At 45.0% G+C, this 70616-nt stretch overlaps 3 protein-coding genes across 7 annotated transcripts; 2 read left to right on the top strand and 1 right to left on the bottom strand.

The window, feature by feature from the left end:
* The first annotated feature begins 18489 nt into the window (after positions 1-18489).
* Positions 18490-31154, top strand: SGK1 (serum/glucocorticoid regulated kinase 1). Of its 3 annotated transcripts, none has more exons than XM_035108930.2 (12): positions 18490-18794; positions 25023-25098; positions 25750-25825; positions 26180-26284; positions 26688-26771; positions 26888-27019; positions 27376-27488; positions 27821-27944; positions 28338-28433; positions 28909-29064; positions 29177-29266; positions 29785-31154. In XM_035108930.2, the coding sequence occupies exons 1-12, from the start codon at positions 18761-18763 to the stop codon at positions 29950-29952; spliced, it is 1254 nt and encodes a 417-aa protein (XP_034964821.1). In that variant the 5' UTR covers positions 18490-18760; the 3' UTR covers positions 29953-31154. The 3 variants fall into 3 exon arrangements, with proteins under 3 accessions (XP_034964821.1, XP_034964822.1, XP_034964820.1); XM_035108931.2 differs by lacking the exon at positions 18490-18794 and adding an exon at positions 22564-22792; XM_035108929.2 differs by lacking the exon at positions 18490-18794 and adding an exon at positions 24518-24810.
* Positions 31155-37227: 6073 nt separating this feature from the next.
* SLC2A12 (solute carrier family 2 member 12) lies at positions 37228-58996 on the top strand. 2 transcript variants are annotated; one of them, XM_035108932.2, is made up of 6 exons: positions 37228-37260; positions 45007-45521; positions 48979-50307; positions 53911-54033; positions 55304-55436; positions 56402-58996. In XM_035108932.2, the coding sequence occupies exons 2-6, from the start codon at positions 45422-45424 to the stop codon at positions 56499-56501; spliced, it is 1785 nt and encodes a 594-aa protein (XP_034964823.1). In that variant the 5' UTR covers positions 37228-37260; positions 45007-45421; the 3' UTR covers positions 56502-58996. The 2 variants fall into 2 exon arrangements, with proteins under 2 accessions (XP_034964823.1, XP_060128683.1); XM_060272700.1 differs by lacking the exons at positions 37228-37260; positions 45007-45521 and adding an exon at positions 46194-47251.
* A 71-nt stretch (positions 58997-59067) lies between these two features.
* TBPL1 (TATA-box binding protein like 1) lies at positions 59068-68128 on the bottom strand. Of its 2 annotated transcripts, none has more exons than XM_035108933.2 (7): positions 67944-68128; positions 64448-64639; positions 62848-62930; positions 62667-62730; positions 61391-61494; positions 61213-61307; positions 59068-60274 (listed from the first exon to the last, which is right to left on the bottom strand). In XM_035108933.2, exons 2-7 carry the CDS (start codon positions 64580-64582, stop codon positions 60195-60197), a joined length of 561 nt encoding a protein of 186 aa, XP_034964824.1. In that variant the 5' UTR covers positions 64583-64639; positions 67944-68128; the 3' UTR covers positions 59068-60194. The 2 variants fall into 2 exon arrangements, with proteins under 2 accessions (XP_034964824.1, XP_034964825.1); XM_035108934.2 differs by lacking the exon at positions 67944-68128 and adding an exon at positions 67100-67937.
* Between the last annotated feature and the right edge of the window lie 2488 nt (positions 68129-70616).

The raw sequence follows: 70616 nt of genomic DNA, 5'->3' as shown, positions 1-70616 counted from the left end.
GGGGGTACAAAAGCGCCCATGAGTCTAAAAAGTTAGTGAAAGTTAGAAATTGCTGAATGCTAGAAATTGCTAAATGCTTGGGGTCTTCCGGGGGGGGGGGGTGAGAGACAGCTTAGCAGTGTAAAAACGCAGGCTAAGCTTGTTTTTCAGGATATAGCCTGGGTTGTCATTAAGCATGACAAAGGTGTTGATAGCCATCAAAGGAAGATGCTTAGGTCTATGGTAATGTGAATGTGATGCCACACATAAAAAAATGCGGTCCTTCTAAAAAGAGAGAGAGAGGTCTGGAGAAGGGGGGGCAAGCAGAAGGGGAGGTGTTGCATTTTGGCAAGGTGTTATGGGAGGAAGGAGGGGAACAAAAGAGAGAACTCCTTGCAGTGCTGGCTGGAGGAGGCTGCAAAGAGAGACCGGGGGACCAAGACTGTCTGCCGTTTTGGACCCAAGCTTGCTGAAGCTATGAAAGGAGTAATGAGGGATACTCTTGGGGTGTAATGTTCTGCACCCCCTCCATTGAAGGTTTCAGGTGTAGATATGTGTAAAATAAACCATATTTCTTAAAGACACTAATGCAACCCTGGGTGAGCACCTGCAACGCCCTGGGATCTTGCTACCACTCCACAGATATTGGGGTGGCCTGCAAAAATATAGAGCATCATTTACAGAAACCGAATATCCTAAGCCCAACAGAAAAATTGTTCAAAAGCTTTTGCTGGTCACTGCATGCTTACATCTCATTAGCCAGAGAAATGTTGAACAATGCCCCTCTGAAAATATATGGCTAGAATAATGGTCCACATTGTCCTTCTTACTCATGAGGTGTAGATTCTCTTAACTCCATTCAAACTTTTTCACACTCCTGGGTTTTTCTAAGACTAAAGTGCTACGTTTGGGGAAGGCAACTGACAATGGAGTACTTGTATGCAATATGGTGGGAAACTGAGTAATATCATGCCGCTGAAGACTTAGTGAAGCTCTTCTGTCACTTGCCAATCACTATGTGAATTGTGGAGCGATGCTAAAGCTAGCCCAAGGCCATCAGAGAGCCTGCTGGAAGCAAGGTGTGTGCTACTCAACTGGCAGAGAGGGAGGCCTACCAGCAGGGCAGCACTTTCATTGCTGGACCCCACCCCCTGTACACCTGCAGAACGCTCTGCAGCAGAACGCTCTCTGGTGGGGTTCCAAAATGGGGTACGTTGGGGCAGCCAAGGCTTTTCAGGATCAAAAGTCCCCTTATTTCCTCGACACCCGTCCAAAGTAGTTCCTAAATTATGCCAGCCTTGGAGTGGTGCAGTCTGCACACAGCTTCTTCTGTATGGACTAAACTGGGCTTAGTGAGACCTGTAGCTCAGAAGGAACTTTGAATGTGACCTTAACTTTTTCAGCCCTAGCAAGTAACTTTTAGAAACTTTTCCACAGGTTTGATTAGCACATGCAACACCTGTGCAAAAGCTCGTATGCTGTTTTATCTGTACACCTGCCTGAGGCCAGCTGCCTATACACTTGCATGGACATTGTCCTTTTCAAATGGCAGTCACTTAACTCAAGGAAGTTATCTCAGTGGAAAATCCCAGTGCATGTGAACTCGCTAAGGAGACTCCCACTTTGCAATAGGCTCATCTTTGGCAGGATTTTTGAAAAGATAACATAGTTTACCCACCAGTGATTGCCCTACTGTACTTAAAATAAAATGCCTGGGCAAATAATAACATCTTAACGTGTTGCCAAAAAGAGTCCCGTGTCGCACCAGTCATTCCAAAACTGGGCAACAATCACTGTAAATGCCCTCAGTGAATCCATAAAACATATTTTCTACAGACGGAACTCAGAGAGTGGCTCATTGGATAACCTTAATGCAAATATTATGTACAAACAATCTGAACAGTTAGCTTTATGATAGTACTCAGGGAGTGATTAAAGACTTATCTATACAAGAACTAGCGCTGACTCAATATGATAGGTCATTTCACCTCATTCAGAGACTCAGTAACCAGTATTACTTGGTCACTAAGAACATCAAGAGAGCCCTGCTGGACCAGCATTCTGTGCTCACAGCAGCCAACCAGATGTAGCTCAGTTCGTTACAGCTCGGTGCTGATAACGATAAGGTTGCAGGTTCGATCCCCATATGGGACAGCTGCATATTCCTGCATTGCAAGGGACTGAATTAGATCAGAGCTTTCCAAATCCTCAGGGTCCAATCCAACTCTACAATTCTATGATTCTAGCCTATGGGAAGGCTGCAGGCAGGATCTGAATACAATAGCATTTTCCCCACCTATGATTCCCAGCAACTGACATTCAGAAACATGCTATTTAACCAAGCAGAAATCCCTATAAAAACATTTCCCCCTCCAGTCAGGGCCCAGGGCTTGTATCTACATGGTTGACCAAAAATTGTCCTTCAGATGTTTATTCCTCAGTCTGTAGTGTAAGGGGGGGGGGGACCTGTGGCCTTCCCATTGTTGCTAGACTCCCAACTCCCATCAGTCCCAGCCAGCATGGGAGCTGGAGCCCAACAACATCCAAAGAGCCACAGGATCCCCATTTCACAACAACATTCTCTTCTATCCCGGTATTAAGGATGCATATTTGGAAGCAGGACTGAAAATGTTCCTGTCAGCATCTGATGCTGATGGCTAAACATGTTGACATGCCTGAAAAGGCTGCAGCAGCCATGTGGAAATGTGGTGCTGGCTTCTAATAATATCAGGGTGGGGTTTTCCCCCCCTGAGAAAGTGCCATATGGTCACACACAATGCAGGTAGAGTAAAATCAGGTTTTGGTAGACCTGCTGTGGAAAAGATTTCAGACATTGGGTGGTGTTGTGGCAAGCACTCTCACAAACCAATGTCCCTTACTCCTTTGGTCAGTGTGCAGCCATTCCATGGTTGGCACTGGCCCTCCTGATGTGGGTTGAAGCATGAGATCGGAAGTGATGGTGTATAGTTTCCAAGTCTTCTTCAAAGAGTGGTTCTGGATGTAGCGTTGAGGCCCAGAGAACTGAGAATGCCTCTGCTTTTCTACCCAGGAGATGTGTAAACTTGTGTGAGATAGGCGAAACAGGAAGTGTGAGACAGCTGCACTTCCTGTTATCTCTGCAGCAACATCCATCCATGAAGCCACTCTCAGCTGCAGCTGTCTGAAAGAAGCTAAACATGTTAAGGTTTTCTACTGGCTTTTCGTTATCTGTCAAAGATTTATTATTCTGTCAGCAGCTGTGGTATTCATTTGTTTGTTAATTTAGAAGATTTATATTCTACCTTTCAAATTATTATCAAGGTGATTTACAAGCAACAGATAATAGTAGCGTTATCCCAAACCCAGAAATATATACGCACAGAGACACAGAAACTCAGCAGCCCTTGGTTTTACAGCCAGAGATTACCCAATTCCTTCTTTCTTTCTTTTTTACCTGAGGCAAATGACAGGACAGTACTCACCATTCTACGTACAGAAACCAACCAAACTGGCAACTGAATCTTACTTCAGATTCAGTGGGGGGTAGAATTCAATGGTGTGCTGTTACAAATATTCTATCAGAGCAAATATTGCAGAACTATTTGCCACCACATACTTTTCTGGGGGGTTCATGAGCCAATTAGGGGGCATGGGTGGGGGAAAGGGCGGAGCCCATTGCACTAGTGGAAGTCCTTATGTGAGCAGGACCAGTTAGTTCAATCCGGCCCAAAGGATGGGACATCTGAAGGCAGCAGGCTAACTTTGAGGCCACAGAGCAGCTCTGTCCTCCAACACCTCACAACTGCTCCCCATCCCTCAGCATCTGTTGCCCGAGGTGCCCTGTTCACACTGCCTAAAGGTAGGGCCAGTCCTGCTACCAGTTGATGGGTTAGGCCAGAGAACATTTTCCTTCTGTTCCTAAAGTCAGCCTGAGAAAGACCAACATCCTGGGTCACGACACTGCCAGCACCCCACACAACTGCATTGACGACCACGTACTTGAGACGTATGTGATTTTGTCTCCCTGAGCTCCACCATAACTCGTAACCTCTCCATCGATGCTGAGTTGTACAATGGTATTGGCAAGGCAGCTATGGCAAGGGCTCACCTCTCTGAAAGGCTGTGGCAGAATGTGATGCTAATGACCAATACCAAGATGAAGGTCTACCAGGCTGGTGTGTTGAGCATGCTGCTTTATGGTAGCGTGATGTGGGCAGCTTACAACCGCCAGGAGCAACACCTCAATGCCTTCCACATGCCCTGTGTCAGAAAGGTCTTGGGCATCACATGGCAGGACAGAGTCACATTCCTGTCTCAAAGACACTGGTTGTAAGCTTCTTTGGGGAAGCTTCTGGCAGCAAAGTGCCCTATAATTTAAAATCCAATATAAAATATAGGTACTGGTATGGAATTGGTAAGAATTTTCCATGAGTCACTGTATTCTGCCAAACATTTCTTATTCCTTAGATGAGAATCATTATGGCTGATCAAGTGGATGCTTAAGCTCCTGTGTTCTATTTATGTGGGTCAAAGTGCAACATACCTGGGAAACTGGAGACTCCGAGTTCAGCCTGTAATGATACGATAGGCTGCACAGGGCTTTTGTCTCCTGATCGCCCATTGTATTTACTGGTGTTTTAAAATATTTGACTACTTTCAGTTGTTATCTGCCAAAGCTTAAGTGTGCCAAACAATCAAAGAGACAAAAAGACCCAGCCATTCCTATTAAGCAATTTGTCTGATTGTCCAAATTGACTTGGTCTAAGCAATATCAAGAGAAATCTAAGCAGGTACATTGGGAAATGCCATTTGAGTGCATGAAGAAGGCATGCAGAAAGCTCATGTTTTCTGGAGCAAAACTTTTCAAGGAACAAAAATTGAAAGAGCAATAAACGCAACAAGTGGCCAAGTTCAAGAGGACAAGACTTCCAGCCAGTTCATATGGTCTTCAATTATTGGGATGGAAGAAAAGCATTCCCTGGTCACCTAGTGGGGTGGGGGAATAAAATCTACTTTAATCTCAGCCAGAACTTCACAACAACTGTACAGTACATCAAATTTGTCGGTTAAGGACAATGGCGCTATAGTCCCGATTTTATATTGTACAGATAGCTTCTTGCAGTTTTCTTGTTTGGGGGCAAAATGTGGAGGGGAAAGAATTAGCATTCATGAATCAATGCTGCCTTACCTTTTTTCAACCTAGTCATAAGTAGACAATTGGACAAAATATTTCCTCGCTATTTATGAAATTCATGTACTGTCCACAGAAAGAGTTAGTCTCAGTGATGTGGAGAGTGCTTGGTTTCATGTCTTAAAGGCACATAAATATGCTTCCCATCTGGAGGTTGATTATATAAACAATATTTATGTCATTTACACCAGTGTATTTAACAGTACTTTTCGTCAATGTGCTTTCCTAGCTTTAGTATTTAGAAGATGCCAGTATATCTACCGAAGGTCTAGATCTATCTCCCACAAATCTGCATATAATCTGACACAGGGAATTCCCAGGAGCAGGGTCTCTCCTATTTAGCCCCCCCCTCCAAAAAAACCCTAAAACCCTTAAGTTTTGTGTGTGTGCACACTTGTCTCTGGGAACCAGAATACACTGTCCCAATTTGCTGCCAAGGAGTGTGGTGGAGTCTCCTTCTTTGGAGGACTTTAAGTGGGGGCTTGACGGCCATATGTCAGGAATGCTTTGATGGTGTTTCCTGCTTGGCAGGGGGTTGAACTGGATGGCCCTTGTGGTCTCTTCTAACTATGATTCTAACTCTTCAGAGCAGAGTGCAGGTATACCTTCTGAAGATGTCGGATAAACTCTACTTCACCACCACACAGCAGCAATACTCTTGGGGAAAGAAGGGGCTTCTCTGCCCTCAGTCATCACTGTGGTGGGGACTCATAGCTGCCAAGTTATCCCTTTTTTTAAGGGATTTTCCCTTATGCTGAATAGGCTTCCTCGCAAGAAAAGGGAAAACTTGGCAGCTATGGGTGGGGTTGGGGATGTGACCTACTTTATAGTCCTCTATTTGAAGACCATCCAAGGCTAGTCCTTTTGTTTGAATAGTTGTTTGGTCCAAGTCTGACATAATGATAAGGAGCCACAAGAAGTGAGAGCAGAGGCCTTGAGGTTGCCCATCAGTTGTTAGCACCTGGGTTGCAGATTAAGCAGGCACACGTTTTCCTAGCCTTCCCTGCTATGGCAGGATTTACCAGATTGCTATTTAAATTGTATAAATCATTTCTACATTTGCATCTATAAGTAGCATATGCACACTTAATGCACATCTGCGTCCCTGTTGTGATCCTATTTTTGGTGATGTGTATAGTGACCACAACTAAGTCTTTTGTTTACACTTTCCCTCCATGAACAACTCATGGGAATTTTCCTTTGCCAGAAGGAAACCAGCTGGGTATGGGCAGGTAGTCTGACTGACAGGGTTGAGATAAGATTCTCCCTCAACACTGTGTAAAGCAATCTCATAAACTTTAGAGCCAGTGTGGTGGAGTGGTTAAGAGCGGCAGACTCGTAATCTGGGGAACCGGGTTCGCGTCTCCGCTCCTCCACATGCAGCTGCTGGGTGACCTTGGGCTAGTCACACTTCTCTGAAGTCTCTCAGCCCCACCCACCTCACAGGGTGTCTGTTGTGGGGGAGGAGGGGAAAGGAGATTGTTAGCCGCTTTGAGACTCCTTCGGGTAGTAATAAAGCGGGATATCAAATCCAAACTCCTCCTCCTCCTCCTCCTCCTCTTCTTCTTCTTCTTCTTCTTCTTCTTCTTCTTCTTCTTCTTCTTCTTCTTCTTCTTCTTCTTCTTCTTCTTCTTCTTCTTCTTCTTTACATAGAAACTATATCACAAAATAATAGAGTCCACACTTCAATGCAGATCTCATTAATTCCACCTGTGTATTTAAAAGGCTTCTTTGGAATAGGGGGGAAAGTTTCAGATGTTTCAAGATATGTTTTGTTCCTTCTGCTTTATAGGTGAAAGAACTCTACAATAAAGAAGATCTGTTGGCTCAACCTGATCAGAGAACTTTCTGGACTAATGATGACTCAGGTAAGAATTTAGCAAGTAAAGGCATATCCTTCAGGATGCTGCAGTCAGTATTATTATTGCACTGTTTGGATTGTGGGTTTTTTTAAAAGAAAAAAACCTGTGCAGTAATATGCATGCACTGCATCCTAAATTAACATATTTTCTTCTTCTTTTAAGTGTAGTGAAAGAATTGAGCTTGCAAAAGAGAGTTTGCCTTGGGGGTTACACTACTTCAGAATAAGGATGGAAGAAAATCCCTACTGGTTCAGACAAAGGGTGTCTCTAGTGCCAGGATCCAGTTTCCCACAGTGGCCAACCAAATGCCTACAGCAAACTCTGCCAGATCTGACACCTCTTTCCATGAGCTGCCCAGTAATTGATATTCAGAGGCAGGCTGCGTTAATATTGGAAGCAGTGCCCAGCCACCATGACTACGAGCCATTGATAGCTTTATTCTCTGTAAATTTGTCTAGTCTCCTTTTAATTTGGTGGCCATGCATTTTGTGGAATAAAATTCCATACCTTACACTGCTAAACTATGACCATTTGTATCACCTATATTCTGTCTAGCCCCATGAACCCATTAGGTTTTGGTCCCAGGATCTGTTTTAAAACTAACCATTCACAGCACCTTGGTAAGGCAGCTCGCTTAGATATTTAGCAGAACAGTTGGCTCAATAAATGGTCTGGTGGTTATGCAACCAATGGCAGGGTGATCAAACCAAGCCAATGATATTTAAGGAAATCTGAAACTGAAATCTGCAAAGGAAAGCGACTGGGAAAACTGCTTGAAGGGAATCTTTCGGACTGATAAGGCACAATAAGGCTACTGCTAACTTAAGCAATCCGAGAAGAGTCGGTGTTTAATTGCCCATTTAGTTTATCATGTTCTAACCCTATTATGGCATTTTTACAAAAGTGCAGTAATCGACTTGAGGGCTCCAGCATTTGTTACTGTTCAGCTGATAGGCGCCAAAGTGGGTCAGTTCTAATGAACTGTATCTAATTGAAATGGTCAAGTTCGCTTTAAGTCCTTAAGGCTTTGTTCACATGAGATAACTTCAGTCCTTTTTCTCCCTCTTTAGTCTATCCCCCAGGTAGATTGCTTTACATAGGGCACCTGATTGGTTGTGGTGGTGGTGGAGTAATTCCTAGGGATGAAATGGATTGGATCACAGCAGAGCAATATATTCATGTGGGAAAGGGTTGACGGTAAAGTCTTCTTCCCTGGCTGTATGATGGCTTTCCCCTAGATCAGGGGAGGGGATTCCCCCCCCCCAAAAAAACTTGAGGGCTACATTTCTTTCTGTGCAACCTTCTGGGGCCACATGCCAGTGGTGGTTGGCAAGGCCAGAAGGAAAAGTCAGTGAAGCAACTAATGTTCATTTTACCTTGGTATGTTTCTACATACTTTCACACACCCCTCTCTAAGCTATATCCAGGCAATGGCATGATCCATCCAGGAAAAAATGCTAAAGGAGGGTGCATGGCAGCACTGGTGAGGGGCTGCGAAGAGAGGAGGTGTGAGGCCTGGTCCTGAGGACCAGACAGAGAGGCCTGGGCAAAAGGCCTGTCCTTAGAGGGATTACAAGCATCTTCATGGCACCATGTCTCTGACGTAACAAAATATGTACAGATTTGGATATATGTGTCTTCACCTTGACTCCTGGGATGCAGCTGTTTGACTGAGGTGAAACACCAGGATCTGGAGGGTCCAGGATTCAGACTGAACCACTGGTCCCACGTGTATGTGTGTGTTTAATATCCTATTCAATCTCAATAAATCAGGTCATATTGCATCTGTGATTGTATAGGTTGCCAGATAGCCTTGGATTATTATCAGCTTCAGCTTCTGTTTTTTCTGGCCGCCCCATGGCTCCAGTTGAGTGTTTGCTCCCTTAGGCTCCTTGATAATGTTTCCATTTTAGTGCTTCCAGCTTGACTTTGAAGTTAACCTGTCCGCTGAATCACCCAGGGGACACACTTGTCCCTGAACCTTTGGCAGACAGTTTCACTCCTCAGGGTGTATTTTCCACTGGAATGGCTGGAATGCGACTTTCAGGTGGAGAGTGTTTGGATTTCTGTGTAAAGCAGCAAATAGCTGGGGAATGGTCCTGGGAGGATTTGCTGTCAGTCTAGTACTTGTAATTTTCCACAGGCATGTTCCGTATTCTGCATGCATCGGTCACATGAACTGGCAGAGTCCCTGGCAGTGTCTGCAAGTTCCCCGTGACTGACTGCTGTTGGAAGCTTTTATTTTATAGCATCGATGCTTTCCCCGCCACATCTGAAAAGTTGCACCAGAAAGGGCCATAGTTTGGTGGCAGGTCATATACTTGGAATGCAGATGATCCCAGAGATTCAATCCCTCGTGTCTCCAGTTAGGGCTGGGGAAGTTGCTGCCAGGCAGTGTAGACAAGATGACGCTGCTCTGGATGGGCCAGTGATCCGGCTTGCTGCAAGGCAATTTCCTCTGTTCCTACGTGATGGTCAGAATTGTCTTTGGCAATCCCAATATCCAGCCCCAACTCCAGACAATATCTAAACTCCAGAGCTATTTTCACTGAAGGCTTGTCCTGCTGCCTCTGCAGGACTCTGCATTTTAGTTGGCAAATCAACTGGAAAGATGCTGCTTAGGCAGGATTATTTCCAGTACACAAAACTCTTGGCTTCATTGAGAGCCATTATATTTTTAGGAGGAGATAAATTATTATAGATGCATAGAATAATATAACCATGAGGCTCAGAGGAACTCCTTTGAATAGGAACTTGTCCAAAGCCCAGGGAGGAACAAAGGGAAAATATACTTGCGCCACGCAAGAGATAGTTTCCTTGACATCTGGTGGATTTGACAGCCACTGTTAGTGATTGAAGGCCAAACTAGGCATGACATTAATAGTGGAAATGCAAAAACGGTCAGGAATCAGGATTTTTGTCGTTGTTATGTAAAGAGTAGCAGAGAGGACACTTAAGGAGCCTCAGGTCCATGGAAAGTGCAGAGGAGAAGTTCAACTCTTTATCTTTCTTTCACAATTTTCTCCAAAGCTGCTTTTTGGATTTTAAGGGAACCCTCCAATGGTGCCTCCTTTTTTTGCTTCTGCATTCAGTTTGTGCCATGTGGTGTAATCTTGATGACATTAGGTTATCCATCTGGGGTGTGTGGGTGTGTTGGGTTACTCTTCCACCTTACGATCCTGAGATTCTAAATACCACTCAGCAATAAATGTTTGTTTTTGCACCAGGTTGCAGGATGATCAGTGTAGTACTTAGGCAAATGAAAATCAAATGGCACGGTAATAATGAGATCCTCAAAGAGTGGAAATCAATTTAGCAAACTGATAGTGGAAATCAATTTGCCATCCTTTTCATTTTGACTATCACATCCTGAGAAATATGATTGCAGGGAGATAATTGCCATAGGAAGCCAGGCCCTTATGTGCATAGAACATAGGAGCATGTAATTACTTGCTGAGAATTAAACAGCAGCATGAATGATGCAGTGAATAATAATCATTCTAAGATGTAACAACAGCATACCAAAAGCATGGCTACTAGGCTATAAACGGTAACAACAAATACAGGATGAGTTTTTGGCATACATCTCTTTGTCCCGAAAGACAAGATTTGTGTTGCCTTGTTTAAAATGGCAATGGCTGTCCTTTAAACGTATCACTGGAAGTTTCCCCTCCTCCTCTTTCTCTCTCTCTCTTAACTCTGCCCCTTCACTGTGACAGCTGTGTCGTTGGGGTTGGGACCATGACACCCATGGGAGGAGGTGCTGATGCCCAACAAAGGGCAGACCCTGTCCCAAAGCTGCTTTCTGTTGGAGAGGAAAAGTGGTGGTGAGGATTCTCTTATACAGTTGGACAAATTATTTTTGTTGGGACTGTGGCATGGGAGGAAAGCTTTGCCCCCTGCCTTATCACTTATCATGGTCCCTGCTTGAGTTAAAGAAAGAGATAAGCAACTTCTACTGACGCATTTAGCATCTTATGCAGTTTGGCCCTGTGTTGATTAACGAGGTGCCGTGTACTCAAGTAATCATTAAATATAATTAAACAAATGTGGGACCTTTTGAGATAAGGAAGGAAAGGATAGGCAACTTTACAATTTAATGAGCAAAAGCTCATCAGCATTGCTTAAAGCAAAATGGCTAACTAGTAGACTTCCAGATGTTGCTGGATTTCAGTTCTCACCATCCCTGTCCATTGACTAAACCAAGCTGGAATCCAACAACATCTGGAGAGTCACAGAAAAGCCACTCCTGTTTGAAACCAGGTGTCCATCTTTAGCAGAGTCTCCATTCCACCAAATTACAGTAAAGTATGTCAAAAGCAAAACACTCTTAGCAGAAATATGTGTTTGGCCTAGAGCACCACAACTTGGTCACATACACTCCAGTAATATCCAATTCCAGTTGCTCTCAACACCTTCCAGCATGGCCAGTGGACAGGAATTATAGTAGTACCGGTAGTGATCCAGCAACATTTGGAGGGTCACAGATTCCCCACTTGGGTACTGGTGGAACATTTGAGACTTTCCTTAATTTGGTTCTCTCTGTTTTCAGTGGAGCTTCTTTCAGTGTAGGCCACACTGTTGCAGCAGCACATGGAATATGCATTGCCTTCTTCAGTTACAAGAATTAAAGATGCATGGTGATAACATTGCCAATGATTTAATAACGGCACTTATCCTATCCTTGTCCTATGGCTGTAGTACTGCTGCGGTTACATTTTTCCACCAACCAGCATGTCTTCAACGGATCTGTGCTAATTGATGTGTGCACAGCTATTATACGTGTGTGTTGATCCTTCTTAATAAACACTGACTAACGTATGAATGGAAGCAATTGATGGGGGAGAAATTGCTCCAGGTGCAGCCAAGGTAACTGGCCCAGAGAACTGTGACCATGTGGTTGCAACATCCAAAGGCAAACATTCCTCAAATAACTGGGTCAACACTTCAGGCATTGCATGACTGCAGAGCTTTCGTCAGGATGACCTCAGGCCGGCTGAAGCACAGTAGGCCTACGCATACTTTTCAAGTGGGAGCATGGTTTGACATACACATACATACGGTAATAAGTGTTTGTTAAGAACAAAGTGGGGATCACCACTGTAGTTACAAAGGCTTATGTGAATGCTTACGGAGGTAATTTCAGATGTGATCTGAGTGCTTTAGAAAGGGACTTAAGCAATCTAGCTTTCAGATAAGGCTCAACACATTTTTTTCTGTGTTTGTTTTACAACCCTCTTGCAAGCAACAGAAGCATGGCTTCAAGTCTGGCTACATAAACAAATTAACTCCTTTGAAGCTATGACGTATTTCTTGCATTTTAAACCTGGGGCCCCATCCCAGAAACAGCTATCCACTTTTCACAGAGACTTACACCGGTAATAACAACTTTCAAGATGAATTCAGTGATGAACTTAGAGATGGGCGACAACCATATTTAAACACACACACACACACACACACACACACACACACACACACACACAACAGCTAAACTGTTGCTAAACTACATGTCCTGTCAACCCTGAGCATTGGCCATGGTGGTTGAGGCTGATGAAGTTCTCCACCTCTGGCTGAAAGGGTCCTACTATAGGTTGTGCATTCGCTCAGGGGACACGTACCTAAGGGCACATGTCTTCTGTCATCTAATCTGTTTTCCCATTTGGGTTCCCACAGATTCCCTTGGCTCCTGATGCTCAGCAGAATCATGAGGGTCTGTGTGCCTGCACAGCTCCCAGGCCTTTGTTTTGGCTGGGCTTTTGGTCCCACTTAAAAGGCTCTGAGACAGAGGTGGTAATGGAACAACTCGCTGTCAAGCAGATGGATAGATGAGATTAGCTTCCAGTTGCACATCATTAGAGTGTCCTGCTTGAGTAATGGAATAGGTTGAATGTTCTAGCGTATGTCATTATGAGTACTGTATTTATGTCATTTATTAAACGTTCATATCCTACCTTTCGAGCCATAGATCCACAAAAATCAGGAAACACAAAGAGAGAGTAAAAAACTCGAATTCAGAAAGTATTAAAACTGCAATACAGCACAGCACAAAATGCTACAGTATACCCTGTATGTTGCACCAGGTATGACATAAGGGCTACTTCGGTGTTTGACTGTGTTTCCTATACAATGTAAATTAAGGTGGGGCAATATTCCTTCTCCATGCTATTCCAATGTAGCCTAGCAATGGGGACTCCCTGTCTTGATCTAATCAACTACAAGGCAGACAGGGAGTCCCTATCTCTAGCCTTTATTTTCTGGGGGAGAGGAGGAACAGGCCCATATACCTAGATTACCATTATGCTCTGTTCTCAGTGACAAGCATATGTTTCAGAGTCTATAGACACTTCTTATATATCGTTCATGAGACTGTTCACAATGCCCTGAGCTATAAATCAGTACTGTACTGTAATCGGCGATGAATCAGAAAGTCCAATGTAACACAGAGAAAACCTCTTTGCTAGAGCCAATTACAAACCACATGGGCATTCCAGACCATTGTTTCCCTGTGTCCATAAATAACTTTTGACAGGGAGAGAAGCTTGCAAGTGTGGGTTTTCAAATGCAGGTCCACTGATCTCCATTTCCCTTCTGAGTCCTATATTGTTCGGCAAAAGATTCCTGCATTGCAGGGGGTTGGGCTAGATTATCCCTTATGGTCCCTTCCAACTCTACAATTCTATGATTTACAAAATTCTCCACTTGGAAGCCCCCTAAGGGCTGGGTCATACAGGCAGCAAACAGACCGTCACCTCTGGGAGTGCACCAGGTCACCACCAGGTCACAATTCTCTGATAGCTGCAGCTAGTTTAACAACCAACAATAAGGGAATATTGGAGCAATACTGAAAGTATCAGATACTTTCTAACTACAGGTCATGCCAGCTAAGAGATGCTGTAATTTTCCGTGTTGGGGAATTACTTTCTCCTAGTTCAGAGGCTCATCACTTTATGATTCTGCACTTCCAATCCCCTGGCATTAAAGCTTCTTATTAACAGTGCCATAAACCCACGATATGGCCAGCAGCAAACTGAAATAATGTAAAATAGGTAACAAATTTATCTTTGGCAAAATATGGCACTCAAATCAGATCCATAGAAGCTTTCCCAGCCGATATCAATCTCCTTGCTGGAGAAGTGTCCAGCAGTTTTTCGGCAGCCTCCTGCTATTGCGATAATTAAATTGATTATTATTAAATCTATTAAATGTGTCCTATTTATTGTCAACAGCTTGCATGTACACTGCCAGATCCATTCTGCAGCTTAGGCAAAGCAGTAAAAACTCGGCCAACAGTCTCAGTATGCTAAACAGGACTAGGAACCACAAACCACCCAGGCTGAGTTAGTTGAGATTAATTCTTCCCATTGAAATCAATGGAACATCACTTAGTTGTGTGACTGATTTGTCATATTTATTTCAATGGGGCCAAAGTGCAGCTAAATTATTCTGCATCCAAGCCTTGTTAGTTTTAGGCCATTACTTGCAAGTAGGCCCACTGATTCCGGGGGGGGGGGATTTATTTACACACACACAAAACATAGCCTAAGCCAAAGGGCACTTAATGTGGAAACAAATTGCTTTCCGATCAGTGGGACTTGTTTGCATGTAACAGAAACAAGAACAAAATCATAACTAAGATCTCTTGTGAGCAAACGTTTGGGACATTAGTAATGACTCCCTTAAGTTGCTGGTTTGGACTGCTGGTGTCCTGGAAGCAATACACTCTTCTGGAATTAATGGGTCTTACTTCTATGTAAGGGATGCGGGTGGCACTGTGGGTTAAACCAGAGAGCCTAGGGCAGGCATCCCCAAACTTCGGCCCTCCAGATGTTTTGGACTACAATTCCCATCTTCCCCAACCACTGGTCTTGTTAGCTAGGGATCATGGGAGTTGTAGGCCAAAACATCTGGAGGGCCGCAGTTTGGGGATGCCTGGCCTAGGGCTTGCCGATCAGAAGGTCGGCGGTTCGAATCCCCGCGACGGGGTGAGCTGAGCTCCCGTTGCTCGGTCCCAGCTCCTGCCAACTTAGCAGTTCGAAAGCACGTCAAAGTGCAAGTAAATAGGTACCGCTTCGGCAGGAAGATAAATGGTGCTGCTCTGGTTCGCCAGAAGCAGCTTTGTCATGCTGGCCACATGACGTGGAAGCTGTACGCTGGCTCCCTCGGCCAAGAACGCGAGATGAGCGCCGCAACCCCAGAGTCGGTCACGACTGGACCTAATGGTCAGGGGCCCCTTTACCTTTACCTATGTATGTATGTATGTATGTATGTATCATCTATCTCAAATCTATCTACCGGTATCTATCTATCTATCTATCTATCTATCTATCTATCTATCTATCTATCGGTCACGACTGGACCTAATGGTCAGGGGTCCCTTTACCTTTACCTTTTACTTCTACCTTTTACCTTTACCTTACTTCAGATTGGGGCTATTCTGGTGTAAACTCAGTGCTTTGGCTTAAATGGATATTTGGCTTGCAGGAGCATCAGGCCTCAGGCCTTTGAAGAGAGCTGTTGCATATGAAGCCAGATTTGTGGCATGACACAGACAGACCAGTTGGATGAAGCTATGTGTAGATACATCTATTCTAGGTGATTTGTAACAACAAAAACAACCACCACCACCACAGACACAGACACACCTCAGAGTGATTTGCTGGGGCTAGCAAGAGCTTGCACCTCTGCCAGTGGTACATTTAGGTACTGTACCTGTCTTTGCATCTACTTGGGGGGTTATGGAGTCAAACCACAATACTGGCAAATCACCATTACCAGTTAAGACGTCCTTGCTTACTACATTGTCTCCTATAAGCACCTGTCATTGTTACCACCCATCGATCTATGCAATCCGAAGCATATTTTACTCAGAAGTACTGTAAGTCTTGCTGTGTTTTACAGAGCTTATCCCCCAATAAGTGTGCGGTTAGAATTGGAACATTACAGAAAATCAAGCTATCAAAAATAACCTGGAAATGTGGTGTTGCATGCAAAAGCTGTTAGTCTAATACTTCTATGGTAACCTTGCAGATGGGGCTACATCTACTATCACTGCACAGCACTGATCCTGCTGGCCTGTTTGGTCAGTCTGAGTCAGCACAGAGGTTCAATGCAACACCATGTTAGGCAGGCAGGCGCCACCAGTTTCAACCCCAGACATTTCTACGAAATAATAGTGGGGCTGGGAGAAACATTAGCGAGCCACTGCTGGTCCGTGATGGGCCAGTGGTCTAACTCAGCATGACTTGGGTTCATGTGATTACCCCGAGGAAGGCACACAGCTAATGCAAACCATCGCTACACTGATCCACGCGCCAGGTTGCAAGGCCAGTGAGGATGCTGAAGTCGGGAATAAATTGTCCTACGCCTCCTTCCTTTGTAGCTTTATTTGGGGACGGAGGGAGGAGCACTTCCTGTGCTTCTGGGTCAGTTAGTCCCAGCAGCAGCCTGGGAAGCTTCCGGACGCAGACATGTCCTAACTGTGCTTCAGGTTGTCGTGCAAAACGAGGACCTGAACCACCCCTCATCTCAGGGACACAGCCTGCCAATTGCAGATGCCAAGAGTTTGATCTGCCGGCCGTAGCCTTCGTTCAGATAACAGCAGGGCTGCCGCGTTCTCGAATCGTAAGGGGGCAGGGGCTTTGAAACGAGTGGCGCGTCCGTTCCTTCCAAATGGGGACACGGCGTGGTTTCCTCGCTGTAGGGAGTCCACGGTGGGAGCTCATTAAACCGCCCTTCCCCCGCCTCCACCACGAGAAAGGAAAGTGAGCTCGAGCGCCCCCTAGTCGCCGATTCCACACTTAAACTACAGTACAGGCGCTTAGGGACAACCGCCCCGTCGGAGGCTATTAACCCTTTGCGCTCTCTCTCTCTCTCTCTCTATCTAATCTATCTATCTATCTATCTATCTATCTATCTATCTATCTATCTATCTATCTATCTATCATCTATCTATCTATCTATCTATCTATCTAATCTATCTATCATCTATCTCCTGTGAGTTTGTGGAGCAGAGACGTCAGTGGGATGCAGGCGAGGCGCAGGCGGCGGGGAAAGCCCTCCCTGCAATAGCTGTCGCTTTCCTTTTCGGAAGCGCTTAGGTGCCAGGATCTGCGGGCGGACGAGGCGGGCGGGGAATGAGGGCGCCGGCTCCAACCTCCACACGCCCCTCCGTTGGCCGGGCTGAGAGGAAAAGGCTGCCAGTCTCCGCGCAGCTTGCCTCCTTTCCTGCGCAAGCGACATGTGTGCAGCAGGAGCCCGGCTGTCTCCCTCCACTGCTATATAGAGGAAAAGGGGGGAAGTGGAGCGGACGGCTGGGCGGGCGGGAAGGGAAGCGGAGAGGAACTCGGCCGGACGCCGCCTGATGCTGCCGTCGCCGTCCAGCGCAAATTTGACGCGGGGTCAAAGCAGAAGGACCAGCAGGGCGATGTCTCCCCGCATTGCCTTTAGCCTGCCCCCTCCTTAAGCCTTCAAGCTTCCAGTAAGACGATACCCATCCCCCACCTACCCAACTCCTCAACCCATTTCAGCTCAAGTGGCCCGTGTATCTGGGGGATCGCCTGCTTGATTCTTCCTACAATGATCCACGACGGTTACAAAAGCAAAACAAAACACCACATTGCCTCCACATCCCTATCCTTGAACCCTTATCCAGCGTTCCCAGACCACATCAAAGGCGGGGAACACAAGAAAGCCAACGTGGGGATGTGGTTCGTGTGTCGGACTATGACATTGGGAGACCAGGGTTCAAATCCCCACTGGGCCGTGGAGCTCACTGAGTGACCTTTGGGCCAAGCACTGCCTCTCAGCCTAACCTGCCTTGCAGGGTTGTTGTAGAGCGGGGCAGGACAGAACCATGTACCACCTTTGGGGTATATAAATGCAATTAAACAAGCAAGCAAGAGAATGGCCATTGGCCTATCTAGTCCAGTGTTTCTGTCCTCACAGACAGTGGCCAACCAGATACCAGTGGGAAACCCTGCAAACTGGGGTGTTGCTGGGCTGCAAATTTGTCTTGGTGGCTTTTAACATCGCATGTAAATAGTTTGCTGTGAAGGGCTGGCAAAAGATCTTAATGATAACAAGAAAATGGCAAATTCTCAGGAGCCAGGCTGCCTCTACTCCCCGTCCTATTCTTCTTCCCATAATCTTATGCCCACTGGCTAGGGCTGGCGAGAACTGATGTCCAACCATACCTGGAGGGCACAGGGACATTAAAGAAGTCACACGGGCATTTCGGGATCGCAGACGCAGGCTCCTCCTCCCTCTGTGTTTTCTTCCCTCCTTCCTTCCTTCCCAAATTGTGTTTTGATTCAAGTCTCCTGCTGCATCAATTAAAAGAGACCGGCATTTCTAGTTGCCGCGCTGGGTGTGTGTTTGTGTGTGGGCATGTTGTGTGTGTGTGTGTGTACATACAGTATATATATATATAATAAGCAAGTGTTGACTTCAGTCAGTCTCAGGGTTTATGTTGCAACAACGTGGCTCTTGTTGAACTTTACTTCTCTGGTATGTAAATCACCTTTAATACGAGGTTCATAAACTGGGCAGCCAGATCAGCTCGTTTCCTTTATTTCATCGCCCGCCTCCCAGCAAGTTGACGGAGAGCCGGACGGCCCAAAGAAGGAGACGCTTTTTAGTTGGGAATTACAACAAAGCCGGAGGATTTAGAACAGGGTTGCCGAAACGGCGGCTCCTGGCACTTGTGGTGGGATCTTGAGGAGGAGGCAGAGAGGAAGAGACAAACACCATGAGAGGGAAAGAAGAAAAATCTTCGCTGAAAGGTTGGTCGAATTAGCATTATATATTTTTTTCCCCCGCGGTGGGAAACTTTCACAACAACTTCTGACCTAGGGAAGGAAGAAAGCGCTTGAATCTCGAGTTGAGATGGACACTCTTAGATTGTCCCTCTCTTTAAAATAGCGCTATCAAATGCGGCTGGAGATAAAGGCTGGAGGCTCAATTGTTTTCTGGGTGCGCTGATAAGATTAGCTCCGAGGCAATCTCGTCTGAAAAAGCAGGAGGAGGGGAGTGGATGGACAGAACTGTGTAAAAACCATGGTTTTGTATGCTAGAGGCTTAAGTCTTACGGGAAAACTGCCTGTAGGTCATTCCTTGGCAAATCCATAGGAATGTTGCCTTGAACTCGCTTTGCTTATGCAGGCTTCCCTGAAAGGTGGCTTGTCAAAGAGGACGCAGGAGTGGAACAAAGGCTTGGATGTCTCAGTGCAACTTAAATGTTTGCGGGAGGTTGTTTTTGCGGAGTGGGGGCAGGTATTACAGCAGTGCTTCTTTCCAAGTGCATCCTTCCAAGGATGTAGTGAATACCATAGGATGTGTTCTCCCAAGGCCATTAGTGCATCAAAGCTCGGTATTGACTGACAGAAGCTCTCCAGGGATTCTGAAAATTCCTCCCCCAAACTCAACCCTACCTAGAGATGCTGCGGCGACTGGATCTGGGACCTTCTGAATGCAAATCTTGCGCTCTTGGTAGAGAGAAGGCTCACCTGGGCAGCTGGCTTGCTTCACCCAGCCATCTGCCACAGGACTAATGTTGTGGGAGCACAAATGATGCTGAAGAAGGCTATGTGGTGCTGTGAGGATGAGAACGACCTTGGCTGGCTCAGTGACATTAGATGAGAAGCATCGTGGCTCATGCTGGGAATGCAGAAGGCTCCGGGTTCGAATCCTGACATTTCCTACAAATGTAAGAAGCGCCCTTCCACTGGCCTAGATCTAGCCCGCCATCCTGTTCCCAGACTGGGGGACCAGAAGCCTATGCAAAGCCCCCGGGGGCAAGCAGGGCCTGAGGAGGACGACAGAGATTCCCAGCAACTGGTATCCGGAGGCGAGCTGCCGCCAACAGGGGAGGCAGAAGAGCTCAGCCATCGTGGCTAGCAACCGCTAGTGAACTGGCCTAACCCTCTGGCCAAAACACCATCCCAGTTGGCAGGCATTTCCGGTTAAGCAGATCACATGGGCAGATTGACTGGGGGTCCCAAGCGGAGACCATGAGTCTGACCCTATATTTTAAAAAAGCAGCTTCCTGTGTGGTCAAGCAGGTGAAAAGGAGGAGGAGGAGACTCTTCGGCATCATGTGCTACCTGATCGCTAGAGCAGCGTTGTCCAGGGTATAAGTGAATGAAGCCGCGAATGAATGGGGCTTCAAAGCTGAGTCTTGCAGTGGCTGCGGATGAGCAGTTTCGCCGGGTTCAGGCGAGGAGGAGCCAAAGCGGGGATTTGAGCGCATGCGCGTTGCGGGAAGTCCCGAGGCGGCGGCGCCCCTTCGAGCTGCTGGCGATTAGAGGCTTGTAAAGTTTGCGAGAAAGGCTGTGTGTCGCCGGGGGCTCCCTGGAGCTGCCCTGCCGCTGCTGGCGGAGGAAAAGGCCGCGGGGAGATATGTGTAATGGAAAGGGGCGGAGGAAGCTTTAGATCAGGGTTGATTTCCCCGGGGGATCTCGTTATTGTTATTATTGTTAATAATCAAAGCTGCAGTGTTATAAAGGAGGATAAAGCAGGACTAGTCCGGTTCCCCCGGCTTTTTCCTACAGCCCCGAATTCTTGAAGGATTGGAGTCGAAAGTTTTGTATGTTGTTGTTTTTTAAAAAAAAATAATCAACGGATTAGCCAAAATGCAACTTTTGCAATCTTGCGTCAGCAAAGTCAACTGGCAGCCCGTGGGAGTTGCACAGGCCCGAGGCGCTTCCGCCCAGCCCTTTTGTTGGGGTGTTAATTCTAGATCCGGCGTGGAAGAGCTCTACCTACCCATCCCGCTTCCAACTCGTGCTTTCTGCTTGGGATTTGGGGGTTCCGCGAACCATCCGTCCCAGCTTGCAGCGTTTGAAAGTGGACAGTCGGAGAAAACAGTGTTGGCGGGGGCGCGCGCAGGAAAACGTGCGCGAGCCGGAGGAGCTGGGAAGGGGGGAGGACGGAGGCAGAAAGTCCAGTAAAAATAAAATCCGCTGAAAGCTCTTTTTGAGCAGCGTTCAGGGACCAAAAAAAGGTGGATTCCAGGGATCCAGTCGGTATCAATCATGCTCGACCCCCGAGAGTAATCTAGTCCAACCCCCTGCAGTACAACAATCTCAACTCGTGGTTCCACATGCAGTTTGAAACAATATCGGACTTTAGCAAATGTGCTTGCAGTTTTATTGCTGCACCAATTGCTGGACTGGTGGGTGGGCTTCCTCCCGAGTCACCCTGCCTGGATTGCACTTGCAGGCATGGGCGTACCCAGGATCAAAACTAGGGGGGGGCAAGGGGAGGGGCCAAGGCACGGAAGGGGAGGGGCCACAAAGTGGGCGGGAACGGCGAACTCGCGCTCCGCCGGGCTGTGCCCCTCCCTAGCAGCAGGGCTGGTAGGCGGAGGCGGAGCCCAGCCCAGCGGAGCGTTCCCGCCCGCCGCGCCGCGCTCTCTGGTTCCCCGCCGCGCTTGGCCTTGCCAGAGGGCGCGACGGGGAGCTGGAGGGAGGGCGCAGCGCGGCGGGCGGGAACGGCGAACTCGCGCTCCGCCGGGCTGTGCCCCTCCCTAGCAGCAGGGCTGGTAGGCGGAGGCGGAGCCCAGCCCAGCGGAGCGTTCCCGCCCGCCGCGCCGCGCTCTCTGGTTCCCCGCCACGCTTGGCCTTGCCTGAGGGCGCGCCGGGGAGCTGGAGGGAGGGTGCGGCGCGGTGCGGCGGGAATGGCAAACTCGCGCTCCGCCGGGCTGTGCTCCGCCTCTGCCCACCAGCCCTGCTTCTAGAGTAGGGCAGCTGCCCTAACTTGCCGCATGGTGGGTACGCCCTTGCTTGCAGGCCTGTCCCGTTCGCTGAGGCTCTTGCATCGCATATACTGCATTTAAATGATAGGAAAAGAGAGAGGTAAGCTTCTGATCCAGAGCTCGCCTGCTTATTTAGCTAAGAAGCTTGCCTTTCTCCCAGTGGCCAAAGGTGGAGGATGTTGTTTTGCGGGGGGTACTGAATCGATTCGTGTTGCATTTTATCGGTAGGGTGGAATGTAACAACAATCGGGTTGGAAGGCGGTTCCCCCCCCGCCCTCGCCGCGGGAGGTGGTCTCAGTCAGCCCCAACCTCGCTGCTCGCTCTCCGCGCCCCCCCCCGTTCCCCTCCCTGCAATATGTTATGACTGCCGTCCATTGCGTCCCACCGTCGGTGCTTCAGGTCACCGGTGGGCGGCGTCCCGGCTAACTCCATTCATAAACACGCCCCACGTGTTCCGCAACGCTGCTGCGGAGGAAAGCATAAACAAATAAACGCACCATCCGGGCACAGAGTGTTCTCAAACAGTTGTGCAAATTAAGAAAAAGAAAAAGAAATCGTTGCAGCCTGAGTCAGCTCCCCCCCCCCCCCCGGCCACCTTCCTCTCTCTCCCCGTTGCTTTTGCAAATGTGGAGATTTCCATCATCTCATTCCATACACACGCGCCCAATATTTTTAAGGCGCTTTCAGCAATATCGGTTTCTGGAGTCTCGCCGGTCGCCTGGAAGGGGCGCTTGTTTGTGGGATTGAGGAACAGCGGCAGGAAACAAGAGTCGTGCCCCCCCGCCAAGTCACTCCCTGCGGAAAAGCCGTTTCTTATCGGCCTTTACCCCAGACGTCAGAGGTTCTCCTTTAGATCGAGCGGAGCGATCCTCTCTGGGGGGCTCTCTCCGGTTCCCTTTGCTTCACACACTTGGCGTTGGGGGTGGGGAGGCTGCCATAAACTTAACATCTGCAGATGTGAGACGGAGAAGGAACCGCCGGTGTTACAGGGAACGGAAAAGACCGGGGCTTCTGGCCGGGATCTGGGTAAGAAAGCCCTGCGCAGCGCCGGGGACCTTTACAGTTCTGCTTGCGTCTCTCTCCCTTGTGTTCGGGCTACTTGCAGGGTGAAGGGAGAGAAAATCTCTCTCCTCCCTGTTATGAGGCTCGGATGAGCTCCTGCTTGACTGACAACCGCCCCCGGACGCCTTCCTTCGGCCCAGGATTCCTTTGGAGCCGCGTGGTTGGAGCCTTCAGGCGCTTGCCAGCCAAGGCAGCCCCTGGGCAGCCCCGTCCCGCCGCGACGCTCTCTGGCGATTAATAAATACCATCTGGTAAAAGCAGGAACCGTGTGACTCCAGCGGTTTCTGTTTCGCAGTCTGAACGACAGTGGAGTTGCTTTGAGGTGGTTTTTATAAAGAAAAGGGCAAGGGAGGAAAGGGAGGGAGGAAACAGACAGAAGAAGTTCAGAGACTCCTCAAAAGCAGTCTTGTCTGCTCTCTGAGGCTCAGATCCCCAAGGCGTTTTTTTTCTCAAGAGTAGGGAAAGTTTCTGCCTGCCTTGATGGAGGAATCCAGAGGCACAGGACCTTCCGACCCAATGGGATTCCTGCTTTGCTCTCATTGCCTTAGATTAAGGAGATTTCTTCCTATGTAGGTGTGCCATAAATAGCTAATGTTGGAGGGAATGCCGCCGGATTAATGTTAAGAAGGAGGGCAGGGCTGAACGTCTAAGGATGCCCCGGCCTGCCTGGGAGTGACAGCTCTCGGGAAACCCCGATGCCTAATTCCGTGTTGGGGGGGATTAGCTGTGGTTGTCCACTAATTCACAGAACATTCTAAATATGTTCAAGGACACCCTTGGTTACTGCATGGAAATTCCACGTCCAGGGGCTGTATGTACCTTCCGATTATCAGGTTGGGAGGGGGAAACGATCTAGATATGGCTCTCCCAATCCCCCCGCCCTCGGCGCCTCCTGTGAGAGACAGGGCTGAGTGTCGCAACGGAAATGCCTTTGTTCTTATCTCTGGAACAAATCGATCCTTGGATGAGGTCCATCTCGGACCTGGGGGTGTCTGAAAAACCAAGGCTATCCTATCCCGCGACGGGTCTCTCTGTGGAAGTGTAAAGAGTGACAAAAATGGGACTTCCTTTGCGCGTTATGGTGGCCTTGAGGAACAAGGCAGGTACATTTAAGGACAAAAAATAGGCTGCTGGCCAATTTAGCACCTTCGAGGGGCAGCGACCTCCTGGGCACATTTCTTAACTCACACGGGTGGACGAGTGCGGGGAGGTTGCCCCCCCCCCCAAGGACGCAGCAAGCGCCCTGAGCGTCTTGGCAAGGCAAAGAGCGGGGTTCTAATTCTGCCGTGCAATAAATAAGTACATAAAAATAAGGCTGGCATCTCTCTCCAAGGTTTGTTTGCAATTGCAACCCCAGAGCTTTGTTGCATTGTCTCTCCCTTCCCTAGAACTCCTGCCAATTAATCTCACTGCAATTTGCTGAGGGTGAAAAAGGATAAAAGGGGGGGTGGCGTGGTAGGTGGCGGCCTTCTTCCTCTCCACCCGGCTTGCGAGACTCCTTTCTAACGTCAAGGGAGGGGAACATGTCGTGGGGAAGGGCGGGCCGGGCGCCAGGCCTGCATGTCACCCGGCAGCTCCGGGCGCCTGGGGCGGGGGGGAGAGCGAGACTCTTCCTCATTGTTCCCCTCTGGCTCCGCCCCTCCTTCCTCTCCGCCTGTGCTGTCGCCCAGACCGCGCCTATATAAAGCCCCAGGGCAAGCGGCCGAGCGGCAGACGCGAGCTGATTCAACAGGGTGAACTAAATTGGCACTGCGCGCTTTATCCCCGCTACTAATTCCCTAACTCGGAAGCAGAGCAAGCAAGCAAGCAGCTAGCTGCCTGGAAGGGCTCTCGCGCATCGATTCTCCCTCGCGCATCTGCTTGGATTATTATTTCTCCCAACACTGAGAAACCTAGAACGTCCGCAATGACGGTCAAAGCCGAAGCTTCGGGATCCACGCTAACTTACTCCAAGATGAGAGGGATGGTGGCAATACTGATCGGTGAGTGGGAACGACGAGGAGGAGATAGCAATAGGAAAAGGAGCATAAACAGCGTGCGCCCTCCTGATTGTAACCGTGTTGTAGAAATGAGGATCTCTTGTTGCATTCAAGGGATGGAGAGGGCGCGTGTGCGCATTAATTAAATAAAGGAAAGGAAAGAAGATGGGGAATTAATTTCTAACAACCCCCTACTCTCTTGTGATTGTTTGCAGCTTTCATGAAACAGAGACGAATGGGGCTGAATGACTTCATTCAAAAGATAGCCACCAACTCCTACGCATGCAAACAGTAAGTATTTTTTGTGGGTTGTTTTTTTTTCCCTTACTGTATTCTGCAGAAATTGCCTGAGAAATGCATGGAACTTCGTTCTAAAATTTAACAGAGAATTTGTTAAATTAAAAAAGTTTACAGTATCATGCATGCTTACTCAGTTGTAAATTTCAGTAATTTCAGTGGGACTTATACTCCTAAGTATACTTACTAGAAAGTAACTTTAGTGACACCTGTGTGGTAGAAGCGGGTGTCATTAAAGCTGCAACCCTGTATGCAGATGTTGTAAAAAAATTAGTAGGAAACAGAATATAATTTTCTAGATTGGAAAATATTTTTTTAAAAAAAAATTAATTGCATTCAGCTAAGTTTTACTGTTTGGCTGAAGAATATAAAACTGGAGAAAGGCACCTAGTTTAGATTTCCTGATCCCTCATTCCCTCCTCTGACCTTTAATTACAGAGGAAACTTAAGTCCCTTTGCTCAGAATGGTTTGTTCCTGTCTCCGGTTTCATCTTAGCCCTGAAACCTAATAAGCCAGTTGTTTTTAGCAGTCTGCCAACCTGAAACTTTCCAGTTAGAATGTTACAATGCCCCCTGGTGGTGAAATGTTTATGTTCTGTACCTTGTTCAGCTTTTACTAATTACCCTGGCTTTAATCTCTTGCAGCCCTGAAGTTCAATCTATTTTGAAGATCTCCCAGCCTCAAGAGCCTGAACTTATGAATGCCAATCCTTCTCCTCCAGTAAGTAGCTTCTATAATGTGACAGTAATAGCAACTTTAATGTGACAGTAATAGCAACAGGTTTTAAATGGATGTTCTATCCATTGGTAATCTGGCATGGGTTTTTCCATTCAGGACACATTGTAGTGGTGCAACTTGGAAAGAAGTGTTTTGCAATAAAGATATAGCATTTTCCTCTAGAGCAGAGAAAACTCTTATTTTTAAATTAACATAATCTTTCAAGCATATTATTTCCCCCATAGAAGAATGCAATGCAATTAACTGTGTTTTTTTTAAAAAGTAATAATCTGCAGCAAGTATTTCTGTACAAATATTTGATTTTCTCTCTCTCCATATTTTTTTTGTTCACTGCAGCCCAGTCCATCCCAGCAGATCAACCTTGGCCCTTCTTCTAACCCACATGCTAAACCATCAGATTTCCATTTCCTGAAGGTCATTGGAAAAGGCAGCTTTGGGAAGGTAAGCATACATATTCATTTGGTCAATGGGCCTGTAATATTTAGGGTATCAAACTACTTGGAGTGCCAGGGGGATTTAATAAGAAGTTGAGTATGAAGGGGTGTGAGGTGGAGTATTCTTGAAAACCAAGGTTCCATTGAAATTTATGTAAGCAAATTTGCTATATGGATCATAAAGCACAAGGGGGAAATGAAGGCTATATTGTCCCATTCCCTGCCTTAAGGCAGTGGCACCCACCCATTATGTTGATATGTGGTATTTTACTGCCCGCCCATTGAGTTGTGCAGAATTGCTCTATAGCTGGGCCTCATGGTAGCAGAAAGGACATAGCTGAGTTGTGACTTGATAGTTCCCTTGCATCATGATCACACCTAAACAAAGGGGGTGTCTTGGTTTATTTCAGGTTCTTCTTGCACGGCACAAGGCAGAAGAGCACTTCTATGCAGTAAAAGTCCTCCAGAAGAAAGCAATCCTGAAAAAGAAGGAGGTAAGTAACTGAATTATACCCATTTCATGAGAAATGCCAATCAGCAAACTAATTATAATAGTCCTACTTTTCTGCTGCTCAGTTAATGAACAATTTCCTACTCCCCTTCTTCTTAGGAGAAACACATAATGTCAGAACGCAACGTCCTACTGAAGAACGTGAAGCACCCTTTCCTGGTGGGACTCCACTTCTCCTTCCAGACTGCAGACAAGCTGTATTTTGTCCTAGACTACATCAATGGTGGAGAGGTAAGCAAAAAGAGTGCACAGAACCATAAGGGGGGGGTTCCAAAGAGACAAAGATCATTCAAACTCCTCCTTGCTGAAAACAAAGTCAGTCCTGCCATGTGTACAAATAAGGCAGTGTTTTCATCCTATTAAGTATGAAGAGGAGTTTTGGGGAGGAGTTACTAGATTCAGGGGGTCCTGCTTGCCAGCCTCTCACAGCAGGAAGCAGCCAGCGGATTACTAGGCCATTTCCTACCATTGTTCTCTCTAGCTATATATATATATAGAGAGAGAGAGAGCGCTTAATTAAATGCATTGTTTTTAATGGTTTTGGGATCACTAACAGATTTCTCCCCCTCCTTCCTTGTCTCCTGCAGTTGTTCTACCATCTCCAGAGGGAACGTTGCTTCCTGGAGCCAAGAGCTCGTTTTTATGCTGCTGAAATTGCCAGTGCACTGGGTTACCTGCATTCGCTGAATATAGTTTACCGGTAAGCAGGGCAGGTGGTTTGCATGGTTTCTGTGAAAACTGGGGGAAGTAGTTTTCTGGGTACTGGGATCAGTGCAGCACAACATTTTTAGATTCGCTTCCAGGTTATGGGTTAGAACCAGTAAATAGATGCTACTCATGCACATAGACTAAATGCTCTTGGTAAATGACCTTTAGAAAGTGCTTGGGGGCTAGCCATCGAACCTGTTTGTTTTCAAAGGGACAACACCCCCCCCCCTTAAACAATAAACCTGATAAAATCCCATTGCTTATAATAAACATAAGAGTTGAGAGCCATTGGCTGACCTGTGTATTTTCCTTCCTTTGCCCTAGGGACTTGAAGCCAGAGAACATTTTGCTGGATTCTCAAGGCCACATTGTCTTGACTGACTTTGGACTCTGCAAAGAGAACATAGAGCACAATGGCACAACTTCCACATTTTGTGGCACTCCTGAGGTAGGTCTGGGTTCTGCTTTCTTTATCCACATGGCAGTGATGCATGTGCCCAAAGTGTGCAGAGGGAAGAAGAATTTCCCAGATTGGACAAAAGGACATGTTGTGTTGTTTAGTGAAGCAGTCAGACAGGCTTTGATTGATGAGCGCTGCTGACAAAGCTGCAGTGGGTGGGGGGGAGAGGGAGGGAAATGCCAGAACCTACAAATGCTAGGCTTTAAGGGCAAAAAGAAAAAGTTATCTAGGGACTCCTATAGAACAAAGTTCTACAGATACAAAGATTGGTGTGGCCCCACTCAATCAGGTCACTAAGGTTATTTTTAAGTGGATGCAGGATTTTAAGAATGCAGGCTGGCTACATTATTCTAATGTTTCCTATGTTTTTGTTTTCAATAGTACCTTGCCCCCGAAGTCCTTCACAAGCAACCCTATGACCGGACTGTTGACTGGTGGTGCCTTGGGGCTGTTTTGTACGAGATGCTTTATGGACTGGTAAGCAAAAACAGTGAGCAACTGGCCAATTGCAAACACATACCAGTCATGTTTCCATCTGTAAGTTACCAGCATAAGAAAGAGCTGGATCTTAGTTCCACTGAATTTATAAATGTTGCAAACTTCAGTTGGAGCCCATATTTTGCATGTGGGTCTCTTACATGGTACACATATTTGTGGCCATAGCACAGAGATGGATCATCTGCTTTGCAGGGAATAATTCCCTACTTGAGAAACCCTGGAGAGCCATGTAGCCATTACTGACTTAGATGGACCATTAGTCTGACCTGATATAAGCAGTTGCCTTATGTTCCTTGGGTGGATGGGACATGAGAAGGGGAAATCTGTAGTTACAGGTGTCATAGCCATTCCAGTGCCTCAAGATGGGTATCAAACTTAAGTGTATTGTGATACAGGCAGTACAGTAAGTTAGACTCTTGGGACTAAAAATCTGTTTCCCCATCTCTCTCTCCAGCCCCCTTTCTATAGCAGAAACACAGCAGAAATGTATGACAACATCTTGAACAAACCTCTGCAGCTGAAGCCAAATATTACCAACTCTGCGAGACACCTTTTGGAAGGTCTTCTGCAAAAGGACAGGACCAAGAGGCTGGGTGCGAAGGAGGACTTTGTAAGTATAATCCTGCGAGTTGTCAGGGATGGGTTTCGGAAGTTGGCTAGACGATACCAGTCTTTTCCAATTACTCTTGCCTGAACTGATCTGATTTCCATTTCCTCAACAGATGGAGATTAAGAACCACATCTTCTTCTCCCTAATAAACTGGGATGATCTCATTAATAAGAAGATTACACCCCCTTTCAACCCAAATGTGGTAAGTGTCGTCTTCTAATTATAGGAGAGACTTTTCTATTTATACTGGGGTACCCAGGGGTTGAAGGTAAAAATAATGACAGGCTAGTTTTTAGCAGGTTCTAGTGTGTTATCAATGTGAAGCAATTGAGCAGGTGTCTTAATTTTTAAATGCCACCTTGGAGTTTATAGATAAGTGGACGGAATTGCCTCATGCAGTTCAGGTATGAGGTGAGGCAATCAGGTCAGGTGAACTCTATGAGCTTGGAGGTGCATGTTGACCTGTTAGACCACAGCAGCCAATCCAGATCAGACTCCAGTCCAACACACACACACACACCGTTAGATTTCTAGTTTTTGTTTGAAACGAGTTCAGGGGGGTGATCCAGTTTTGTTTTTTGTAATTGCCTTCCCATGAAGTGCCTAGATTGGTTTTACTTTAAAAAAAAAACAAATGTAGGCCCCACTCCCAGTTAAGGAAAGATTTGAACATTTCTTCCCAGTCCGACATTAACAACAGAACCCTCTTTGTTTTCTCAGAGTGGCCCCAATGACCTGCGGCACTTTGACCCTGAGTTTACAGATGAGCCTGTCCCGAACTCCATTGGCCAGTCTTCAGACAGCATCCTCATCACTGCCAGCGTCAAGGAAGCCGCTGAAGCATTTCTGGGCTTCTCCTATGCCCCTCCCATGGATTCTTTCTTGTGAATTTCTATTACAGCGATCTGTTTGTACTTTTTCTTCATTTAACAATGACCCTTCTGTTGGCCTTCTGTGTAAGCTGCCAGTTTGTCCGGTCACCTTCAAAAAGGAGAGGGGATTATTATTATTTTGCACATCTTCTCACTGTGTGGCAGGCTTTGCAGCCTTAATTTCAACTGCGTTACTTTATTTTTCTGGGAGCTTTTGTTGTCGTCGTTCCTGCCGTTCATTTGGAAGAGCACATTCTGACTACTTTTGAATGAACTTGCAAAACATTTCAATTTCCAGTTCTTCCCACCCACCAAAGTGGTGCTATCGCCTTTAGAAGGAAAGAAGGAAGAAGCTACTGCTGCCATAGACTGCCATAGATTGTAAGCTTAAGAACAACATGCTGTGTGCACCCCCCCTTTTTTGAGAGAGTTTGTTCTGAAAAGCCTAGCTTGAAGATCTTTCTGGATATGATGGGGATGATTTTACGAAAACGTGCCTTTTTCCCCTGAGATCTTGTGAGCTCCAAAGCTTTTCCTGTCACAAGAGTGTTTCCTGATTCACACGTGTGTTTCTTTTGTGTGTGTGTGTGTGTGTGTTTGCTATGAGGACAATGGTGTCAGTGTGTTATGCATATTTTTCAGATGGACTTTGTTCAGAAGCATCAGTGTGACACTTGCAGGACACTACAATGGGGGGCATTGTTTGTTCCTTCCATATTTGGAAGACAATAAATTAATATGTGTAGATAGATGATTTTTTTAAAGAAAAAAACAATGTAAAAATTAATAATGATGGGCTTCAATGACTAGTACCCATAATGCTTGAAGAAAGCATTGCTGCTATGGAAAAATATATATAAATATATAAATATATATAAATATTTCTATTTTTAGAATGGGTTTCTAGGGACCAAAATGCCCCAGCTGCAGTATCAAAACTGTTGGTTTATTTCATTATCATTTTTATCGGTTCATCTGTAAAACTGGGCATTATTTATGGTTTGTATTTTTTTTCATTCCTGGTTGTACATATTTGTAAAAAGACTTGTACAGTTGGTTGCAATAGTAGATGTATATTTAAAAAGGAAAAAAACCTTTAAAGGCTTATAATGTATACCACTATTATAATGTACTTTACATGGTTATTATACAATGTGTATAATTTTTGTGACCAAACCCATTGGTTTGCAGTAAAATCTTGGACAATATTTCTATAAATGCTGTCAGTTCTTCCTTTTATAAGATCAAGACATCATTTCTTCTGAACCACATTTTCCTTAGCATTTTCCTTCACAAGACAAGAAATGTGTATGCTTTTAAACATCCAAGGGTCAAAAACTACTATAGAAAGAGGAGTCTTTTCAGTAATGTACAGTCAGGCTATTTGATAAAATGCTTGCCAGTGAGAAAATCAATGACATAAGAAAAGTCCTGCTGGATCAGGCCAAAGGCTCATGTAGTTCAGCATCCTGTTCTCACAGTGGCTAACCAGATACTGGCAAGAAACCCCTCAAGCAGTCCAGCATGTCCACCAACCCAGCTAAGTCTTGTTGATAGGCTAGTGAAAACTCCTATCACAGAAACCTGCTTTGTGCAGAATACTTGATATCACAACCATCCAACCTCCTTTGGCCTGGCACTTTTTTCTGATTGCCAGCTGCCAAATCAACTTGGTGAGTAGGCATTCTCAGGCTGCCAGTAGCACATGCATGCTGGGAACAGCAGACTAAAGGAGTGATTTCCAGAGAGGTATCTAGAAACTTGTGTAGATGCTGTGCAAAATCAAAAGCCCACTAGTGTGTTCCCTTGTGGTTGAACCCACTTGTTCATGTTACTGCTGTAACAGTATTCTTACTACGAGTACGAATCTGGAAGTTGGAGCTGGAATCATGAACCACAGGGCCGTCTTGGTCTAAAGCAGCTTGCCCCTCACCTGTCACTCTACACATAGTGCTAAACATGCCGGTTGCATCATGGTATTTAGATTAGCAAAAGGACTGTGTGATTCAAACAAGTGAGTCATCTCACATCTCTGCTAGAGGGGAAGGTGGGCATAATCCCCTGCTCACCTTCCACCCACTGTTAACCAACCTGATCTCAGAGAAAATGCACATCCTATAGAAAGGAACCTTGCTTTGAACGTGCGCCTGTGCTTCTGCAATGGATGGTACCCAACTCTAAGTAGACCCCCTGAAATTAATGGATGTGACTAAGCTCAACCTATTAATTTTAATGAAGCTAATAAGTTTGACTCATAGCTGAGTACCACCTAATATTTAAGGGCAATCTCTCCTTAAAAAAAAAAAAGTCTAAAGAGGCCGGGGGCTGGGATGATTAGCAGAGCAGATGTGGAAAATGCCAAATCTTTCATTCCTTTTTCATTGCCCTTTCGCAAAAGGCATATTTCACCCCATTGCAGAGTGGTAGGTCAGATGTGCACCCTCTATTATCTGGGCATGAAATGAGCAGCGGGTGTGCAGAATATTCAATCCCCACTTCTGGCTCTTGGGAGGCTCCAAAGTATCACCACATACGACATGGGAGATGGGAGCGAGCAAAGTCCCCACTCCCCTTTGGGAAAGGATCATAGCTCAGTGACAGAGCATGTGCTTTGCGCAAGTTCCCAAATTCATTTCCCAGCATCCTCAGTTAAAAAGATAGAGCAGGACTGGGGGAGAACAACAACTGGAATCGAGGAAAGACGCTACCGCTCTGAAAGCAAGCCTGAGTTATGGTATTAGTACGGTATAGAGCAACTGCCTCCTGTGTCCTTATAGGAAGGCAGCTTCTATTTTCTCCCAGATCACCAACCCCCTCATCCTGTGAGCATCTCACTGAGCATCTTTTCAACCTTATTTTGCAGCCAGAAGTTCTAGAAACTTGCTCCCCCACTTTTTTTTTTACAAACTGAACCACACCAGATTACTCACCTGGCACCAAATATGTGGTATTGTGACTGCAGGAATTCAGAATACACACAGCTCTGTTTCTCTTGATTATATTCATGACTTGCAAATGCTTATATGAAATGAAATTAATTTGCCACAGAGGAAAGAGCTAATGTGGCCATCAGCCATGTCTCACAGCCGAGCTCAGTAAGCTCAGCTGTGAGAGGTGGCTGATAGCCAATTTAAGGTCTTGCTTTGAAGCCAAATTATTTCCATAGCAGCAAATGGCCTTGTTTTGCACCTGCATGCCTGATGTAAGAGGAATGTAGTGGACTTGTTATATGCAATGATTCTGTTGACCATATCGGCAATAAAGACCTTGCTTTATCACTACAGTATAGGTGCAATACAGTTTTACACTAGGGTGAAAAGTACATGCACAAGCGGCTGTGCTAATTGCCAGCATGGATAAACAAACCACCAAGGCTCTGTCTCATTTACTGGAAGAGGGCTTGTCTGTGCTTGCCGAAAACATAGTTTCCCCAATCCCCTTGGGTTGGCCTTCCGAGGGGAATTGATAAAGCAGAATTTCAGAGCCTGGAAAAGCACATAGAGCTGAAAGAGGAAGTAGGAAAGAGTGTGACTCTTCCAATTTCGTCCCTCAGCTCTATTTACTTTTAAAGGGAGAAAAAAGTAATCACCCTCCCCACTTCATGACCAAGGAGACTTAGAGGCTTCATGGGCATCAGAGAAAAACTTGAGAGTGCCATGGTACCCACAGTGCCACATCAGCAAGCCCAGCATTCACCAAGTAGGAATGTTCTAGGAATCACAAACTGCATTCCATAGTTTTTTATGGTCTGAAGATTGCAGTGCACATATATTTATTACTCTGCTTCTTTTGCGTACATTCAAGCTCCAGTTAAATGATCACAGACTATACTTTTTGCATTCCATTGCCATTGAACTCCAGTGTTTACTCCCCTCCCACCTTACACCCATGTGTATATATGCCTGCCAACTGCAGCTTACACTTCATGCATTTGATGAAGTGGGTCTTAATGCACTGAACCTTATCCCACATTAAATATGTCAGCCCTTAAGATGTCACAAGGGCTCCTTGTTTTTGCTGCAAGAGCACTAACGCAGTTACCTTTCTGGAATTTCTCCATCAATACATTGATCTCTATAGGCCTTTTTTGGCCTCTATAGCAAACAGTAACAAATGACAGGACAATGTTACCTGTTAGCATACCGTAGATGCCGAGAGACCAAAGAAGACTCAGAACACCCAGTTAACAGAGTCACACTCTCTATAGAAAACTTTGGACTACTAGCAGAATTTTCCTACTGAACTATTTTTTTGTTAAAGTGAAATTTAGATGAACGATGCCACCACGTGGGCTGGGAAAGACATGCAGTCCAGGTTCTTGCTCAGTGATACAATAAATCAGTTTGCATATTTTAATTACAGCAATAATTCAAGTAGTTATTAATATTTATTTACTTACTTACTTGATTTGTATACCGGCCTTCAGCCAAAGATCCCAGGGTGGTTCACAACAGAAAAATATAAAATGAGAACACAAAATACATAATAAAGCAAAAACAAATCAATAAGCCCCCTCCCACAAACGTATTAAAAAAGTTATAGAATGTTAATCAGCTGAATGCACGATTGAAGAGAAACATTTTCACTTGGCACCTAAAGATATGTAATGAAGGTGCCAGGCGAACCTCCCTGGGAAGAGCATTCCACATACGGGGAGCCACTACAGAAAAACCCTGTTCTTGTGTTGACACACAACGAAGGGCTTCAGATGATGACTGCAGGGTCTGGGTGAGTTCTTATGGCTAAATATTGTGAAAGCTAAACTAGTAATACAAAGCTTTGAAATAAGTCCATAAAGGTACAAAATCTATGCAGATACAGAAAGTGAGATGTTGTTCATTTCTAAGAAAGCAAATACTCAAGTGATGGCTTATTTGGCTATTAGAAAAACTGACATTGACAGCAATTTCTTTTACCGAACTCAAAATCTTGAAAACCTGGTGAAAAAGGAAGTCGCTTTATCACAATTAATGTGTGTCCCAATAATTCCTGTATACCCAGAAACCTCATTGTGTTAAATGGAACTTACATCCACATAGGTCTACAGCCCTAGACATTCCACTGGAAGGTGAGAGTAGAATGCAACCTTTGCATCTATTGGCACAGCCTCCTATAGAAGGAGAAAGCCTGACACTGTTGTGCCCTCTTGGTACAATGCTTTCAGCTATCCTTCCTAAATACAGCCTGCATTGCAGGTTTAACTGCTCTGCTTATCTTCTCAGTACATCTAGTCACTTTTTCAATGGCATGAGACCATTTGTGAGGTGCTTTATAGCAGAAAGAGTGACAGTTCTGGTATCCAAAAGAGTATTCATCACCTTCTGAATGCCAGTGAATGCACAGATAACTTCAAGCTCTCTGAAAGGTCTGTTTCAGTGTCAAAGCCTCTTATATTTAGCAATCATTAACAGATGTCACTGAGCAATGTAACCATCTACCTGCCTGCCTTCTCCTCTGCAGATTATACCTTGTGTCTGATGAATGCAATGAACGGGAGAGAGAATGAACCCAAGGGAACCCTCCCTGCACCAAAGAAGCTGAAAGAGCCTTTTGTCAGTCGGGATGGAAGGAGCCTGAGGCCAAAGTATTTGAAGCAAGGTGGTCCGATCTTTATTGAAGTACTGTTGCAACAGGGTTTCCCCCTCCCCTCCCATGTCTGTGAGAGGCAGGTGAGAGAACCTAGAAAAAAAGATGGGCCATGCTTTTATAGCCTTCAGTGATGATCTTTCATTTCCCATGCCCACTCCCTTCGTGCCAGGCCTACATCATGTACACGTAAGAAAGGTACACCATGGGTTACTTGGGGCTTTGCAGATGGGTGGTGACGTTAGGTGGAGTGAGGGGAGTTTGTTCCCTCTGGAAATGTCAAAAGGTAAGTATAGTCTCTAGGTGACTGAGTGAACATGTTGACCCTTTCTTTTCCCAAGTGCAAGAAAGGATGACTGGTGGCTGATATTTAACCATAGAGTTTCAAGATTTCAGTTGCAGCAGATAGTCCATGGATGATCAGATACAGAGTAGGCCTTCATCCTCCCAAGAAACATAGTTTACATAAGGAAGTGACAACTACAGAGAAAGGTTGCAATTTCCATTTAGATATTAATTGAACACAAAGTAACAAGCATAAAGTAACATATACAATTTGAAGCCTCCCAAGACCTTTAGAAAATGTTTCATAACTACACACAATGTTTTGACACCCGGAAGTTTTCATTTGTTACATAGCACATGCAGTTGCTTCTTTCTTTATCGGATGAGGCACTACGGTTATTTGGGATTTTCTGCCGTCTTGCAGGATAGACCTTGTTACATCGCTCGTATGGTTGCAAACTTGCTTAGAGGGAGAAGCAGGGTTCCAGTGCAGGAAACTCAGATGGCCGATTCCTATATCATGTCTAAAGGACTCTAAAATCAGAAACACAGACAGAGGAAAAATCCTCTGTTGGAACGAAGGTCTCAGATTCCTGACCCAAAAGTCTATAGATGAAGTCAGATCAGGACATAGGAGAAAGCTAGTCCTGGCTTCCTCCTCCTCCTCCTCCTCCTCCTCCTCCTCCTCCTCCTCCTCCTCCTCCTCCTCCTCCTCCTCCTCCTCCTCCTCCTCCTCCTCCTCTTCTTCTTCTTCTTCTTCTTCTTCTTCTTCTTCTTCTTCTTCTTCTTCTTCTTCTTCTTCTTCTTCTTCTTCTATTGCTGCTGCTGCATACATACTATACTGTACGTTTAAAGCATGTGATTTCCTCCAAAGAACCCTGGGAACTGCAGCTGTGTAATGGGGTAAACTACAGTTCCGGGGTTCTTTGAGGGAAGTGATGTGCTTTTAATGTCTTCTTTGGCGATCACTCGTAGCCGAGTAAGATTGTCTTCCATAAACACGGCTTTAACAATGAGTCCGTAAGTGACTGTGGAAGCCATTTCTGGATCCACACGTCCTTCCACAGTGGGGACATTGGTTTCCGGGCGGGAGTTGATCACGGTGTGGATTTGCCAAGTGTGCCTTCCTCTTAGCACGTTTCTCCCTTGACACAAGCTTGTGTTTGTCCCTTTTGCAAATTGCATTTTTGGCACATTCTAATGGAGGCCAAACACCTGAGCCATTCCCTTACATTGCATTTCTCCGGCATGCCTCATTTTAACTTGAGAGAGAGTCCCGCAGTTTCCCCTCCTGTCAGCAGGGGCCACTCTAGCAGCTGAAAAGAGGCAGCTATAGGAAGGTCGGCTGGCGTCTCCCTGCTTCTCCGCCTTCCTCCCGTCTCACAGCCTCAGGTCAGGGAGAGAAAGGAAACCCTGCAGAAGAGATTGCAGCCCTGCTGCCTGGCAACAGCAGGTAAGCTCATACACCTTGGCGAGTAAAGGGCAGGGGGAAAGGGAAGGCTGGCCTGGAGGGTGTCGGGCAACTGAGAGGACAGATTGTCATCCAATGTTGGCTTCCCAAAACCCTTGTGGTTGACATTCTTTTAAAAAGAGAAACCATGATTATGCAGAGCCCAAATATGAGAAAGCATCTTTCGCCAGGGCTTTATCACAAGTGGGGCCACTTCAACTCTGAGCTTGTTTTTAATGCCACAGCTCAGTCAGTCCCGCTGGAAAATTTAAAGGAAGCTGTAAAAACATATGCAGTGGTATCTTTTGTTAAAAAATAACGCGGAGAGGATGTTTTCCAGTTTCCAGGTCGTTTTGTACCACTAAGAAGGCGATAAAACTTAGTGGCTAAGACTAGAGTGTGAGTGAGGAAGCTCCTGCTTCAGGGCTGCACTTAGATGTGGCCACAACCTTGGACCACTCTTTATAGAACTGTAGAGTTGGAAGGGACCCTGATTATCTAGTCCAACCCCCTGCAATGCAGCTGTCCCATACATGGATTGAACCTGCAACCTTGGCATTAACAGCACCACGCTCTAACTGAATGAGCTATTTTTCCTCCCCTCACCCCGCTCCACTATGACGGCTGTGTTTTCTCTCCACTGTCGGAGGCCATATGCCTCTGAACACCAGTTGCTGTGAATCACAAGTGTGGAGAGCACTGCTCCCCTCAGTTCCTGCTTTTGGACTTCTCACAGATGTCAAAGAGAAAAATAGCTACCAGATTTTTAGAAGACATCTGAAGGCAGCCCTGTTTAGGGAGGCTTTTAATGTTTAATTGTTTTATTTCTTTTTTCTGTTGTAAGCCGCCCAGAGTGGCTGGGGAGACCCAGCCAGATGGGTGGGGTATAAATAATAATAATATATTATTATTATTATTATTCTGGTTGGCAACTTTGAGAACAGGATCCTAGGCTAGATGGATCTTTGGCAGAGCAAAGCTGTCCTTTCCTTTATGTTCCTATGTTAGCACCCCCTGTCAAAATGGGGGGTCGGGTGGGGTTTGACAACATCTCACAAGACCAAACTAGGGCTGTGCACACACTGCCAGCTTAAAACTCAACAAGGTTGTTTTTCTCAGCTTGGACTGAAGCTGGGTTTTTTTGGGGGGGGGGAACAGTATTTCATTTTTTAAAAATGACAGAATGCCAATGGGCTGTGGTGAACTTTGTGTGTATGCTGCTTCCCAAACAAGCAGCGGGAGTGCACTGGATGCAGAGCAAATAGGAGTGTGTTGTGACACCAGAAAACCTTTGACTGGTTGCCCTGCTTGTTTTTTTGTAAGTTCAGCCGCAGTTGCATGAGCCCCCAAATGTGATCAGGACTGCAATGCTGAGATAAGGGGGAGGGCTAACCCTTTTCCTCCATGCTGTTTGCCAGTGTATAACCACCTGTCTACTGAAGCTGATGCTCGTATTTGCCCCATTAGGGAATGGAACGAATAATGTTATGTACGCAAAGTCCTTTGGACACCTGACATGTGATATAACAGGGTTGGTGAGCCTGTGTCCCTCAAGAGGATGTTTGGGTTGGAGTGTTGGAATTCTCATCCAGCAACCTCTTGGAGGGCCACAGGTCCCCTGGCCCTGCTATATGATGTTATTTTTGTGGGTATCTACAACTGGGAATGACCACATCCTGTAAACATAGCATAAGCCTTAGATAGACTAGGTGCTGAGGTAGTCACTTTTACAACCTCCCCCCCCCCGAAATAGACAGATGATAGATAGATAGATAGATAGATAGATAGATAGATAGATAGATAGATGAATGATAGATAGATGATAGATATGAGATAGATGATACATACATACATAAGGTAAAGGGACCCCTGACCATTAGGTCCAGTCGTGGCCGACTCTGGGATTGCGCGCTCATCTCGCATTACTGGCCGAGGGAGCCGGCGTATAGCTTCCAGGTCATGTGGCCAGCATGACAAAGCCGCTTCTGGCAAACCAGAGCAGCACATGGAAACGCCATTTACCTTCCCGCTGTAGTGGTTCCTATTTATCTACTTGCATTTTGACGTGCTTTCAAACTGCTAGGTTGGCAGGAGCTGGGACCAAGCAACAGGAGCTCACCCCATCACAGGGATTCGAACCACCGACCTTCTGATCAGCAAGCCCTAGGCTCAGTGGTTTAACCACAGCGCCACCTGGGTCCTACATACATACACAGGTAAAGGTAAAGGGGCCCCTGACCATTAGGTCCAGTCGTGACTGACTCTGGGGTTGCAACGCTCATCTCGATTTATTGGCAGAGGCAGCTGGCGTACAGCTTTCAGGTCATGTGGCCAGCATGATAAAGCTGCTTCTGGCGAACCAGAGCAGCGTACGGAAACACCGTTTACCTACCCGCCGAAGCGGTACCTATTTATCTACTTGCACTTTGACGTGCTTTCGAACTGCTAGGTTGGCAGGAGCTGGGACCAAGCAATGGGAGGTCACCCCATTGCGGAGATTCGAACCACCAACCAGCAATCCCTAGGCTTTGTGCCACCCACGTCCCAACATACATACATACATACATACATACATACATACATACATACATGTATACATACATACATACATACATGCTATGGCTCCCTAATTTCAGTAGGAAATTTGCTTTAGAAGTCATTGTCAGGACCAGAAATGGTACTGATGGTATTCTATCAGGCTTTGCTGTTTGATAAGGGCCAATGGCCGAAATAAATTTACTTACTTACTATTTTATCAGGCTGAGTGGAATTGAGCACCCAGCATGCATGCACAGAGTAATTCACTTTGTAACCACAAAAGCCAATCTTCACATGTCTGGCATCAAAATACAGGACTACTAGGTCAATTTGTATTTCAGAGTTCTGCCAAATATATTTATATTTATTTATGGAAAGCATATTTATCCCACTCTTCAGCTGACAAAAGGCTCACAGAGGAGCTCACAAAGCATCTTAAGGGCTGTCACATGGAAGAGGGAACAAGCTTGTTTTCTCCTGCTCTGGAGGGTAGGACTTGAACCAATGGCTTAATGGATTAATCACCCATTTCCACCACCCTTCTGAGTGATACTCCCTCCCCACCCTTTCTCTACATATAGCGTCTGGGGACTTCTATTTCAGTGTATCTGAAGAAGTGTGCATGCACACGAAAGCTCATACCAAAATAAAAACTTAGTTGGTCTTTAAGGTGCTGCTGGAAGGAATTTTTTTATTTGTTTGTTTCAACTACGTCAGACCAACACGGCTACCTACCTGTAACTAGAATAAAAGCAGTGGGTTTTCTGCAGTAACTGTAACTTGTAGAGATGATGTAAGTAGCCTGCTGCTCTATAGACGTCAATTCTGGGATATTGGACGGTACAAATATTTGTTAACAAGACATTTTGCTCTGTGGGGAGTGCATTGCTCATAAGGTCATATGTTTGTTGAATTCTGAACATAGCTAATTGTACTTATGATTCCTTCCAGCAGAGAAAAAATCTGAAGCGATGTGACCTGCCTTTTGTTGGACTGAGTGCACATACAGTGTGCATTCTGGGTTTATGATACATTCTATCCAAAGGATTTTCTTTACTGAACAATGTGGACTTGCTTGTGCTTCCTCTCTTTGTTTGTATGCATTCACTACAGCCAGAGCCCTTTCCAGTTCCTTCCTACAGTAGATCGACAACTGCGCATGAATAATATTGATGTCTCAGCTTTTCACCCAACATGGCATGAATGGCTTCCCTCTGAGTTACAGATTATCTGCTGTTCTGTGCAATACTAGTAATAAGGTCACAAACACAATTCTTTTCTTTTGGTGAGCATGAATTCATCAATTTTAAGACAAATGAGCAGTTCCAGTTGCAGCATAGTAGATAAAAATCCATTCAATGTGACTTGTCCCCAATTTATACAAAGAACACATGCTACTGGTAATAGCTGTGAAAATTCGTTTGAGTCAGACTTTGAGAAGCCATAAAAAACAACGAGAAGCAGAAATAAGTTATTATTCAACAGCTGCTCCTGATTTATTTTGGGGCCTGTTGACTTGACTAGTAATTCCATCACTCTCCTCATCCACTGCTTAATTTTACCAGGAGAGTGCTGCTGTCAAATCCCACATTCACTTCAGCAGCTGATACTGGATAGCTGCTGGAATCAGAATCTACTGTGTTTAAGTGCAACTTTGGGGAAATCCTAACCCTTGTTGATTCCTAGCTGCTCTGACCTGTCCCTAGCTAGCATTGTGTGCCTACAGTGCCGCATTCTGAACTTGGTCATTACTAACTCAGATTGAAGGTAGTGGTAATAGCATACCATAATCAATATTCAGCAGATGACAGGCATGCACAGGACCTGCTCAACTTTCCTCACAAGTGAAAATTTCTTGAATGGTTGTGAGAGAATAGACCTCTAGTACCCCATTACTGTTGTTTGATGTGAGTATGACTTCATGCTTTTTGTTGTATTTGCAGTCGGGCTGGTAGAAAAGCATATCCCCATTTGTTTCAGTGCAAAAGAGAGGGTGCTATTTGACACTGGATAGCAGAATGCTCATCATTATGATTGGCGGATGAGTGTGGAGAGAGGAACTGTATATTACAGCACCTCCAGTATAGGAGGGGTAGGAAATGAATTTCTGTGTGTGGTGTTAAAGCCCATCCTCAAGGAAATAGGGAGACACTTTTTTTGGGGGGGGGAGAGAGACATAAGAATGGCACATTCTAGTTCAGCAAACTAAGGAAGAGGAGGGAACAGAGCTGTTGCATCAGATACTTCAGGATGTTCCAAGTGGATGCAGAGTTCTGGCCCATCTTGCGAAAATGTGCTATCTTTGGCCCAGGCTCTTATATCTTCATTGCTTCACTATCTGGGGATCAGTTGCTCAAGCCTCCTTCTTTCACACTCAGTCAGTCAACACATGGTCAGAGAGACTTTAGTCCTGTAATACCGGTGATCAGATATGTGCTGATCTTGAGTTGTTCTGCGGTGTAGGTGGGGGTGGGGGTGGGTTGGCTGGCTGGCTGCATGTTATTCCTTTTAGTTCCAAGAAAATGAGACACCTCGGTTTTTGATGTACTTCTTTGTCCAGTTTTGTTTTGAAGTGTTGAAATGCCGAGTGTCTTGGTTAAGTTTAATATCGCCTCTTGCTGCTTCCCCGCTAGCAGTGTTCTTTCTCCAAAGCCAAACATTTGTTTCTCACTTGCACTGTTTACAACGGATTCTTACTGCACAGAGGTCATTAAAGACTAATATACTTAGAGGACAATATTGTAGAAATGATGTAAAGGCTGTTTTTAAAGTACCGTGTTTCTCATATTTTAAGACATGTCTTATATTTATTTTTACTCAAGAAAATAAGCCTATGGCTTATTTTCGGGGGTGTCTTATTTTTTTGCCGAGTCCCGACTGAGTGGGAACCAGCAAAGGCAGCAGCCCGCCACCGACTTGGAGCTCGATGCAAAGCCGTTTGCTCTCCATGCACTGAGCAGTGGCCCTCTCCCTATCTTCCTTCCACCTCAGTCTCTTTAACTTCTCTTTGTTTCCTTCTCGATTTTCCCCCCTCTTACCGCTCCCGTCCTTCCCTCCCGGCAGCGCACTCAGGCCGCCGCCAGAGCTAGAAAAGGGTGTGTGTGCGCCTTCCCCGTCGCGCGGAACGACATCCCCCATCAGCCCCCGGGCCTCCCTCTTCCTGAGTGTCAGTTTCACGCTGCAGCCAGGGAATTTAAAACAAAAGAGACTTCTCTTGCTCTCCCTCCGCCCCTCTCCTGCTGTTGCTGTTGCCGCGATCGACTTGTCCTGCTCCTGGCCGGGACTCAGGCGCTCCCTTCACCGTGCCTTTCGCTGGCTTCTTCGCGCGCGCACGGGTGACTTGGGGGCTTTTCCATCCTGCCAGATTTTTCCCCGCTCCTGCTTTTTTTTTTTGCCGTCGGCTCCCCCCCCCCCCCGACTAGCTCTCTCTTTCTTTCTTTCCATCTCCACACCCACTTCGGCGGCCAGGCGGGGTCTGCGCGACAGCACAGCAAGAGCATTTTAAAAAGAAAAAGGGGAAAGAGAAGGGGATCTTTGTGCGCCCAAGAGCCACACTAGGCAGAAGAGATCAGGTTACAGCCAAGGAACCGAGCCAAGGAACCTTTGCCGGCTCCCGCGCGCGCTTTGCCGAGCTCCAACGGAGCGGGAACCAGCAAAGGCAGCAGCCCACCGCCGGCTTGGAGCTCGGCAAAGCGCGCACTGCTGCCTTTGCTGGCTCGAGCTCCAAGCCGGCGGCGGGCTGCTGCCTTTGCTGGTTCCCACTCAGTTGGGGCTCGGCAAAGCGCACGCTGCGGCCCTTGCCGGGTCCCGCTGGGTCGGGACTTGGCGCGGAGTGCCCTGCCATACCAGCATGTCTTATTTTGGGGGGATGCCTTATATTTTTTTGCCTTCTGAAAATCGTGCCATGGCTTATTTTATAGGGACGTCTTAAAATATGAGAAACACGGTAAGTAGATACATGGAGTACATTACATTACCCGACATTAATGTGAACTGCCCAGAGACCTCCGGCTATAGGGTGGTATATAAATTCAATAAATAAATTGACACATGCGTCATGTTCAGGGCCGGCCCTACGGCAAGGCTGGGTGGCGCAGGGCAACAGGCTGCCAGGGGGGCGCCGTGCTGCTGAGCCTGCGGTAGCCGCGCTGCGCCCGCCAGGCAGACGCGTTGGGAAACGGGGCAGGGGGGCGCCGGAGGGATCTTCGCACCACAGCGCCAGATATGCTTAAGACGGCCCTGATCATGTTAACACACCTAAGATCCCTGTCGATTAGGTCTGGGGCATTGGCATTAATTGGCATGTGTTTCCATGTTTCTGTAACTGTAAGTGAAAGGCATTAATCACAACCGTGGGGGAGTGTGATGGAAATTTGAACCTGTGTGTGTGTGTGTGTGTGTGTGTGTGTGTGTACACATACTAGGGGCTGTGCTACTGGTCACCCCAACACCCCCGACCACCCCTGTTAACTCCCTAGAGCTTCCCCACCCCACCCCATGCAACTACTAAGCTTGCTTTTTACCTTCCCAGCCCCTTTTCTGGGAGCCACTTCTAGTCTTCTCTTCTGCAGCCCTCTTTGCACCCCTGTCTGCACCTTCATGCCTAGCTGCCCGCCTCCTTGCCCTCCTTCCATGCAACCCTCCTCGCACACAAACCACCCACATGATAACCTCCTGCAGTTGCCTTCTCCTACACACTGCAACTACCAAGTACAGTACCCTTTTCACCTTCTGCCCAATTATGAAGCCACCATCCCTGGCTTTCAGGGTCATTCCCACACCTCCCCTTCTTGCTTCCATGCTGTGGCCACTGCTGTTGTGAGGTGAGTACCAGCCACATTAGGGCTCTCCACATATGGATCTCCTTCCACAGAAAGGCTTGCCTGGCTACGACTTGGCCATCTTTCTGTAGCAGGCACAGACATTTATTTTTTGAAGCTTTTGAGCTTCTCCAGTCTATAAGTATGCCTATTTTCCTCTCTCCCGTGGCGGTTCTGTTTTCTCTCTATTGTGGCACAGATGATGATGATTGTTATTGTTATTGTTGTTATTAAAACCTAATTCGTATGATGAAAGTGATCATTTTTCTTTCTTTCTTTCTTAATTGCTCATAATGGCACAGTAATGAATACCATCTGTTGTGTGCTTGCTCAGTGCACCACTTCTTGCTGACCCAGCAGCCACTTTTAACTCTTTTTTTCTTTTTCACAGATTTAAAAAAAAAGGAGAAGGGGGGAATACACAGCTTGGAGGAGCGGAAAGCTGTAAGCAAAACCTCTGAAACTCCTGTTGAGCTCCCTGCGCAACCCTCTAAGGTCTCCAGCTAATTGTTCAAAGGCAAAAACAATACCTCTGAGCGAAAGCCCTCCCACTTGCTCATGATAGGCTCACCCGAAATAGCAACAGCCTGTGTCACCAAAAAGGGCAAAACCTGCTGGAAGAGAAAGAAAAAGTTGCTCCCGGATCCCTCGGTAACTTTCAGATTTCACTTTGCTCCTGTTGCACGCTGCCATGGACAGAAGAGCCAGACGCTCCAGATTTGACAGCAAGGGTGAAATGCTCTCGCTGTAGAGCCTCTCGTCATTGCTGAGAAGTAACCAAGCTGGGGAGCTGTTTTTCTACAGCCATGGTACCTGCGCAGGACACAGAGGACCTCAGCCAGCAATGTCAGAATATAGGAGAGGAATGCAGCAAATGCAGCCTGCACGAGGTTCCTGCTCAAACAGGTACAGCCACATAGTGTGAGTGACAATTGTGCCTGCAGGGCAATAGATGGTGATAGTATGTGACTAAAGTCCCAGCAACAATAAAGACAAGAGCCAAAGGGGGACAATCTTTCCATTCCTTTTCTTTCTTTCTTTCTTTCTTTCTTTCTTTCTTTCTTTCTTTCTTTCTTTCTTTCTTTCTTTCTTTCTTTCTTCATAAATTAATCTGTTAGTCAGCCTTCTAATTATTGATGTACAGGGAAGAGCAGTTTTTGAACCAACAGTTTTATAATATGTTAGGTATTCATCACATTTATATCTCTGCTTTCATGGAACTAGGGGAAGTAAACACACAGGATCCCAGTGATCTCATTTAGCTTCTCAGCATCACTGAAGTGGACTGAAGAGATGGTGGCTAGTTGGGACTTTGAAAAGCCTTTTGGGTTCCGGCTTTTCATATGGGGCTTGCTATTTTTATTTGCTTATTTATAAATTTGTATACCCTGATTTTGCAGCTCCATCGCATTAAGCATTGGAGCACCACTGTTGCCTATGATGGCTGCTGGCTGGTTGGGTTTTGCTGTGAAAACAAGTCTATAGACTAACGTTTCCCAAACTTAGGTCTCCAGCTGTTTTTGGACTACAGCTCCCATCATCCCTAGCTAGCATGAACAGTGGTCAGGGATGGTGGGAACTGTAGTCCAACAGCTACAGAGCCAAGTTTGGGAAATCCTGCTCTAGACCTTATAGAATATACTTCCCTTCCATGTTTCACCAGTGATTTTGGCCTTTGGTTTCTAAGCGCACCAAGAGCAGTATAGCTATTTCTAGATTTTATTTTTAATTATTATTATTTTTAAAAAAGAACCTCAGTGTCAGTGTTGCTTCAGTTTGTTTATCCCACATGTTGTTCATTCTTGGTCTTTCACTGACTTCCAAGCTGTCGAGTTCCAAAAGTAACACAAAACAGCTACATGGGGTAAAATACCTTCTCACAGAATGTGCTGGTGCTGAATAAGGAAAAGATTACAGTATACTTTAATCCACTGATCTTGGGGCCTTTTCATTTGACAACTGAAAGTGGATTTTAAGTGTTAAACTTTTTCAGTGCCGGCTCACCCTTATATGTGTTTCTAATGCATACAGAAAGTAGCTTTAAAACAAAATTAGCTGTGGATTTATAAAGTGCGCTCACTTAAAAAGTCTCTTTACAATGCACACAATTGCTAATAGGAAAATGGCTGGAGGGTAGTCAACCTGTAATATATTTTATGCAGTAAGAACATTGGGTGCTGCCTTTCACTGAGTCAGACAATTGGTGCATCAAGTTCAGTATTGTCTAAGTTGACTGGCAGTGACACCAGGATTTCAGACATGGGTCTGTTCCTGTTTCCTACCTGGAAGTGCAAAGTATCTGATCTGGGATCTGCTGCATGAAAACCATGTGTTCTTTGGCTGAGCTACAGTCCTTTACCTGAAGGAGATCTATGTCACTTTGAACAAATCCATTGTGGGTGCAATAGAGTAGAACCAAAACACGGCTTGCTGACTAACTTGAACATGGAACAGCAACACTCCCAGTCTGTTGTGGCTCCTACTTTTCAGTAGGGGTTTATGCATCGAGATGCATTTTGATTATAACATTGTGGTTTTGTAAGGAGGAATCTTGAGGGTTTTAATGTTCCATTGAAAAGCTCAGGTGTGATGCTTTGTATGATGGTTAGCAGAGGTTTAGGGTTTGTTGCATTAAGGTAAGTCCTTTACTTGTTTTTAAAAATGGGTTGTTTCATTATAATTAATGATTATGTGTATATTATCAGAATAAGTTATTTGCGGTTTTGCTTTGCTTTTTAGTTTCAGTTATTTACTTATTTTTATCCTGCATTTTATTCTGTGAACTGCCCTGAGCTCTTATAATGAAGGGTGGTCTATAAATCTAATAAATAAAAAGGTTACTGTTAAATTGCTTTCTCTTCCCCTCTCCTTTTCCCTACCACTTTGAGGCTTTGCCTCTTTCTTTAATCTTTTCTGCTTTCTTGTGCTTGGTGCTGCCCCCACCCCCTTTCCCTTTCACAACTTCTGACCCACCGATCCAAATGCAGCCACGAGAAACAGCCCACCAGATACTTGGTAATTCTCTTCTTGTTGCCTGTCTGAGATTGCCAAAACAAGGTGTAAGGAGGTTGTCAGGCCACAATGCAATGTCGTACACCTGATAGGCCACAATATGTCCGCAGAGTGGTCCCACTTTGTGAGGTTGGGATCCGGGCAGGGCGACATGAGAAGGATGCAACAACCACGTGCCCTTTGGTCCAAGACCCTGGAGGGGGGGGAAGGCTGTGATCAAGGGGCACACAGCGTCCTTCTCATACCAACCTCCTTCAGCAGCTTTGTGAGGCCAGGATTTGATCAGATCCCAGCCTCGCAAAGTGGTGCAGAGCTGGCTTAAAGAGGGTGGTATGAACATCTCGCCCGGAAAATGTGCCTGACGCAATTGCCCCAGTATCTCCCCCCCCCCCGTTACACCCATCCAGTAGCCAGCCTACATTCCATGACCAAAGCATGCTCAATTCTCACAGCAACACCCCCCTCCCCAGAGGATTTTTTCTGAAGCTTTATATATAAAGATATAGACTTCTGCAAACCTTGGGTCCCCCCACCCCAGGCTGTCAGTAGTCTTCTTGTTGTATGTGTGTGTTGCCTTTTTTGGCTGAGTTAGTTATGGCACTCACAGCCTGAACATTGCAAACAGAGGGAGTGCTGTTTAATTAACCTGTGGAATTATCTAGCCCAAGACACGACCATGGCAACCAACAGGATTTAGGCACGTGATTCAGAACTATTAATCATGATAACTGAACTAAACCTGGCTTTTAGGAAGAAACAACACGAGATCCATGATTTTTCAGAGCCAGCTGACTGGAAACTGAATGTAGATCTAAATGGGCCATGCTATGGCCCACCATGCAATTTTAATTTTATTTATTTATTATTTAAACATGTATATCTTGCCTTCTTCAGTTTGGCCTCAAGCCTGGCTTGCAATAAAAATTAAAACACATGTGTGCAAAGTACAAAAACAAAACCATAAAAGCAGTAATTATAAAACCATTGAGAAAACGAGCTGGCCGAGCTGATCTTAAAATTACAGCATGAGTGCATGTTTAAACAAGTCAAGGATTACATGGTCATTTGGGCTCAGAAAATGGGGAATAACTACAAAAGCAAGCATGGGAGTATTTGTGGGCACTCAGACATATGCCCTCTTTTAAAAATATGAAGCTTAAGTAGTTATTATTAGTAAACTAACTATACAATTCTAATAACTGGAAGTATCAGAAACAAAGACTTGGGTTGTTGTTTCTTTAATCATCTTGGATGGAAATTTCATCTCTATTGGCTTAAGAATCTTAGGCAAAGATATACTTGCTGAAAATACTAGACTAAAACTGAAGATTTCTATAACCTTTATTTCCAGGATTCGGAATGCTCACGCTTCTATCATCCGGCATAGCTGCTATCAGTGGCCTTCTGATGGGTTATGAATTTGGAGTTATCTCTGGAGCACTTCTTCAGCTAACTAGCATCCTAGTCCTTTCATGCCGACAACAGGAGATAGTTGTAAGTGCTCTTCTCATTGGTGCCTTTCTCGCTTCGTTGACTGGTGGGATCCTGATCGACAAATATGGGAGGCGAGTTGCCATTATGCTGGCATCTGGGTTACTTGTACTGGGAAGTCTAGTGCTGATACTCTTTGCCTCATACGGACTCCTCATAATAGGGCGGATTGTGATAGGCGTTTCCATTTCACTCTCCTCAACCGCAACTTGTGTGTATATCGCAGAGATTGCCCCGCAGCACAGAAGAGGCTTGCTTGTGTCTTTGAATGAACTCATGATTGTAGTGGGCATACTTTTTGCCTATGTTTCAAATTATGCCTTTGCCAGTGTTTCCCATGGCTGGAAGTACATGTTTGGCCTGGTCATTCCAGTGGGGATTCTACAAGCCATTGCTTTGTATTTCCTTCTGCCAAGTCCCCGTTTTCTCGTTATGAAAGGCTTCGACGAAGCTGCCAGCCAAGTGCTTGGAAAACTCAGGACAACCACAGACACCACCAAAGAACTTGCTATGATCAAATCTTCCTTGAAAGATGAGCACCAGTACCGTTTTTGGGATCTGTTCCATTCAAAGGACAATATGAGGACTCGGATGCTGATAGGAATCACTCTAGTGTTTTTTGTACAAACAACAGGACAGCCTAACATCTTGTTTTATGCCTCCACTGTTTTGAAAGCAGTTGGGTTTCAGAGCAATCAGGCAGCTAGTTTGGCCTCTACAGGTGTTGGAGTGGTCAAGGTGGTCAGTACGATCCCAGCCACCCTTTTCGTCGACCAAATAGGAAGCAGGACGTTTCTCATTATTGGCTCATCCCTCATGTCTGTGTCATTGTTCACCATGGGATTGATCACGCTTAATATACATGTGAATGCCACTGCTGTCTGTAGAAACCAGTCCTGGGAAGAGGCCACATTCCACGGAGTGGGACAATTGACCTCCACAAATGAAACTCTTGAAGAGCAATTGGCTAGCCTGGCTTCATCCAGCACACTTTCACAATGGAAGGCTGATATTTCTAATACGGAAAGGTGGAACAAGACTGTGTCAGTGGGAGGCAGAGCCCCCAGCACAAGCTACACAGAGTCTCAGGTAGCAACAGAACCTATCGAAGTTCGATCAGCTCTGAAATGGCTCTCTCTGGCCTGCTTGCTTGTTTACATTGCTGCTTTCTCCATAGGACTTGGACCAAGTAAGTGTTTTTCAATTTATTTATTGCAAGTTGTTTTGACTGATAAGTAAGAAGAGACCCTGGTGTTTATGGGCAGGAGTGGCTTCTTGCCATGCCACATTCCCCTGGGAAAACCCACTCTTTACTGCTGAATTGGAGCAAATGTCAATTGGGTTTACAGCAGATTGAGGTTTGCTCCAATTCAGTGGTAGAGAGGAGGTTTTCCTGGGGGGAAATGGCAGGACAAACGGGAAACAGCTCAGACCTGTGGCTAGAAAGCATGGAACAAGCAGAAAACCTCTGAGACAAAGGCTTCCTAGGCACAGGGCAAGTGGAAGTGTGGGCGAGCCCACTCTGCTAGCTTCCTGGCAGGTGAGTTGCTCTTGCTTACTGGGAGGGAGAGGGGAAAGGGCCAGCATGGTACAAGCACAGCAGAGGAGCAAATCGGTCAAGCCCCTTCTGTGTATAGGAGTGTCATCTCAAGCATCTGCGTGACACCTGAAGTTTAAGAAATAAAGATGCCTACTCCGAACTTCACTTTTCAGTGCCTTGTAGGCACAAGCTGGGTTTGCTTGGACAATCCTTGATTGATTGATTGATTGATTGATTGATTGCTTCGGGTGAGAAGGCAGAGGAAATATGCCCCTGTGAGTATCAGCTCTCCCAAGGATCAGATTTCTCTCAGGGCTTGTACCTCTGCTGAGAAAACTCATCAAATCATTCAGACAGCCCGATCATATGCATGTATACCGTAAATAGAAGTTCAACAGGACTGTGCATAAGCCACCCTGGGCTTCTTCCTACCGGTAGCATCATCTAGTCATCAACTGTACCTTCCGAGTCCCTTCTTCACAGAGCAGGGTGTTTTTTTTGCATTCATTAGTCCATCTGCTGCTTTTGCCTTTGGAAGTGTGCTGTATGTATTTGGCCAGGCGTAGGCAAACTTGGCCCTCCCGATGTTTTAGGACTACAACTCCCATCATCCCTGACCACTGGTCATGTTAGCTAGGGATGATGGGAGTTGTAGTCCCAAAACATCTGGAGGGCCGAGTTTGCCTATGCCTGTATTTGGCTCTCTCTTCCCCACCCCTATTGCCTGGGGAATAATCCCTTTTACTTATCGTCCCTCAGCTTGCACCACTTCTTAATCATGCATTTCTTTCAGAGGCTTTCATATCCCATGCCTCATTCATTTCTAAACTTTAAGTCTGTCTAATCTCCCCCCCCCTCTCCACAATGCGTACCTTTGTAACCCAATAAACCATTTCAAGTACTTTGAACTCTTTTTAAAGAAACACACACACACACAACTTTCCTTTAATAGTCTTGAACCTGCTAGACAGAGAAGAAAGAAGTCAGAAAACCAAGTAAATACTTTGCTATACTGTATTGTTTAGATCACAGCCACAATACTGTACCTGTTATAGTGGCAAGGGTTAAGGTCAAGAAGGAGAGTTCTTAAATGAATTTCTCAGGTATATGTGCTCAGGAGAAAACAGTATGTATTGTCTCTTATCTGCAAACATGCATAACTTAGTGAAGTTAATGGAGCTGGGAAGTCTGGAGTCTTTAGCTCTGGCTCAGTGCCTGTTTCAGAGGTAGTCCTCTCCTCCAAGGTCAGAAGCACACTCTGCATTGGCCTGTTTGGAATATAGCTTGGATCCCACAATAAAAAAGCCAGAGGGTTTCACATAAGAGCTGAAACAGAGCAAGTTTTGTTCATCAGACCAAAGGCTCTAAGCTACTTTATTTTCATATCAGCTGCAGCGAAAGCCTTCCATAACTCGTGTCCCAAAGAGGTTATTTCCTGCATTCCATCCATATTTAATCTGTCGGAATACTATTAGGATAACTGTGCAGTTTAGCCCTTAAACTAAAACTTACCAATCATTATCAGTGAGGAACTCCAACCAAATACTGGAATGTTGTCCATAAAAGGCAGTGGGTGGGCAGGGGTCAGTCTAATCCTATTCTGAAATGTAGCTTCTTCAATGAATGGGCATGGGAGGCTAAGCACTGTGCCAGATAGAGTGCTTCAGATTCTTGAGTTGAGGAAAGAGAGCTGGAGATTTTGAGATTTTCAGCTGCCAGTTTAAAAAGCTGGCACCTGGGTACGGGTACCACCCAAGTGGAAATATCCCTTTGGGTTCTTGCTGCTTCCTGGCAGAAGGAAAATGGTTTTATAACAATGCAAGATGCTGCTGAAACAGAAGGACTGAAACTTTGGGGCTATTTTATCTGAAGGACTGCTGCCTCCCTTACAAACCTGGCTGTCATTTAGGCCCTGTACACAGGTCCACCATTGGTTCACCTGAAGTGTTGTTCTAGGAAGCAGGCCTGTTCAGTGGCAGCCCCATATCTTTGGAATGGTCTCCCACAGAAGGGGGGAGATGGGGGATAGCTCAGTTGGTAGAGCATGAGACTCTTAATCTCAGGGTTGTGGGTTTGAGCCACATGTGGGGCAAATGATGCCTGCATTGCAGAGGATTGGACTAGATGATCCTCGGGTTCCCTTCCAACTCTACAGTTCTACAATGCTACACATGTCTCCACTTTGGCTAGACATTTTCAACATTTGTATTTCAAACTGCATTTTCACAAAACAGTTATGTTGGACTTTTTAAATTGCTGCTGTTTTTCCACTGTGAAGTTGGATTGTGGTAGATTAAATTTATTTTTTAGTGTTTTCCATTCTGCTCTGCCACTTCCTTGGGAGGGCTTTGCCCTCAAAGACAGCATACAAATGTCTTAAGTAAATTTCCCAGCAACCTGAAGCCTTTTAATTGGAGACACTAGAAATGGAAGCTGTGGTTGCTTTCAGACCTGTTTATTGAGCATCCCTCCTGATCTATTTGCACAAAGTCTACATGGAGATTATACTTCTCTGGCTGTTTATTGAGCAGTGATTTGTGATGAGGTTAAACAACACCAGATAAAATGATTGTCGTCCCCCTCTTCCCAGTACATTTTGCCAACCCTTTCCTTACCAAAAAAATGTCCAGTTTGGAAGAGCACCAAATCTGCTATAATTGTGCAACTGTAATTTGCCACTTGTATCCCACCCACAACATACTGAGTGGAACCATCTGTGAGCCTCGGAATGAAAATAGTGTGTCCTTCCCATGACTTAGAATCACAGAATTGTAGAGTTGGAAGGGACCATGAGGATCATCTAGTCCAACCCCTTGCAGTGCAGGAATACGCCGCTGTCTCATACGGGGATCGAACCTGCGACCTTGGAGTTATCAGCACCATGCTCTAACCGACTGATCTATTCAGGCTTCCCCATCCAAGGTCACATACAGCCCCCCTGCCCCAATACCTTTGAGGTGATTTTGCTTTAGTATGCTGAACTAGGTGCAGCAAGCTAGCAGCTCAGTACTGGGGAGAGACAAGCAGGAGTGTAGGCCTGATTCTGTATTGTGTATCCTGCAGCTTATATCAAGGAATACCCAAAACTCCCACTGGCTTTGCTGCTTCTGGCACCTGTGCCCCTCCCCCCACCGTCGCCCAATTTGGTGGAACAGGGGTGTAAAGGATCAGGACAGAGGTTTGCGAAGGCAGGCTGCTAGGTGACACTTGCATAACACCGCACCACTATTACGTTTGTATTTTTAATTTCAGTGTCCTGGCTGGTACTGAGTGAAATATTTCCTGGTGGGATCAGAGGAAGAGCGATGGCTCTAACCTCCAGCGTGAACTGGGGTGTTAATCTTCTAATCTCCTCGACCTTTTTGACTACAACAGGTAAGGCTGGTGTGGGTAAGGATGACCATAATAATGGGTCACCACAACTTAAAATGCAGCATTAAGAAGCGTGTAAAATCACAAGAATAAGGTTGGCTTCAAATTTCACGTGTGTGTAAGACCAGGAGTTGTGCAGGTTTGCCCAATGTACACGCAAAGTATATTTCCCCTAATATAATTTGTTTTTATATCTTATTTTCACATATATGCATTTAAGGCACAGTTTATGCATATATCACTTGGCTGGAGAACTGCACTGCAACATTTAGAAAATGCAAAGTTTCTAACCAGCTTCTTCTGGTTCGCTTATTATTTCAGAAAGCACGAGTTAGGTAGATTCAGCGTTGATGTGAACTGAATCTAGTTTCTCCCCCAGCCCTAGTTAGGGTTTAATTAATAATAAATTTATTATTTATACCCCACACATCTGGCTGGGTTTCCCTAGCCACTCTGGGTGGCTCCCAACAGAGTATTAAAAACACAATAAAACATCAAGCATTAAAAGCTGCCCTAAACAGGGTTGCCTTCAGATGTCTTCTAAAAGTCATATCTGAAATGTTCTTTTTAAACCTCCTCACAAACGGATAAATATTTCAACTCTCCCCTGAAGACTATTTTATAAAATGGCACCCCATTTTCACCATTCAGGTGCAACTGTGAACCTAGTTCTCTTAACGTTGAAGGAAGGAATAGTTTTGGCTCCTTCCTGACCTCTAAGCCCTTGCTTCATTCATCCACCACTATAGCATGGCTGCTTCTGCGCTCAGTGAACCAACATTTCTTAGCTGACAATTTTCTGAGGAAAAACTTTTGGGAGGATTTCAAAATCCCACCCTTTGGCCCATTTCTCTAAGGTTGTTGTGACTCAACCCTTGCATGAAAGACAATGTATTAATGCACATAGCATGGCTGCGAAACGAAACTCATTTAATGAACAATGTTGTTGCTGCTGCTGTTTATTCCTGCTCCTTTACTTTATTTAAATAGCAACCTATGTAATACAGGGGGCAAGCAGAAGCACCAACTTGCACCAATGACTGAGGAGCTGGTCACGTGTGTGACGTCACATGTGTGACATGCCAAGTTGCGTGACATTTTGGGAGGAGCCGGGGAGGGACTGAGCAGTGGCCAATGGCTCCTGTCCTTTCTGGCCATAGCCCTTGCTTGCTGGAGGTGACGTTCAGCAACATCTGGAAAGCCAGAGACCTCCTTACCTGGACTGAGAACAAGGTTCCTAAAATAACTATTTATTTTTTAAAAAAAATCTTAGATCTCATTGGTTTACCGTGGGTCTATTTCATTTATGCCATGATGAGCCTGGCAGCGTTGGCCTTTGTCGTTTTCTTCATCCCCGAGACAAAAGGATGTTCCCTAGAGCAGATATCTTTGAAACTGTCAAAACAGTAAGTATGGATGTCGCTGTATTTTTAACAGAATTCTAGTAAACAGCAATGTGAAAAATGGCACATCCTGCCGTATGAGGTTACAGCTGCTCTTGGAAGTAAAAGCTGCCATCTAGTGGGCATGTAATGTGTCACACTTGGCAGCAGCTGAAGGGAACCAAGAGCTCACTGACACAATTCCCAGTTGTTTGTTTTCTGCGCGGGCTCAGAACCTACATGCAAGTTCTCTATAGGGTAGGGCTGTCTATGCTGTGGCTTCATTATTAAGAAATACTGCACAGAGAGGCCACACTGAGCCCAATTCTGTGAGCTTTAACAAAGCCAAGTTAAGATATTGTTACATAGCCAAGGGGCTGGGACAGGGAGGGACAGCTGCCCCCCCCATCAATAGAAATAAATAAAAATGCATGGGCTTTGAAGATCTTTTCGAATCAGTGTTATTGTTTTACTAGCAGAATTCACACTTCAGCTGATGCTGATGGTATACTATTTTTTATTCCTAACTTACCCGTAAGGTTAATATTGCCATAGTAATTTTATAGCTGGGGTGGGAAGTTAGCATTGAAAAACACTCTTGCAGCCTTGTTTCTTTTACATATTTTTTAAATAAAAAAATACTATTATTTGTATTTGTATACATTCACCTGCTCTGTAAACGGTATCTGTCTCTTCATCAGTGTGTTCTTTGCAAAAACTAGGAGAAATCCAAATTCTATAAAAAAAATTATAATTTGGAACAATGCATATAGATTGATGCTATGTATGCAAAGTGTGAAGTTGACTGCATTCTATTTACGGTAATGTTAAAACTTTTTTATTAAAAAAAATCTAAACCACACTGGTCTAAGATGGCAAAGACCCATGCCAACCACAACTCAATTAGCTCCAAAAGCACAACTGCCAATGTTGCCTATATGGGGTAGAAATTATTATAGTAAAAATATATTGCCCCCCTTTTCTTCCAGAAAGTATGCAACAAGTACTCAATGCTGGAGGGGCCGACGTCAGGATCAACTGATGCCTATAGAACTTCCCAACAAAGAGGCCCATGAACAATTTTACTAAGACAGGATGGTGCACAAAACCCACATCAATATATTTTTTAAAGGATGACAAAATGGTAGAATACTCAGAAATGCTGGCAGTACGTTCATATGCATATTCTTCTACTATAAATCAGCTTTTCTGTATTTTTTTGTTCAATCAACTCTATAAAAGGTTTTTCATGAAGTAACACACAAATCTCTCAAATATCACATTATGGTAGGGGAACGGGATATACCAGAGAGAATCTTCCACCAGTGGTTTAGAGCTTGTGAATCTGACCAAAATGTGGGCATTCGTTGTTGTTGTTGTTATGGGATGGGTTGTTTTTATTGTTTTTATATGCTACAACTCACCCAGGAACCTTATGATGAAGGATGGGCGAGAATAGTAATGATAATATACCAGGTATGGGCAAACTCGGCCCTCCAGATGTTTTGGGGCTACAATTCCCATCATCCCTGACCACTGGTCCTGCTAGCTAGGGATCATGGCAGTTGTAGGCCAAAAACATCTGGAGGGCCAAGGTTGAGGAAGCCTGGTTTAGCATAATGACCAAACTAAAGCACAGCAGCCAAACCATGGTTTAGTGTTAACTGAATGAGCCTGCTCAACCACCTCCCTCTCCTCCAGCACATCAGTGAAGTGGGAAGTATCTGCTTTCCAGTTTGAACGCACCACAAACTAACCAGTGTGGCCCTGTTAGGTTGTAACAGTAAACTATGATTAGTTTAAAGGAGAAAGCGCAGGAGGGGAGGAAATGCACGAGCACTAAAGTAGGAGGTCCTCAACAGGCCTCTCTACTGTTTCTTGAAAGACTATGGGCACACTTGAACTTTAGCAGACCTCAGGCATAAGGGGTTACAGCAGGAATGGCTAGCCTGTGGCCTTGCAGTTCCCCCATCCCTGACCATTGGGCAATTCTGCCTGGGGCTTATGGAAGCGATGAATCCAAAATCATCTGGGAGGTCACAGATTACTTAACCCTGGGCTACAACTTCTCAAGCAAATATCAAGAATGATAAAGTATACTTCCATGATGGCATAGGCAGATCACTCTTAAAATAATTATTTGTGATTACTCATAAAAAGTTATAGTTTAACAACTACTGTTGTGCTCAATGACTGCTGCGTCAACCAATAAGCTGTATTTTCAAACTATTTTAAAAACTTCAGTAGGGAAACAACATCTATGGCCTAGCAGCCTTGAAAGACCTGATCCCCTTCTATCTTAAGTAGGAAGTAGCCAAAACAGATAGAATCACAGAATTGTAGTCCTGCCCCTCCAGTGCAGGAATATTTTGCCCATGAACCTGAGATTAAGAGTCTCATGCTTTACTGACTGAGCTATCCCAGCTGTTCAAGTGTACTTGAAACACTACATGTTTAGCAGATATACATTATGGCTTGGTAAAATGTATGAATTTTTGGTACTTTTATTTAAGTCTGATTAGCAAAACACATACCGTAAGGCTGCAAGTTGCACTGGCTTTGCTTATGAAATCACAACTTTACATGGGGGTGGGGAGAATAAATAAATGGAAAGCCGGGGAAACCCACCATTCTCTGCTCTCCATTTATCTGTGCACCCAGTGGGCTTTCCTTGCTTAAGGGAGGGAGCAAGAGGGCTCTGGGACAGTAAGTATGGTGGCAGCTTCCTTACCAGCCTCTAGGAAGGAGGTAGGAGGGCTCTCAGGGTCCTCCTACGACTCTCCCAGACCCTGGTAAGCGGCCCTCTGCTTCTTGGGGTGGGAGGAGTTTCTGGGATTCCTGATTTTGTGATTTGGCCTTTGCGCAGACCCGTGGTATCAAACTCTGTCGTAAATGGTCAGCCCACTGTCATGAAAGTCAACACATATCAAGTAAGCAATTAAGGCATTTCCCCTTATCAGACTTGCCAAATTGTCTCCCCTCCTATTTCACACAAGGAATTCAATGCTACAGCAAAACAAATGTTCCATCAGCACAAGAAATTTTTGCCCAGTGAAACAACCTTCACTTGCATGCTGTTCTGGACATAGCAAAAACAGACAGACCTCAGCATAACACTCAAAATGGAAGCGTAACACACGAAACAGAGCATGTTCGGCTTCCGAAAAAAGTTTGCAAACTGGAACACTTACTTCCAGGTTTGCAGTGTTTGGGTTCCACGTTGTTTGAGCACCAAGGTACCAATGTATTTAGTTGAATCCAGTCCACAGTGGCAGTTTCTGATTGTTGCAGCCTTTTCTCACCTTCTACTAGAATTATGGCTATATTTCTCCTGATCACCTAGTTCATGTGTCGCTATCTATTTGAGCGCATGGCACTTGCTTGGAGAATACATTTTTAGAGAACTTTTTAGGGCTGCCTATCACGAACAAGTTGATTATTCTGTATCCATATCCCCCTCCAAGATTCTCATTATATTTCGCAGTATTTTGCAAAAATAAAAAAGGGCAGGCTTTCAATAGGATTTTATTTACAGTACTCCACTGAGTTTGTTTCAATGTGAAGTACAAATCTGGATAATGAAGGCTTAGCACTTGCAGCAGTCATGCCCACATTCTGTTCACCTCGAGACTTAGATACGGGAAAGAGACATAGATGCATTTTGACATATTTATTGTAATTGGCAAGGGTACCATTTTCATTTGCCTTATGATTTACCACTCATGTGTTCCATATGCAGTTTCAATATTGGCTTTTCAAGTCCAAGATTACATGCCAAAGCCAAGCTTTCTTGTTTTGTTAGCATTTTTTAAAAAATAATTCTAACAGTGCTATAGCAACATTTTGGCAAATATGTGCAGAGTTCTTTAGAAGTAGCATAGAACTGCATCCATGAAAAAATACATTTTTTTCCTGAAAATTAAAATCAGTCACTAGCAGTAGTTCAAGGCAGGTTTCCTTTTAAAAACAACCCTGCATCTGGAAATAGGATAGCTGATTTGACTAATGCCAAATACTTCAGAACAGAAGCTTCTCTCATCACTCAAGCCTATTATGCTTAACCCTTGCTTAGACAGGCTGGAAAGAGATCCCCTAAATTCTGCATTTAGTTACAAATATATTACAATAAAACCAAATTCTGTCCTTAGAACACATACATATCTCTCATTCATGTCAACCTAGTCTGATACAGATCACTTTACACGCGCACAAAAATTGGAATAAAATCAGAGCAGAAGATCACACTAACATTGCTCTAGTTACTTTGCCAATATACAATTGTTAATAGAAAAAGGAGAAGGAACGTAACCGTACAGGTATGAAGAAAAGTTTTGCAGACTTTTATTTGTGCACGTTTTATCAGGTGAAAAAGGGTAACGTCTACAGCTTCTTTGGTGCCCAACAGTCAGCGTACAAAAATGTAAAGAATATTCACAAATAAAAACACAAGCTCAACCTATAGAAGTGTTTTTTTAAAATTTAGTGCATATCATGACAAATCTGCTTATGAACACACAGAAATTACTGCCGAAATAAATAGAATGTCTTGTAAAAAGCAGCAATTTCGTTTCTTGTAAACGTTTGTTTTTACAATACAGCACTGTTCCAAATAAAATCCAAAAGGGACTGGAGTTTATCACCACGGCCAAGAGTTTGCCCCTCCTCAGCTGAGTTGGTCCAGTTGTCCTTTTTTCCCCCACCTTCTTTTTTTTGCTATTAGTCCAATGCGCAGCAGTCTTATAAAAGGTGCTTGGTTAGGTCGCCTAACCGTGAAGTGGCAACTTATAAAATTTCTTTCCTGCTTTCAAACACAAATGGATAAATTTGTTCCACTGCAGTGGCAACAGCCTTTACGTTTGGCCCTGAGGGTAGGACAAGATAAAACATAAGAATAAGGATACACACAAAAGCTACCCCTATGGCTTCAGTTCCTTGATCGTGAATATATTTTGAACTTAACTAACAAAACCTGAATTGACCAATATTCTCAATATATATCAACTTTGCTAGCATTACTTAAAACTGCTACATGACAAAGTAGGAAGTACATTCAGACTAACCTGAAAATGCTTGTTCAGCACATGCTACACCTCACCCATGTGCACACATCCCACATCACATCTGTGTACATTCTGGTCTGATCTCCATTGTTTCACACTGACGACCAGGAAACAAGAGAGGCCAGAAATCCACACAGGAAGTGGCAGCACAAAATCCAGCAGAGATGCTTTCATTTTTCAAAGAATGCTTCCTGCACTTAGTATTCTAAATTGTCTGGGACACTGCCATTGGCAAGTCCAGCAGTCCAACACCTAACCCAGTTGATTTTGATTTAAGTTTTGAGCACCCTGCTGGCTTTGAGATGAGACCGCTTAAATCAAAGTACCTCTTCTTAAATATGTGGCAATCCTATTTGCTAAAGCAACCACCGAAATCTCCAAAACAAATCATAATCCAACCCTCATTTTAATCTACAACAGGCACGTCCAACTCCGAAGAGAATGTGATCTACTCACAGTATAAAGAGACCGGCTGTGATCTACCCATTGTCATTGCCAGAAGTTGTTGAGCTTTTTGGGGGGCAGGGTTGGCCAAAGTTGTTGAGCTTTTTTGGGGGGGGGTCTAAAAAGAACACTAAGGAGATCACTGAACTGTATACTGTTGGACATGCCTGATCTACAGCAATAAGTATCAGATGGCACAGGTACACAGAAATTAGTGGGAAGTCTGACCTTATCAAACACTTAATTACCTGAGCTACAACACGGAGAAAGTTACTTATTCACAAAAAGGTGAATACCTGTAACTGTGATACTTCCTGTTGAAAAAATCTGTAAAGTAGCTCTGAGAGATTTTATTCTGTAGCACACTGCAGGATGAAGCTCTGGTTCATAACTAAGGAGAAATGCAAAGTTCGCTTTAAAAAATGAAAATGCAAAATAAAGAGAGAGAGAGAATAGATATAAAATCTACTATACCTAGCATGGGGTCTGTTGCTTTTTGTGAATTCCGGCAATCTGATTTCAAAGGGCATATTGCATACTGCTAAAACATTGACAACTTTAAAATCTGTAAAAATCACCTTTTAGAAAGAAAAAGAACACAAATGGAAATATTAGGAACTAATCTGAAAGCCAAGGACTTATACACATTTTGGCTTCATTTTAACTAAAAGGCCAGCAGTGGTTTAATACAACTTTGAACAAAAATACAACATAAAGGGCAATTAAAACTCTATAATGGTTAGAAATTTTGGACAGTTCTAGGGCAAGGGAAGTTTCTTTTCAGGTCTCATTACCCCTAGTTAGTATCATTTATATTGGAATTCCCTTGCTTACTAACAATGTACTCATATAGCTTTCAACTACCTGAAGGAGACTGCAGAAAACTATGAAAGACTACATTTAGGCACAATAATTCCAAAGCTAAAGATAATAAGTCCTATTGATTTCAATTGGAGAGAATTAAGCACATTAAACCTAAAAGTGCTCAGTTGTTGCTAGGGTGTGCCATTTACACCTTTTCAGAAAGAATGTCAACTTCCAGTTAACTGAAGTGCATTGACATCAGTTCAGTTAGCTTTGCGTAGTTTATACTAGTTGCTACAATGACTGTCAACAACCACAAATTCTGCTGAGTATTGGGAAATACAGTCATTGTAATAATAATCATTCCTGTAATCATGTTCCTGCTTCATTTCAAACAAACCTTTTATAGAAAATGTTGATGGGCTCTAACTTTTAAAAGCAACATTCTTCTTTCACTCTTAGCGGCAGCAATTGATCTACCTTGTCTTGGCAAAGGTTTGTGCCTGCCAGAGCAAATGAGAAACTGATGTTTTTAGTGTTTTATACTTGTTTGCCCTGGGCTCCTCTGGGAAGAAGGGCAGGATATAAACTGAATAAATACAAATAAAAAGGCCTGCTTTTCCTTTCCCCTTGCCTTTTTTTATAAGGCAGCACCAGAAGAAAACTTTTGCTGAAAAAAGAACAGAGCGTCACCCCTTGTTTCCTTCCCACAAGTAGAAAGGTGTGGTTTATCTCCTATGTGTGTGGTTTTTTGATATAAGCACAAAACCCAGGGACTTGCAGTGCAAAGGAAGAGCATTCATGACTGCCAAGCAAATTTCTGGAAATCTGCTCAGCAGTGAGCCTAATCACCTTGTTTTCTAGAAACAGATCTCTTTAAACAGCAATTATCTGAATTAAAAAACATTTTAAAAGGCCACAATTCATCAGTGATTGAAAGAATTACCTGAAAACCTAGTTTCTGCAGACTACGAGCTAATCGTCTGGCACCAAATTTAGCTTCTTCTTCACTAGATTGGGTGAAAAAACCACACAAGCGACTGGTTAAGAAGTTTAGGGAGAAAGGGTTAAAATACAGCAACACACAAGTGATTTTATGGATAATAAAAAACACAAACAATATATACCTTGTAGCTCCTGTGCAAATTACTTTTCCTGAGGACCAAATTGTTGCTGTAATCCTTGGTTTCCGAAGCTTCATCAATACTTTCTGAAATCAGTCAAGAAAAAATATACCTTTAGACAAAGAAACTTCCAGATGTAGCAAAAGAGAACAACGAATTACAGGTCCAAATGCTGCCATTTTTGCTAAAGCTCATACACTTTGATTGTTATGTTCTTGTTACTATTCCCATTATTTGTTAATTTCATCGTGGCTTCCTTCTCGGTAACTTTAACCTTAGCCAAATGATAAACCTTTTAGATATTAATTTATTCTATTTAATTAACATACAGTACTATACAATATTTCTTGCAACTATCCTTTGCTATCTTTGCTTCTAACATGTAGACAGGCAGTTGTAACAGTGCAAGAAATATTTTTTATTGTTTTTCATGTATGCACTCCTGCTTCTTAAAGGCGTTAATGAACTCCAAAGCTTAGTTTTGTTTTTTTAAAAACTATTTCAGCCCTTGAACTTCCCCAATAGTCATTATTTTAATGAAAGGGGAGTAAACTCATTTATTTCTTGCATTTATACATTTCCTCCATGGAGCACAAGGTGGTGTAAATAGTTCTCCTCATTTCATCCTTGCAACAGCCCTGTGAGGCAGATTAGGCTGAGAGTCAGGCAACTGGCCCAAGGTCATCCACCACCCAGTGAGCTTCATGGCTGAGCGGGTACTTGAACCCTGGTCTCCCAGGTTCTAATCCGATGCTCTAACAACTACACCAAGCCAGCTCCTAATGGCACACGTGGTAGTCACACTACCCAAAATAACATTCTCTTGCATGTTCGGTCACTGAAATATCTACTGCTTATTACTGGTTATAGTACCGTGGTACCTCCGGTTGCGAACTTAATCTGTTCCAGAGGTCTGTTTGTAACCGGAAATTGCTCATAACACGAGGCACGCTTTCCCTAATGGTGCCTCCCGCTGCCGCCGCGCCGCCGGAGTGCGACTTCTGCTCGCATCCCGGGGCAAAGTTCACAAGAAGGGGCATCTACTTCCAGGTTAGCCGAGCGCATAACCAGAAGAATTCGTAAGGGGGACAGTTTGCAACACGAGGTACCACTGTAATGCACATGTTGCTTTGCTGCAGGTTTTAATAACCGATTTTCAAGCTAATAAAAAGAAAGCACGCTGTCAAGAACTTCACATACACAGGCTACAATCTTACACTTAGCAAGTTTAGGTCTTTAAAAAAATATGTTTTCAAACACCACACACACCTCTGATCAAACAAATATGCTGTATATGTCGACACATGGTGTTTCCTCAAAGCTGCTGTATCTACAATATTGAAATGACCTTCACACAAATGAAACAATACACAGAAATGAAACTTATCAGATCACTCGACTTCAGAAGTCTTCAACGGCAGTATTTTGAAATTGGGTATGACAGTGTTAAATTCTGCAATTTCTTTTTTAAAGAAAAATGCCTCTGAAACACTAAAACTGCTGCATAGAGAATGAAATTCAACACATTGGTCTATATGTTTTAGTATGTTTAGTATGCCCTATTAGAAGTCAATGAGTTAACTAAAACTGAGAAGTAACTTACCCCAACATCACGCTTGTATATTACATTTGCTCCCTCTAACGCAATCTTTCGCAAGTTTAAATGACATCTTGTTCGGAAGACACAGACTACATTTGTGATTAAAATGTCCAAGGCAACATCACTCTCCGCATCCATTGGGGTGACTCAGATTAAAACCTCAAGATTCCAACACGACACCATGAAGATCACATCCTTTATTGTGGTGAAGGAGAGAAGGTATACAGGTCAAACAGTTAGAAAAAAAGTCTTAATGCCTCAATATCCTACAAGTCATGCTTTGAAAAGCATGGCAAGTCTTTGCAAGACACCTAGGGATGAATTCAGGATAGTACTAAGGAGATAATTCTATAATTCACTTTATGAATAATATTATTTATTATTACTACTAGTATTGGGTGATATCCAACTAAGTCATACTCAAAGGTGACCCACTGAAATCAACAGCCTTTGTAACTTAAGTCTATTGATTTCAACGGGTATAACAATGGATGCCACTGTTTTGATTTTTGAAAAAAATAGCATTATCACAGGTCCGCTGTTGTGATTCTGTGATGTGCAAAGGAATGTGACCCCTCCAACACCTGTCCACCAAGGATTTAATTTTGAGGGGCACATCCATTTGACATGTGGCCCCCAGATGGCTGTTCATGGGTCAATGTGGGCCCCCAAAAAGTTAGCTCTACAAGGTTCCAAAGAATAAACTCACAAATCCTATCTTGAGCCCCAATCTGGCAGTGTAGATCTTTCTACACAAATCTTTCAGGAGACAGGGTGAGGGGAAGAGAAGATGACAGGATTACGTGGGAAACCCAAAAGCAAAATTATTCATTCCATCCCTTTTGAAACCAGTGGTAGGATGTCTGACACACAAACACTCTTTCCCTTGACCACTTATATTTGTGGAAGTTACATACAAACACTCTTTCCCTTGACCACTTATATTTGTGGAAGTTAACAAAGGAGATTTAATTTAAAATGGGAACACCAATTGCTTGCCTTTCTGCTTTGCATCATTGCTGACTGATGGACATACTGCAATGAGCATTTGGAGGGCTGTTTTAGCTTCTCAAAATGTAAGGTAGGTCTTTCTGAGGAGGCACAGGGAGATATCACACCATTGCCTCTTTCGGGATGCAGGCATCACTCCTTCCTGAGTGATAAATTGCTGTCAATGATGAGCCATGATGGGCAAGAGTCAAGAGAACCAAATGGCTTAACCCCTGCAACCTGTCAGCATCCTCAGGCTGCAACAACTGACATTTATCCCACAAATGTTGACCAGACTGTGTTCTAATAGCCTCCAAAGACAGTAGCAACTGCCATGTCAAGTTAGGAACAGATGCAACTGACTTTGCTCTCATTGTTTTGCTACTGAGTGGTTAGCTGTTTCTACTCCCAAATTGGACTTAGCCAGCCTGCTCACCACGTAAGAAAGCTCTGCTGGGTGGTTCACTGATGGCAATGGTGTCACTGTGGCCCATCTACCCTGATTTATTGCTTTCCAGGTCCTCAGAAAAACAAGGAACCTTCTGGGCTCCTCATGGCTTTCTGGAATGATTGTGTTGATAGCCCTGATCATCCTGCTGTTCCACAGCGAGACTGGAGCACCAGCTGTGCTGCCTGGAAAATGCCTTGGAGCAAGGACTGAAAAATCCAGTGTGCTCAGGAATCCCTTAGGCCACAGGCATGGCCAAACTCCCTGACCACTGTTCCTGTTAGCCATGCCTGCTAGGTACCATAAATCTTTGGGAAAGGGCCATCTTAATAGGTCCCTATCCCTTCAGGGGATGTCAGCCACGATCACACCAAATATCACCAGGGAGTAGTCTGTCTATGACAATAGGGCAACACGCACACGCCCCTTCCACAGGCTCACTCCTAATGTATACCCTGTAGTGAAAGCCAGAGATCATTTTCTTTCTCTCCAGCCAAACATCGGGTAGAAAGCCTCACAATCCAGCTCCCAAACAAGTTTTTGAGTAAGACAGATTGAAACTTTATGGATGAGCGTACACATATTTGTTGGTGCTACACAGAGTACCTGGGCTGGAAGCTGAGTCATATCCAATCCACCCATCTCACTCACCCACCCAGGTCTTTGTAGTACATACACAGATATTACACTTTCCAGTCAAGAGGCATTAATCCAATTCCCAAGCCTTGATACTTGTGTACATACAAGTTTCTAGCCTTTAACCTTAACAATTGGCTCTGCAGGGCAACTGAACCTCAGCAGACTTATGTGATACCTCGTAATGAAGGTATATATATTCCTGGAGGGATGCTTCTTTAGTAAGGAATTCCATATGAAGGCTCTACAGTCAAGACAACCTTCTCTCTGGTCATCAGTTGCCTAACCTCAGACGGTGGTAGGCCTCTGGTAGGCATTGTAGTGTTTGGGCAGGTGAGCAGCCCTGAAGTCATTTATGACTCTATAGAAAACCAGGACTCGGAACTGTGCCCAGAAACAGAGCAGAAAACAAGTACTGTATAGCTGTTTAAGAACTGGCAAAATGATATGGTCTCTCTATAACCAACTCAAGTTAGTAACCTTGTAGCTGTGGTTTGTACTAACTCGAATTTTTGAGAATCTTCAAATGCAGTCCTATATATACTGTACAAGTGATTATAGTAATCCAGACTAGAAATTACCAAGGCGATGAACAACTCTGTCCAAGATTAATCCAGAAGGGGTTGCATTAACCCTAACTCGTGAAGGCCGCTGCATGCCTGAGTGCCGCCACCTGGCCCCTTCCAGTGACAATCCTGGCTCTGTTGGCACCCCCAGAGTGCAAGCCTGGTCCTTTACATGAGCTGCAATCCCATCAAGAACGGAAACCTCTTTCTTGTCTGGACATAGGCTAATTTCACTGCAATACCGATATGGCACGGGAGCTCAGCATTTGCCATTAGAAGAGACGGAGGCGGTGGTTAGGTGGGGGAGATAACTAGGTTTTTTTTAAGGCAACTCTCTCCTAAACCCGGTTGGCAGTGATCAGAGCAGGTCCCTATTCCTAAAGGCTCCTAGCTACTCTGAGTCACTCCGGGTTGCCAGGAGACAAACCAGAGTCTGCGGACGGGGGTGGGATGCTCGGTTCCCTGCTCTCCTGCCTTATCCTGCGCTTCTCCTCTTCCTACGGAGAAAGAGGGGGCTGCGCTTCACATGCAACGGTATGTGCAGGGAAGAAGGAAGACGGGGGAAGCGGGACGCCGGGCGGAGGAGGGGGAGAGAATCCCCCGCCCTGGGTATAAAAGCAGCTGCACAATTCTGCTTAGTTTTGTATTTAAAGGACACACGAATCCCGCCTTCTTTTCGGTGCTAGGCTCCTTCCCAGGTGCAAGAAGGGGCGGCGGGAGCAGGGAAGCCACCCGGATCTGCCCCCCTCCCCCTCTCACCCCCGGCCCGGCGGAGGACGGCTTAGCGATGCGAGGACCGTTACTGCCGCGCAACGGCCGCGCTCGCCGGTGGTTCCTCTCCCCTTCTTCTCTTCCTCACCGAAATCCTATAGGCTCCCGCGCAGCCCAGTTGCTGCGCGACCCGTCGCCGTTCCAACACGACGTCGCCGCCGCCTCCTTCTCTAGCTGTTCCGGGTCTCGAGGCCACCGATTCCCCGCGACACAATAAAACATCACAAAGCGCGCGAACACCATAGACAGAGCCCTCATCGCCGCTGCCTAGAGCGGCAGCCGGATGTTCTCCCTGGGAGGTGTACTTCCGGATAACGGCCTTGCGGGGCGAGGAGGGGGCGGGGCGAAAGGCAAGGCTGTGGGATTTCTTCGGCGGAAGGAGGGCGGGGCTAGCCCGGAGGCGCGGAATCTGTCTTCCGGGGCTAGTTCAAGGGGGGGGGGAGGCTCCTCCTCCTCCCCGCGCGCTGCACGTCTTAAATAGCGAGCGTTAAAATAGCGAGGAATTTGCACGGCACGTAGAAACTGTAGCGATTGTTTGTTTAGCTTGCCATTCGCACTGGCGCTTCCTGATTGGCTGTGGAGCTGGAGTAAGCCCGCCCAGCTCCAGGGATAAAAGGAGGGAAGGTAGAGCGCGCCAGCAGGTCAGGCGCCACGAGGTTCTTCTTGGCTGGTGTGCGAGGGACCCTGGTGCCTTTTTGCTGCCTGCCTGTTTCTGTATTTCTAAGCTGCCCAGAGTGGCTGGGGAAACCCAGCCAGATGGGTGCAGTACAAATAATAAAGTTATTACTACTAATGTGGCTTACTTAGAGGAAAGTAGTTGAACTGAGTAGGGCTTCCTCATGCATAGAATTGCAGCTGGCCCTCAGTGGGGAAGCAAATGCAACTTGACACTAGTAAATTACTTAAAATGCTCTTAAATTAGTTGCAAATAGATTAAATTGTTGATCATATGCAAGTTTAGTTAATATTTTTTTACTAAATCTACCACTTCCTTCCCCACTTCCTGGGGTCACAAAGAGTTGGACACGACTAAATGACTAAACAACAACAACAGCCACTTCCTTAAATTTTAAATGTGCCTCCAAAACTATAGAACGTTAATATATTCTCCAGGAATCTTAATGGTTTAATTGAAGCATGCTATCATTGAGTTAAATTTCTTATAATTATATGCATCAAATTTAGTTCGTTGTTCATTTTGGCTATTGGCATTACTGCACAATCTGCTTGTTCAGATGCATGCGTTCTGTTCTACTTTGCATGTATAGGAGCATCTGTCTCATGTACTGGGACTCTTCCCAGTACACACTTACTTGGGAACCAGGCTTAAACATTTCCTTTGTCAAGTGTGTGAGAAGAACATTGTGGTGATTTGGCAACAACCAAGCATTTGTTCAAGCTAGGTTGACTTTTATTGTTGTACCTGGCAGGATCACAGCAGGGCACAGGATGTAGGACTAGATGGAACCCCCCACCCCCACCCCCGTCTGATCCAGCAGGGCGCTTCTTGTTCTATTAAATCTCCCAAATGCAGAAGGAAGGGCCATGTAGCTCAGATACAGAACACCTTCCTTGCATGCAGCATCTCAGGCTGGGCTGGGAGAGACTTCCTGTCCAAAACCTTGGACAGCTGCTGCCAGTCAGTGTAGGCAGTGCTGAGCTAGCTGAGCCAGTGGTGTGACTTGGTATAAGGCAACTTTTGCAGAAACTCTTCTACTGTAAAACAGAGGTAAAAACTTTTATTCCCCATTGGTTCCTGGAGAGCATTCTTGGAATGGAGTGACTCCTCTCTCGGCTGACTTCCCTATCTCTTTGTTGTTTAGACTGATGCACCTTGGATTGCACCAGTTTAGACTGATAAACCCTGTTTTACATCTTCTTCTTCCTCCTCCTCCTCCTCCTCACACTTCTTTCTCTTGGATTTCAGAAAATAAGTCGCCTTCAAAATATCCTCTTGAGAGAACAAAGGAGCAGCAGCAGGCCAGCCAGAGCTCAGCTGGCAAGGAGCTGGAGGGCAGCACCGCTCAGGTGGGCACGAGAGGCAGGCAGGCAGGCAGGCAGGCAGTGGCCCAGGGTGGGAGAGGAGGGGGCATTGTTATTGCTGCGATTCTTTGAATAAGAGAAATATAACAACTATTTCCATTGTTTTCTCCATAAAGGATCCTTTGCCGTTCATAAGTAGTCAGGATGTCTGCAGAACCCCAGAAGCAGAGGAGGCTGGCAGTATATAGGGCAGAGTGACTAAACAGCAAAATACACAGGTTTCCATTGCTACTTTTCTCATTCCTCAGACTTAATTCGAAGCAGACCCAGTATATGTTTCAATTATTTGTGTGGCCAATGTAACATTGGCTATATTATAGCTTCATGTTCGCTATATTATACAGTCGGCAAGGATCTAGGCAGTTATCTGCAAATTGGTCCTGCTTATTTGAGGCACTCTCTGATTTTATTACAGTCTTCATCTATACTAATTTTATAATTAAAGAATAAGATACATCTAAATATGTCAATGTACAATACAGTGCGGCTAAATAACTACCAGCTTTTGCAATCCAGAAGCTTGCTGCATATTTCAAAATTGCTTTTATTTCCTAATAATTAAAGCAACCAATCTTTTTCTATTTAATAGCTGAGTTCATATTTTGTGTACTAGAATCATAGAATCATAGAGTTGGAAGAGACCACAAGGGCCATCCAGTCCAACCCCCTGCCAAGCAGGAAACACCATCAAAGCATTCCTGACAGATGGCCTACTAGA

The sequence above is a fragment of the Zootoca vivipara genome, chromosome 3, assembly GCF_963506605.1.
Source record: "Zootoca vivipara chromosome 3, rZooViv1.1, whole genome shotgun sequence".
Taxonomy (NCBI): Eukaryota; Metazoa; Chordata; class Lepidosauria; order Squamata; family Lacertidae; genus Zootoca; species Zootoca vivipara.
Note: the sequence above shows the minus strand (reverse complement) of the source record. Positions and strands in the feature narration are given on the sequence as shown.

Coding starts and splice junctions, on each gene's coding strand:
- SGK1 (XM_035108929.2), top strand. CDS start 24,735: ATGACGGTCAAAGCCGAAGCTTCGGGATCCACGCTAACTTACTCCAAG. Junction 26,772..26,887: donor CAATCCTGAAAAAGAAGGAG/GTAAGTAACTGA, acceptor CCTTCTTCTTAG/GAGAAACACATAATGTCAGA. Junction 28,434..28,908: donor ACGAGATGCTTTATGGACTG/GTAAGCAAAAAC, acceptor CTCTCTCTCCAG/CCCCCTTTCTATAGCAGAAA.
- SLC2A12 (XM_035108932.2), top strand. CDS start 45,422: ATGGTACCTGCGCAGGACACAGAGGACCTCAGCCAGCAATGTCAGAAT. Junction 50,308..53,910: donor CTCCATAGGACTTGGACCAA/GTAAGTGTTTTT, acceptor TTTTAATTTCAG/TGTCCTGGCTGGTACTGAGT. Junction 54,034..55,303: donor GACCTTTTTGACTACAACAG/GTAAGGCTGGTG, acceptor AAAAAATCTTAG/ATCTCATTGGTTTACCGTGG.
- TBPL1 (XM_035108933.2), bottom strand. CDS start 64,582: ATGGATGCGGAGAGTGATGTTGCCTTGGACATTTTAATCACAAATGTA. Junction 62,931..64,447: donor TATACAAGCGTGATGTTGGG/GTAAGTTACTTC, acceptor GACTGATTTCAG/AAAGTATTGATGAAGCTTCG. Junction 62,731..62,847: donor ATTTGCACAGGAGCTACAAG/GTATATATTGTT, acceptor CACCCAATCTAG/TGAAGAAGAAGCTAAATTTG.